Consider the following 60,948-nt stretch of genomic DNA (forward strand, 5'->3'; position numbering starts at 1 on the left):
TTTAGCCGTACCTCAGATGTGTGCTCCATCTACATTTTGTATAACATCTATTACACACCGTACACTTAACAACGGCTATACACATTTATTCATTCATCAACTTACAGTGTTAAGCAGCTTGCAACGATTTACTCATGATTTGTACAGCTGGGTATTTTTTACTACATCACTTCAGGATAAGTACCTTGACTCAGAGTACTACAGCAGGATCAGCGATTTGAACCTGGTTGTTCAAATCCCAGGCGGTAGTGCTAACCACCAACCACCTGCTGCTGAAACATGCAGTTAAATGATCTGACAGGATATAAATTACAGGCCTGTAGAAAGAAACAGCGTCACGGAGAGGACTAAGACAAAAACAGGCTCTGGGGGACACTGTGCCCGGTCTAGACCCCTGCGCTTCCAGGATAGGCTCTGGACCACCATGACCCTGCCTAGGACAAGGGCTCATTGACAGTGAGCGAGTGTGCTGATTCGATACAGTTTTTGATAATGAGCACGAAGGGTTGTTTTATGTGTGCTCGGTGTTCTGCTGTATGTTCTCAGGTGACGAACCTCACGTGTGCTTAGAGGGAACGCTGGCCAAAGGCCTTTATTCTAATGCACCCCTCATTTATTTGCATGCAGCGATCCACATCCTCCAGCACACAGTGTGTGGGTAACGAAATAGCCGCGGACTCTGATTAAGAAAGTTACGGATGGCTCGGGGAAGAGCTGTATTTAAAATATATATGTGTATTTATTCTGTCGGCACTCGAGGCCGCTGAATAGGGCGCATTTAAACTGCAGCGGTGAAAACATCTTTGCTGTAGAGAGCCTGGCATCACTCTGAGTGTGTCTCCGGGTGTCAGCGCAGAAGGTCTCCGTTTCCGTGTGTTTCTGTTTCCATGGTGCAGTTTCCATTAGCCACTCGCTAGATGTGTCTCGCTTGCATCAAAGGACAAGCACTCTCTCGCGGGGAGAGACAAGGCGGCGCACCAGAAAACTACTCTTAGGTACAGCTGACTTCCATACACAGAGGAGGTTTTTTTTTTTTTTTCCTTGTTCTCCCCCCCCCCCCCCCCCCCCCCCCCACTTTTTCTTTTTTGGATTTTGCCTGTTGTGTAAAAATAAATAAATAAATAAATGCACAAATAAATAAATAAACGCTGCAAATTTATTCTCTTTCATCCAGCTGTGTAGCTCAGCGGGGATTACGGTTGACTAACAACCTGACTGAGACACGTACACCTTATTATCCCAACGGCCAACAGCAGGGATTTAAAGCTGGGAACCAGTGACCTAAAATCCTACCAAAATCCCACCAATGACTGGGGGATATAAACCAGAGAACAGCCTGGTTATGGATTAGCACTGTGAACCTTTGCCTTGTGCCCATAAACTGAGACACCCCCTAGTGACCGCCGGTGGAACTGCCTCCTCTGCTGCACCTCATGCACTACAAGATTAATCGAATTTTAAAATGTGCAAAAATATTATGACCTGATGTGATTTGCTTTGTTTCCATATTTTCATTCAAAGGGAAAAAGGGCAAACAAATTAACAAAGAAACAAAAAAACTATCTGTCACTGCAGCATCATGTTTTAAAGACTGTTTAATGTTTTGTTAATTCTTTGGCTGACACCTTTCTCAGAGGTGACTTACAACATTAAGTTTTTGTAATGAGGGACTTATTTATCATAAGGTGATTATTTGCATCTTTTGTACAGATGGGTCATTTTTACCTGAGCAATTCAGAGCAGGCTTCTTGATCAAGGGAGGGAATTCAAACCCGGATCTTTCGATTTCAAAGCAGCGTATGTCTGTCTGCATGGCGTTGCTGACGTGCCGCGATTTCAGACGCGATGCCTATCTGCTAGAAGGATGTACATTTTGGCCGTAACTGGTGTGAGCCGTATGAGCGAAGAAGACCGGCGGGTGCCCGATGAGGCTGGCTGGCCGGTCGGGCGTCGATGCCTGACCCTAGTTGTCGGCCCGGAACTCCACAGGTCGGCAACCCGCCGTCACTCGGCACCATTCCGGATGGCCTTCCCAAAGTCCGGGCAACAGCGAATTAATCGCGTCCCTTTGTAGTGGTTTGGAAAAGAAGTGCCTGTGGGAAGGGGGTGAAACAGGAGCGCTGAATAGTGACCATATCTCCCAACCCAGAATCCATTAGCTCTAACATTTCCACAGCACAGCATTGGCTCCAATAATAACATCTATTCTTACTATTTTCAATTTGCACAAGGTTCTGGAACGGTGAAAGGTCAGGATTAGTTATTGACAGGCTCCGCAGTAAAAAAAAAAGAAAAGGGGGGCCAAGTCGCTATAGAGTGCTTTTCCCCTGTGTAATATTGACCTTCCTATCGGTGAGTCAACCTTTAAAAACATAAATATCAGGTTAAATGTTTTTTTTTTTCTTCTATTTTTTCGATTACATGATCTGCGGCGGAAATGCGGTTCCGGCTCTTCCTCGCATTTCAAGAACATTTTAAACATCGCATTCTTCTTACACCTAGTGTATGGTACTAAAAAACCCTCTTGAGTGTATTATGATATAACTAAATATGAAGAGTTAAAACGTATTAGCATTCTGTTATAAACAAGAAACACAGCTGCAGGCAGTTTGATGATTCCTCTCCCCCCCAGGAGAGCGAGGGCTAAAGATTTAGATGAGTCAACAGCCCCTGCGTGAGCGACAACGGCAGACGTGAATTTAGCACCTAATGCATATTCACGCACATTTCCGCGGCTCTTTTTGCTGCGCTGGGAAGTTTGGGGCAGCTGCCGCCTCTGTGTGAGGAACAGGGAGCAGCACCTTTTGGGTCGGTCCTCTCCGGACCGGGAGATGGCGGATGGGAAGACTCTACGGTGACCGCGTCCCCAGCCTCTCCCCCTCCCCCCAGATCCTCCCCAGTCAGAACGAGCACTTTCCGGAGGGACTGCAGAATAGCATCGACGCCCCCGTTTGTCTTTATCGCTCAGCGGCTTTCCTCACCCCACCCCCACTCGCACCCCCACCCCACCGCTGCACATTCCTCCCCTTGAAGCCAAACTGCAGGCTGGGAATGACTGATGACTGATGACTGGTGCCGACCCCAGCCCCTTCCTTTCCGCGTCCCAAAAAGCATGAGGATGTGCAGTGATTCTTTCAGGTGTGAAAGGGCTGCTTCCACCCCTCCCCCCACCCCAGGGGACCCCCCCCCCCACCTCTTGGGAACAACTTCCATTTGAGCAGCACACGCCAGGTACACACCACCCAGCGTCTGCAGGCTCGCTACCCTTTGCATGCTGCACACACCCTTCAGACACCATCCTTGAGCTGTTCCACTCAGTTTGTTCTAAATAGCAACATTTCTGTAAAAAATATGAAAATCGCTTCTGTAGTCCTCAAAGGGAAACATCTTCTGAGAATCTAAGGAGGCGCAGACTAAACTCTGTAACGGAGGGAGGGGCATGCAATTTGAAGATATGCTCTTATAATTTATTTTTAGTGCCGTGCCGTCTGGGGTATGTCGTGGGCTGCGAAACCACAACGCCCTGAGCTTTTCATTAGCAGAGGCATCCCTCCGAATGGCCTTATCAACGTACAGAGGCTGTCAAAGCACTGATATCTCGGCGGCGAGCAGACCGCTGACCTGCCGGAAACACGCAGCGGAGGTTCTGCGTCACTGATGGTGGGAAGGCGGTGAGCTGGAGTCCTGCGGTCGGGACCCGTCCCCGTCCCTAGTGTCTGGCCTCCTCTTAATTGCACCTGACCGCTTGCACGCCCTGAAACCGTCTGATGAATTGCATCTCTTTGGATTATATCTGCAGGATTTAGGAGCTTTTTTGCTGATGCTAGAAATCAACTTTTTTTGGGCACATCATCTGCGCACAAGAGTCTGCAGGAGAGCGACACTGTTACACCGCTGCTGTACCTTCGATGGAGCAAATAACTATAGTAATAGAATAACCACGAAGGCTGAACAAGCCAAGAACAGTTTGAAGTTGTTTTTAATGCGGTACAACTACTGTTATGTGTAAGAGTTCAATTCTAAACACGCTACGGTGCAAACTTCAGTACAGCCGCACATGCCATAGTGGTTTCACTCCAAAGGTTCAAATCCCATTCCCTCTGAAATACCCTTAATTATGGTCCTTAGGCTGAACTGCTCCAGTAAAATTATCCTGCTGTACGAATGGGTAAATCGATTCAGTTTCAAAAGTCACTTTCTCCTGAGCAGGGTCTCGGTGATCCGTAGCCTATCCCAGAAGCATCGGGCGCAAGGCTGGGTTGGGGACAGCCTGGGCAGGATGTCAGTCCATCACAGTGTAGCCGCTCACAGATGGGTAGATCATTGTGATTAATTTAACACTTTAAGTTGCTCTGGAGGAAACCTTCAGCACAATGAATATATATGTAGAGTCATAGCATTTATTCATTTAGTAGACACTGTTACGCACGCAGACACGCTGGCTGAAGCCGTTCGTCCCGAGCAGGGTCAGGGCAAACCAGAGCCAAGCCCAGCAACATAGAGATCAATGCTGGAGGGGGAGCGGACACACCCAGGATGGGACGCCAGTCCGCCGCAAGGCACCCGCAGGACACGAACCCCGGACCCACCGGAGAGCAAGCACGGGCCAAACCTGCTGCACCACCACATCCCTGCTGTTACACACAAGTCAGATTAAAAAAAAGTACATTTTGGCAGCAGACGGGGCGGTGGAAACACAGACCGAAATACGGTCACTTAGTCCAATGCCAAGAGTTTTGCCAACATACATTATATGAGTAGAATTGATCGAGAGTAATTTTTAATGCATAATGTATGGACAGTTGATACATAGAGCAGATGGGAGATCAGGAGGGAAGTGAGCCCGGTAAAAAACCTGTTTTAAGGATCTTCTTGAATGTTTAGAGGGCTTCAGCAGTTCTGAGTCAGAGTTACAGTTAAGGTTAGGGAGTTCTTTCCGCCATTCATCAGGCTTTGCTCGGGCTTCACACAGCACTCAGTTCTTAATGCTTCTTTTGAGATCTAACAAATGACCTGACTTAAATGAATTCATAGTTTTGATGTTATTTTTTCATCTTCGTCCATTGGGAGGTGCAAGTAAAGTGGAATGTGTTCAATGTGTTTGGGCTGAACCAGACTCTGGAGGTGACCTCTGGTCTCGTTGTAGGAAGGCTCTGCTATGCGGATGAGTCCAGGCTGGGAGCGGCAAGGCTAGGTGGGCTTTTCTGCCAAGGTAAGGGATGGCAAGGGCAGCAGCAATTACCACGGTCAGGTTTTCGAAGGCGACGACTCGGCTGACGGATTTGGCTGCGCTGTGACGGTCGATGCCGACTAAAAGAGATGAATCAGAGCCCGCCGCTCTGCCCTCTGGAGTGTGAAAATCTGTTCCCGTTTGGCGTGTTGAGATAGGAGGACGCCCTCCCGTTGGGATCTGTACAGTTTTGAGCCGGCTTCGCGAATCCACGATCCGGTCCTGTTCTCTAAGCGCCACTGTATCAATGCGATGAACGTCTGAATGAAATACAGGATTCCGACGCCATCTCTCGTGTTGGGATCAGCAGCGACTTCTCACAGGGGAGTCCCCCCGGTGTGGCTCGGCAGCTCGACGCGCCACGTTTAGCACATTGCCAAGTGTCAGAGTATGCTAACATCCGGTGGCATCTCTGCAAGCACGGGCCCTCGGAGGGGGAACCTCAAAGACTCCGAAGATCAGACCACCGGCTGAAGTTTCCTCGGGAAGCTCAGAGGAAAAGAAATTCCGCCGAACTGGACGTAGCAGGGGAGCCCAGATTCCGTCCAGCCCAGGCTATCCGGATTATGCACACGGAGCACTGGAAGACATGATGGAACGGCGCAAAGTGTGCGTTTTAATATAATAATGTTAGCAAAACGATTTCCGCAAGTTGGGTTGTGATCCCACAGCCGGCCGGCCGGAGAAGCGGCGCCGGCCACCCGCGCTCACAGCCGCAGCAGCGAGGCGGACGCATTTGTACCCTCATTCGTTCGCCCCATCATATCATTTTCAGGTCCGATGCAATATGCGTCTCTCAGCCTTCCCGCAGCGTCACAGTGAGACGGATGCAAACCATAACCGGTCCGCGAGGCTGTGAAGTTGCGACGAGCGAGGCTCCCCATGTAATTGAGCGTGGCGTTCAAGCTGTGCTCGAAAATTCACGAATGCTATTTGACAGGTGACCGCAGAGCCCGTCTTTCAGAGCGCCGCCGCTGACGCCCATTTGGCTCTGGGAAGACATGACATCTCCATCCTGTCTGCTCGCTTTCATCCCGGCTTTCTCCAGTTTAAGGAGGCTGCCGGATGTGCACGCATGGATGCGGTCTAGAGCCACTAACAAGAACACGTCCAGGTCGCATCAGCATACGACGCAATAAATGTGTACACGTTAAAATGAGCGTTTCCAAAAAATATCTTTCAGTAGCATTAGTAGGTAGTGTTGTGGTTAGGAAACTTGTAACCTGAAGCTTGCTAGTTCAAGTCCTAATGAAGGGCCCTGCTGCCCCACCGTTGAGAAGGTTCTTAACTTTTACTGGTCCAACTAAAATGGTGTGCCAAAAGAAGTGATAAAAATCAAAATATACTTATTCATTTTAGCTGACACTTTTCTCCAAAGTAACTTACAGTGTTAAGGTTAGAATTATTTACCCATATATGCAGCTGGATAATTTTACTGGAGCAACTTTTTTTTTTTTCCTTTTTAACTGGTAAGTACCTTGCTCGAGGGTACTACAGCTGGAGATGGGGATCAAATGTGCAACCTTTGATTCAAAGGCAGTAGCACTAACCACTACGGTACCAGATGTCCCCATAATAAAAGCATCAGCTAAGCAACAAAATAATTATGATATGATATGAACATTTTAAACCACAGCCTAATTTGCCGTTGCCGGTAACTTTGGTTGTCACCGTGGCCTCGGCGACTGTTGTCCCCGAGAAGTCCGTCTTCCTTCACCAAACAGCTTGAACACATTAGGCTGAAAGATGTGATCCCGCACAGGTCTGAGCAACCAGAGATGGCGAAGCAGATCACCGGCGTGGAGGCGGGCAGGTAATGAGCAACCCTGGCACCAACGCGTTCCACCTCGGTTTGGAATCTGCCAAATCCACCAAGAAATGAGCCGAGCAGCACGCCCGCCGTCCCCCAAGCGCGACGGGGGGGACGCCACGGTACTCCTGTGCCGGGGAGTTTATTTTATTATACTTTATTAGGCCCGCCGCGCTTTCATGAGGCATGCCACAGAGGCATGCCCAATATTGCGGAGCAGATTTCGGATATAATTGTCTCCTTTAGACGACACGTCCCGGCACACAGGTACATATTTGACTGTCTGATGCGATTCCGCTGTGATGATTTGCCGGCTCGTTGTAAACCATTTATTCTCAGCGGAATCAATCGCTTCGTACCTCCTTAGATGATATAAAAGAAGCTGAACGTTTGCGGCTGTAGCCTGTCTCTGCCGTTAATACAAAGGCTGCTCGTCGCCTCCACTTTTGCAGCTCCGACGCCGAGCGCGACCGTGTAGCAAAGTCGCGGGGTGTTTAGGCTGGATTAACGCTCGGCTCGTCGATGACATAATGAAGTTGAGCAGCTGAGCTGTTACCCTTCGCTAAATGACCAATAAAAGATCAAAAGACAGATGGCGCCTGCCAGTAGACACACAGTCTATTCTGGGGCAGCTTCTGTGCCTCTGTCCTTGCTGCTCTGGTGTGTCTTTGAGATCATGACACGGCGAATCGAAACCTGATCTATCTATCTATCTATCTATCTATCTATCTATCTATCCATCCATCCATCTAGCTTCTACTTGTATATAAAAAAAGCTGCTTATTTTATTAGGATTTTTTTCAGACGGATGCTGAATATGTTGCTTTTGGTTTTCAGTTTCCCTGCTGATCAGCAGTCCCGAGCTATAGGTGTCACTCACGCCAAACGTGAGCACCTCAGGCCTGTCCGAGGTCTGTCCGAGGCCCCCGTACTCAAACGGCCGAACCGAAGCCCCCCGGTGTGGCTCTCGGAGAAGCGTAAAAACAAAGGTTCGCCACTTCCCTTTCTTCTCCTTTCAGAGACGAAGGGCGGGTGAGAAAGAAAAATGGCTCGGAGGACTTCCCGTTCCTCTGCGGCTCAGATCTGTACATGTGGATGGAGCCCTTACTTATCATCATCTGAAAAAAGTGCTTGCTTGGTAACGGCAGTGACTCGGGGGAGGTCTCGGGGGCCGGTAGGACGGCTCAAGTTGTCTGGGCCGAGGGCGGCCGGCGTAAGAGAGGAAGGGAGGGAGGGAGGGAGGGAGGGAGGCTGCTCAAGTGTAACCCCTCATGCGCAAGCGAAACCGGGCAGCTGGATCAGACCGAGGGGCGTTTTTACTGCCCGGGTTAGAGGGAGCTCATCGGGGGATAACTGAGTAGAACTTCCCCTTTGTGGCCTTTAATAAATCTTCCCAACGTGCCCACTGTGCAAAAAAAAAAAGTCCCATAAGGAGATTATACTTCTGTGAAAGTCCATCTGAGCCCTATGTCCAGATATCTGCACCTCACATTATTTCCGCACCATTGCTTTCCAGGTTATTACTACGATTTTTTTGTTTGTTTATTTTTTTTTTTTCACTTTTTCCTCCGTGGACAAGAATACCGCACATATCTATTCTCCGCTGCTTTAACACAAAGATGACCTTAACACCCTTTTGTGTATTGGATTCGATCTGTAGCGCAAGATATGATTTTTAATGTTAACCCAAAGAGCAGCGGTGTAAACACTGGATGCACCCGTACCGTAATCTCGTTCCTTCGGCTTATTCGTCCGCCGGTAGCAGCGCAGGGCCACGCGCAGAAGTGCCGCTCTGACATTCCAGGCTCTTCCTTTTGTGATAATGAGCTTTGTCAGGCATGTGAACTCTGAGCTCTGTCTGAGCAGAAAAATATTATACACTCACTGTATTGTCATAGGCAAGTTGTCTGTAAGCTCTGACGAGAAACAATGGGAGCAGTTACTATGAAATACTACCCACATTTTTCAAATCTGTCAAGGCAATGTAATTCCTTTTAATTATATTGCCGAAAACACTTCAGTCGTTATATTTATAGGCCGTGTTTAAGTTATATGATTTATGAGAAAGCACAGAATTCTTTATTACGCTATGTGTGTAGTGTGAATGGAAAATGACTTTGTGACGTCTGACTGATACAAAAGATCCCTCTCATTATTTATTATTATTTATTATTTAGGAAAATGTGTCTGCTGCTGGAGATGGCTGTCAAAATATTCTTCTTTTCACGCAGCCTTGGTTCCGTAGAAGTTTCACATAGATGCACCTGTGCCAAGTTGTTAGAAATCCAATATAGAAATGACAGGAAAAGCTGATGGATAAACAGTAATAGGCACATTTAGAATAAAAATTAAAAACAGAAAAGTGTATGAGATTTCTGGAAAGAAGTGATATGTTGTCGCCAGTTAGTAACTAAGTTTGTGCATATATATATTTTAATATGCAGTGAAATATTATTTTAATCATATATGTAGCCCGAGATTTCAGTAAAACAAGAGAGGCTGAGCTCCTTGATCCAAGGGTACAACAGCATGGCACCTACATGGAGTGGAACCCGCAGATGTCGCGTTACAGGGCCTTCAAATCCTCCACCTGATGGGTTCAAGTGCTGGCGTTTTATTTAAACAAGCAGAAGAAGCAAAACATTTACATACATAACTTTTTTGCTGCAGGAGAAGCACCTTGAATGGATTTCTCCGTGGACCCTGTGGTACCTTTGAGTGAGAAGCACGCAGAGAGACGGTCTACAGGGACAGGCACCGCAGGCCTGGCCCAGGTGGCTGTTCGCCTTCCCCGCCGCGACCGACACCGACTCCTGTCATCCGCGCCGCCTCATCGGACATCTTCCGCATTCAGCTGCGAGAGACTTTCAAGCGGCACGCGCCCCCGGAGGACAGCCATGTGCCAAGTCGAGTTTTAAGATGACGGCAGAGAAGCGGCCCGCTCGTCCTTGCCTCTTCTGCCCGATGGGCGCCGTCCTTGGGGTCTGTCAGCTCCCTTCTGAAAGCGTGTCGTGAGCGACGCGCCGTGTAACTAGCGCTGCTGAGAGGCGAAAGAAATGGAGTTCAGCATGCAGCCCGGTGTCTGCCTGCAGCGCAGGAACACGAGGGTCTCCGGACCCCTGTTTGTACAGGGAGGAGAAGAAAATCTGATTTTTGCTGAAACAAGAAGGTTGAATTTCTTATTTGTATGAACTCATCCCGGTGGGATGGTGGCCCAGGGGTCCGTGCCGTCGCGCGTGAAACCCCACGCGCCTCTGCCACGCGTCCCGCGTGACGCTGACGGAATGCAATACTGCGTGTGTGTCCGTGTCGCATGCGTTATTAGCGCTGCGCCACGGTAGGCTTTGTGTTATTGTCATCCTGGCCGGATACCCCGCTTTGCTGGGGTAGCAGTTTGCTCACTGTACCGTCGGGGTCAAAATTGTTCGCACCCTTCCTCTTTCTGCAAAAATCTGGCAGTTTTCTCGAAAAATAAGTTGAAATGGACCAGAATATTTGGTCTCCGCAGTTTTTTTGTCACTGAAAGTGTTGCTAAAACACATCTGTTCATTTTGCTGATGCTTTTTTATACAGCTGGGTAATTTTAGCAAAGCAATTGAGGGCAAGTACCTTGCTCAAGGGTACTACAGCTGGAGGTAAGAATCAAGCTTGCAACCTTTGGATCCAAAGACGGTAGCTCAAACCGCTACGCTACCAACCGCCGCCACCAAAACCTTTGCTTTTGACTGTGAACTTAACATACCCTTTTAAATCAGAATATGAAAGAAATGGCATTGATAAAATTATTGGCACCCCAGGGCGTAAGGGACACACCCAGGACGGGATGCCAGTCCATCACAAGGCACCCCAAGCAGGACTTGAACCCCAGACCCACCGGAGAGCAGGACTGTGATCCAACCCACTGCGCCACTGCGCCACCGCACCCCCCTTCAAATGGCAAACAAATGTCCTTTAATTTTAGGATGATGATGTCAGGTCTCTAGTGCATTTCCTGTGTGCGGAGGAGATTATATCAGTATGTTGGGATGGTGGAGGCCTGGGATGAAGCAGAGATCTGGCTTCCTGGTTTGTGCAGCGGTCATGATCAGCAATGTATGGATTCCCTCCGGAAGGATCCCGTCTTTCATTCCATATGCTGTTAAAACTGCAGCCGCCCTTGCTCCAGGAACATGTGTCCAGTTTACACGATCTTCCAGCAGGCGAGCGGGACCCCGGAGTTTCTCGCGTTAAGATTCACGAGGAGCGAAGAGTAATTACACAGCAAAGTGGCCCAAATTCCGCCTTGTGGTGCGAGTCCATTTGTTTTAATCATGTCAATTGATTTCTGCGTCCCTTTGAGCCACCGGCACCAAATTCATCAAGTGGCCTTTCCCTCGCATGCCATTCGCGGGACACATTGACGGCTGGCATTGATCTCCGCACGCATGTCTGAGCAGCGCTACAATAATCACTGAGATTTAAGAAGTTGCTGACAGACGACGACGGCGGCGTTTATTTAAGTGGAGAAGTTGGAAGTGACTGCAGCGAACGCCCTCCTTCGCCCACCACCTTTGATGATATTTTCATTAGACGGGGAGTCATCCCAGCTCGCGGGGGAGCTGCTGTGTGCCCGGTTCATTTACGTAGCGAGGCAGGCCACGCCTAGGTGGGTGGCTGGCTACCCTCAAGCTACCAGCGGGTTTCTTCGGGTAGGCAGCACACCGGCACCCCAAGTGCACACCGCAGCCCACCCTCAGAGGTCCTAGATCAGCCCTGTTTCCGCAGCCCACCCTCCGCCGACTGTCCTCCCCAGACGGTCCGAGGGTCCTTCCTAGTCCTCGCATCCCCAGGCTGCGGGCTTCACGCGATGTGGCTTCTGTCTCTGTCCTGTGGCTTCGCTCCAAGTGGCCGCTGGAACTGATGCGCGCCCAGCGCGCCCCTCCTTCTGAGCACCGTGGCCCATTAAATATTTAACTCACCCACCACTTAGATATTGGCACTACATCATATTTTCTTCTCACTTCTGGATTTTCCTTCTTTACTACAGCGCTCCATTTTTTCTTTCCAGATGCCTATTCATGCCTGCAGTGTAACTTCGCTTTTAGCCAGTTCATTTCACTTTCTCACGGACCGCTATACGTGTGTGGACTAGTTCTTTACCCTACAGTTGTGGGGTAACAATATAGATTATATGAGCTGCAGAACTGTACCACCGATGAACAGACTGTATATCGAGCGCACATTAAAGATGCATGAAGTGCAGAATCCTAAGTGAAGATTGGATTAGTAGAGGGTTGCAGTGGTCTTATGCAGACTCTGATGGTGTCCTGCCCAGTTTGGGGAGGGGCCTTTCCAAATTGGATACCACTGATGCCAAACTAGACAGGTTGGCTATATTCTATGACCGTTGAACTGTGGTCCAGGTGGTGATCAAAGTGCCACCAGCATGCCTGATTTACATTTATTCATTTAGTTGATGCATTTCTCCAAAGCAACTTACAATGTTAAGATTACATTTATTTACCCATTTTACTGGAGCAATTTAGGGTAAATACCTTGCTCAAGGGTATTACAGCTGCACAAAAGCCTTGAACCTGCAACCTTTGTATCTAAATGCAGCACCATTAACCACTATAGTACCAGCTGTCCTGTTCTGTTTGTAAAATGGACTTGTAACCTACATATTGCAGGTTCAGATCCAGTGAAGTGTTGAGAGAGAGGTGCCTAATCTATAATGGATCAGTGAAGAATTTATCTCTTCGCACTGCATAAAGTGTAATGTAAGTCTTGAAAATAAGAGTTATGTGAACTCACTTTGGATAAAATAAATATTACTAATACAGCAACAAAGACTTTGGGTCTGGGTCTCTGGGTCTCTGGGTCTGGTCACTGCCTGGTAAAAAAAGTGTACCGTACAGCAACGTTCCCTCAGAATGAACGATGTCCTTGTTGTCGGCGCCGTTTACAGCAATAGTCTCACAATGCAAATCAAGTCCTTTTAGACAAATAATAGAGAAACATGGACACAATCACCAAATGAATCCTGGAACCAGTACTGACAGTATTATTTAGCACAATTATGGCTGTGTGTGCTGGTGGACTGTTTTATTTACAAAGTAGGGTGTGAGAGTCACTTTAATTTGCCTCTATTAAAATGGAGCTGACAGAGTGAAATATGTTTCGCGGCGTGATAAAAACCTCTTGTATAAGCAAAAGAATAACAATAACAATGCAGTTTCTGGAGATTATTGAGGTTCCAGAAGCTGTATATTCCATCATCCAAAGTGAAGCCTCCCCCCCCAATTCTACAGAGCGTCTATTGTTCAGCTCAAATTGAACTGTAAACATTTCACATAGAATTGGCAGGTGAAGGTGTAGCAGAAGCATGGGGGGGGGGGGGTGAGCGACACCACAAATCCCATTAAGTTGGCCCTAATTGCGGTGCTCCGTTCCACGAAGTGCCCTCCAAATGGAGAGTTTGAAAAAAGAGGGGGGAAAGGATTTCTCCGGTACATTCCCCATTCCCGAACCTCAGTAGGTGCGGTGCTGCAGTCTTACTTACCCACTTACCCCAACTCGACTGGCTCTGATGCGTGCGGTAAATCCGGCGGCAGACCTGCCCGCCGGCGGTGATCTAAACACAGCATTTCGGCATGTTCGGTAAAGTCTCACTTTGTGCCTTGAGAGAAAGCGACGGACCTATAAAGGAGGTGTGTGACTTTCGTAGACGGGAGCTCAAGCGGTAGTGCAGAAGCACCTTTCCTTACTATGGTACATCACCTGTCAGTTATGCATACAATCTAAACACATGAATTAATGAAATTCCTTGCTGTTTTTCTCTCTGTTTTTTTTTTTTTTTCTGCTGATTACGGTGCCCATTTGGTTCTGCATTTGAATTAATAGCAATGCTATTAAAGTATAAAAAGGACACTGTCTTCTAATGTGGATAAGCAAATTGTCTGAAATAATTAAAACAACTGACTGCGTCGCCACCCACTCCCACATTAATTTTATTTCATAGCCAGCTCTCGTTTCTGCATTAATCAGGTCCACCTATTGTTGTGTTGCCAGCGGATAATGGTTATAATGTCAATCCTTCCAAGCCCCTTTGTCTGTTTTGGAATTTAACAGTAAACTTGTGACCTTATTAACTACTCTAATCTATTAGCTTTATGAACCTAAGAGGCTTACCCTTGCGGTCAGAGAGATGCTGTGTTTCATCTGGGATTGTTTCTTTCCTGAAATGTACCTGATGGCTTCTGAGAACCTAATTATTGGATGCGCTGGGGAAAAAAAAAAAAAAAAAAAGTGCGGGGGGAAAGTGGTTTCTGAAGCTTTATAAAGCGCTTCATCAAGGATTAAGTCGTTCGATAAAAGCGGCAACAGTGTCACACATCAGACCTGTTCTCTTAATTTGAATGCATTACTTGTCAGTGTAGCTAATTCTCTCGTAATGGAGACTACGAGAGATGGATTGTGGTGTAACGCATTGCAGAAATACAGCGAGTTTGTGTGTATTGTCCAGTATGTCTGTCCTCATTTCTCCACCCGTCTCTATAGCCCAGAAAAGACTGATCTGAAGCGTTCCTGTGCCGTGCTTCATTCTGGGCAGCCTGGATGAAATGAAAACAGGCAATGTGGAGTAAAATAAATTAAAAATGAATGTAACAGGGCAGCGCAGTAATGCAGAGAGTACAGCTGGTCCCTCATAGCTCCTGATCTGCGGGTTCAAATTTGACTCAGTCTTTGTGGACTTTGCATGTTCTCGCCAGGGTTTCCTCCAGATGCACTGGTTTCTTCCCACAGTCCGGCGATGTGTGTCTCAGGTAGACTGGTGACTCTAAATTGCCCTTAGTGTGGGTGGGTGTGCGTGTGGGACAGCTGGTAGTGTAGTGGTTAGAGCAACTGCCTTTAGACCCAAAAGCTGCAGGTTTGCACCTCACCTCTGGCTGTAGTACCCTTGAGCAAGGTACTCACCCTGAACTGCTCCAGTAAAAAAAAAAAAAAAAAAAAAATTTGTAACAACATTGTAAGTTGCTTTGGATGAAAGCATCAGCTAAATGAATAAATGTGTGTGAGCAAATGTCTGTGTCTCCCTCTCTGATGGACTATCAGTTCCATGCTTTGTACTCCTAGGATAGGCTCTGGCCCCCTGCAACCTTGCATAAGGGCAAGTGCTCATTCACAATGAATAAATATAATGTCTGAATAAAGTGTTCTCCTTTCCAGTAATGACCTTCATATAGGATCATGTTGATCCAGTAGTATACCTGAGAAGGCAAGGGGAGAAAACTAGTGGAAACAGAGTTAACAAAACCAAACCACCATTCTAATAGTAATTATATGTAATATCTTAGAAGCATCTTATGGGGTACTGCATGATCACCTACCTCCACCTTGCCTTCCCTTTACATTTACAACATACATTAGTTCATAATTCTTGTTTTCATAGTATCAGGTGGGTACGTGCAGGCCTACAGCAATGTGAACGTGATGTAACATAACCGTGTTTGTGCAGGAAAAAGCATGTTATATTTAGCTGGACTGTATTTTTCTCCCGTTTAAGGCAGCTTTCATTATGTGCTGGCGGTTATGGAAATTCCGCCCATGATACAGTTTCCATGCTAATAGCATTATTAATTCCACTTCTGCCCACCTCCTCGCTGCATGGTAGTAATGCATGTACCTTGAGAAGTGTGCTGTTTTTCATTGCATTTACTGTGAAGGGAATTAGCAGCAGGGGCTCTCCTCCTGCAGTTGCACAAAGAAAGCACAACGTTTGGCGTGTCGGCCAGTCACGTCCTCCAGTCTGAATGCCAATTTCACGGCTGGATCTGGAGTCTCTTTCCCAAAACCATTACAGAAGAGCGAAGATCCCGAGTTCATTGTGTTGCTACTAAGATACGATTGCTGCAGTTCCACGGGGGTTTTGGGTGGTGACGTTCTCAGTTTTCCATCCATCCATCCATCCATCCATCCATCCATCCATCCATCCACGCACTCACCTGTCCATGTGTCCTTCCATCTTTTTCCCAAAACTACTTATCCAGGTGATAGTTGCAGTAGCAAATTCTACTCCTGTCCTCCTTTGGGATCCCCAGGTCAGATGAGTAATATATGTATATTTGAGAAATGGGTGCCTGAATATTTCTGAATATGTGGAAATAAATTAAATTGATTTTTGTTAAGGTTTTTCATGGGAAGCCATTATGTTTTAGAGAATGCAAGGCATAGACCACGGAGGGGTTGATTGCCAGTGACGCTCGCCCTGCACAAGCACACGCCTTTGGGCAGCGAGAGCAGGGATGCGGACAAACACCAAACTGCCCCTGCGTCTGCCTATTGTAGCTGCTGGAGAATATGGTCTGACATCCCTGGGACTTGTTTAAGAGTTTTGCCTGCCTTATGCTGTTAAAGAAAAATCGATGAGAGAATTTCAAACGCTGTCCAAAACGTAATTTAGCTCTGATGTCACGCCTCTAGCGGCACTGATAAATGCAGGGGCTCGGCTCTGGAGGACAGGCGACGGCACGGCGCGGGGCTCCCCGGCCTCTAGACCGGTCCCCGTAACGAAAGGTGGCTATTGTTTCGCCGAGACAAAGTGGACAAATACGTTCCTGCCAAGTGCTTCACATTACTCTGAACTTCCCCTCCCAAATATCGGGCAAAGTAGGTCAACTGGGTCTAGTGAGCGGGGAGAGGATTTCCATGCAGATTGGCAGAGAAGCTATTTGAGTATCACCAAAAGCCCGTTCTTTAACAGCTCGAACCCTGACCCGGGGTGTGAGCTCATGCAGAACGCACAAGAGGAGTCAGGGATGTACTGTACACCCAACCAGTATGCAGATTCCAGAATGTTTCATTACAGCCAGCCCGCAGGAGACAGACACATATAAGGACAAGCTGTGAAATACAGTAATTGTTAGTTAAGCAGGAAGTTCATCTTCTCAAGCTGATGTCCATGACAAATGTCAGACTTGAGCCTCGACAGAGTGTAAGGATTTATTAGGGATCACATTGCTGAATTCATTTACGTTGCGTAAGCATGATCGCCGCATGTGACTGTTTCTTAAGACCTGTCAAAACTGCGATGATGGCAAAACAAGTTAAAACTGGCCAGATACATTTTATCTTTTCTGCGAAACCCTTCTGCCTTTATCATCTCACTGCTTTTTCAGACTGCAGCTGCAGGAATTAGTTATTAGTGTATGATGTTATGAGTTTGTGTCTGGTATGAAGTTTAATTTGACATCAGCTGAGGTTTATGGAGATTTCAGTAATTATGACTCAAACAATACATTCGCTTATTAATTGCAAAATAGTTCAAATGTGTACAGATCGAAAATCAGATATATTATGATGTATTTCCCATAAACATTGACGATATCCGTTTTTTTTCTGTAAAATAATAATTATTCCTGCCACCGGTTATCTTGTTAATAGTCGTGACTGTCGTCAGTGGGAATCTGTCACTGGTGGTCCGGCTGGTGCTTTTGGAAGGACAGAGGAGTGTAGGAGCCAAGAAACTAGGACTCAGGGCCGTTTTTCATCTTTTTTTGTTGTTTTCGATAACCGCTAAGTTATACAGATGGATAAAGAGTCGGCTGATGAGGCTGTCCACATAACGGCATTTGAAAAGCAGCTGAGCAATGTCACGTAATAACGTCCCGTTCAGGCTGGAAATCAGAGCACCTGGAACTGCACTCTGATGCGACTGCCAGGTTTCATTACTCCGGGTTCCTACACCATGGCAAATCGGCCCTGGATACCGTGTCAAACCAACAGGTCAGACCAAAACGGAACGTCTGAGCCGCATTAAAAACTCTGTATTAATTCCCTTAATTGGCTTAATTTTGTGAATTTATGTGACCGTGCCCTCCCCCCCCTCCAGTTCTCCGGGGGGGTTCTCTGTGTCTGGGCTGTGACTCTCTTGCTGGGAATAAACAGATGTTTGAGCTATCTCTGCTCTGAGAGTGTCCCCCGTTGCTGTGGAAGTTTGATATTAAGGAAAAATGTAATTGATCTTCCATCATCTTAGCAGACGGTCGATACTGCAAGGCAGCGGTCCTTCTATTAGCTTTCTGGTTTGATATTACGATGACCATTTTAAACATCAGGTGCTAGTTTTTGCTGTGCCTACTTGTCAAATGGACCATATGGGAGACCACTATGGCGCTATGTTACCACTACGACAACTGCTATAAACATTCATCAACAGAGCCCCTGCCATAAAGCCCAGTGTGAGAAAGGTCACCATATCAAAACAATGATTAATGAGTCATCTAAAGAGCAGATGGAGAAGAAAAATAGAACATTAAAATCTGCCTTTCCATCGCTTTTAATTTTATGTTTTCTTATTTCCTTCTTTAAATTCTTTTTTTTTTTTTTTTTTTGCTAGCTTGCCATCCTTTTTTTTTTTTTTCCTTCTTAAAAGTTTCTCCTCTGTTTGTCCCTGTTTTTGTTTTAACGTGTTTTTATTTTTATGGTTCTCCAGCAAGCTCCGGGTTTCCAATCTTTGGTCTTCATACTTACAGCGTAATGTTCTGTGCGCCATAAAACAGCAGATGGGCCAGAATGACTTAATGCCATACATTAAAAGACATGCAGTTAATTAAAAAAATGTTACTCCACTATTATTAACATACCTGGGGGTCCAGTGCATTTTAATATTTCTTGACTGCAGTACCATTACTGTCCACATAATGGCAATCTAAGTCAATAAAACCAGGCTTCATCTACATGTCTCATTTAAATAATCTATTTTTCTTTAATTCTCTGCATCTTAGCATAATTCCTACAAACACCTACCCCATATACTGTTGCTTGCAGTAACTGAAGGTATCAAAATATCGCGACTGACCAGGGTGCATCCGGCCCAGGCAGTGACCAGACATGAGTCAGTAATGGCTGGGCTTCCAACGGGTTTTAATACATGTCTCCATAATTATCAATTAACCCAACAAAAAACACTTAGTGACAGTCAGTACTTAAATGGAATAAAATTGGCCATTTGGCTCATGCTAAAAAAAGGAACAAACTATCAATTATCCAGAGAGCACGAATTATCATTGAGCTAGAACAGCAGGAAAATTAAACTGGAATCGTTGCTTAAGTTAAACACTTCAGAACTAATTTGAACCCTTAAGTCCACAATACACAGTCATCCGCAAGAAACAGTCTCAACGTTCTCGACCTCATATCCAAAACATCTTCCCTTGGCTTCCACGATTCAGCCCTTCGTGCTGTCCTTAGGTGGGGGTCGGGGTGGCCGCACCTGGCGCTCAATAGCCCTTGAATGAGCTGTTTCCAAGTGCAGCTCTAAGTCTAGGGAACAAGGGAGCGGCCGGACGCCTGGCCATCATAAATGTATTCTGTATTTAGCCTAAATGTAATTATTTCCTCCAATAATGCTTTGTAGAGACAGTCCTCGGTGCACGAAATACTCCTTATTTATGATCATGTGTCGCTGTTAGTCACTTAAACCTCGAAAATGGATTACTAGGCCCACTCAGGCATACATTTTTATACAAAAAATGAGTTTTACATATAGAGGTATGCCACACGGAGGTGCCCATACAGCACTATCTAGGAGAGTCATAAAAGGTGATCTCAGTTCTTCTACAGGACAAGTGTTGATTTTTCTACTGGAAGAATCATAGACACTTGAGTGGATCGGGGGAGACAAATCGAACCTTTTGTGAAAGATCTTCAGTATGATGGAACGGGCTCTGCTATGATAAGCTGATATCTTATTGTTTTTTCATTTTATTAAATGTTCTCTGTTGCATGATCGTAAAAGGTGTTTCTGAAGGAAAGCACCATTTCAGTACATAATATCTACGGTGCGGTACTTCCGCAGTTTTTCACACGCTCATGAGAAAAGGTTGTCATGGTTTCTTCCTGCCACCGCCGCACTCGATCCACCGTGCTGCGATCATTTAAAAACAACATTCTAAACATGCCTTTTCACTGTCAAAGTCATCTAAAATGTCACTTTTAATTTTGTTTTGCATATTTACGGTTTTGGTGCACCAATCGGTATTGATGTCTCGCACCAGACTGGATGAAACAAGTGATATTTGGTCCATTATTCCTTTTCCATTATATTTCTCATGGCTAAAATAGCAGCAATATGCGATTTTCACCGCATGACACACTTATGGGTCCGTAATAGCGTCGCATAGCAATGGCCTGTTGTAATAATAAAGTGACGGTTACTATACAGCTACTACATACAGTGTGAACACGTAGGTTCCCGTTACTTCGAAGGAAATAAACCGTTCCACTACACGGGAGAAGAAACGAACGTCATCCGTACTTCACGGAATACGTCATATGAAGGATGGACACGGCGCATAAATACATCGCTTATAGAAATAGAGTGTGCGTCCTACTGCGCAAGTCCAACACACTCAACTAGTGAAAATGAAACGATCTGAACCGTGGAGGCTACTCTGTCGGAATGGATGGCATCCGGGCCCGATGCTGAGCCCCTCCGGGGGTTCATTCGTGGTACAATTTCATTTCATACTCTGCACTTCTCTCCCGCCACTGGTAGATCCTGGAGGGAAAGCTGCTTTCTCCCCAAGCACCCCCCCCCACCCCCCACCCCAAACCAAGGAAGCAAGCTATGAGAATGAAGAGTAATTCCAAGGTCCTGCTGCCGTCACGCTGGATCCCGGTGAGGGTATTTTATACACATTTGTTCACTCCCCTTTTTTTTGCTTTCTCGTGTTTATCACTTCTGCCGTGACCTGCGCAATGGCTCAGATAAGCATAGCCTGAACATTGTTTGAATGCGCGTGTGTATGCAGCTGCAGCTCGGGGTACAATGAGCGCCATTGTACGTTTCCATGCAACTTGAGGGTAATCAGATAGCCGAACACCCGTTGGAGCCATCGGGGCTGGAGGCGGCTCCTTAGCCAGCCGGTGCGGGGGGTATCAGGTAACCGAGCCGTTCAGCTGCCCACTTCTCCCACAGCGACAGCCCAGGCCTGGATTACCGACGTCCGATGTCTTCGGCCTCTGCGCGGCCCATTCACGAACCCGCATGGACTGCGGATCTCAAACAAGTCAACGCTTGGGATATCATGTCCTTCCCACCACGGAAGTGTATTCTTTTCCGTTCATTCCTAAATGTGAGGTTTTCTACTTGGCGCTCTCAGCTCTGTTGACACCCAGAATGAAACACATCATCATTCTCTTGACACCACGCAATTTATCCTCCCTCAAAATACTACGAAACGCCCGTTTCTAGGTAGCGTTTCAAGGCAAGTTAACGGCATAATGGAAATAAATGCCGCTTCCCTCAAATTCTTTGCGGCAGCAGTGCATGGATTCTAAATCAATCCATAATTGCTTAAGAAAAGCCTTCGCATGATAGGTGTGGCGTATCCATTTACAGCGTATACACCACTGGCCTGTCATTTTGAGATACTGTGTTTTTCTTGTCACATTTCAGACTCCTCTCTCTCGCTCAGGATGCCATTAATTATCAGAAAGGCTGATTTTTCTCTATTTGTCTTTTCGAATGTCTTTTTTTTATTAATTTTTTTCCTCACGCCGGGGGCGCGGTGGCACGGCAGGTTCAGCTGGGTCCCGTTCTCTGGTGGGTCTGGGGTTTGAGTCCTGCTTGGGGTGCCTTGTGATGGACTGGCGTCCCGTCCTGGGTGTGTCCCCTTGTGCCCTGAGTTGCCGGGTCAGGCTCCAGCTCACCATGATCCTGCATGGGACAAGTGGCTTCAGCCAGTGTGTGTGCATGTGTGTGTTTCTCTCATGCTGAGGCATCCATGTAAATAAAACTTTTTTTTCTGTTTCTCAAGGAAGCCATGAAATTGTCATTATTCGCGAGACTGCTAAAAATACTGTAAACAAAGTCACGATGTGCCTGAAAATGCTCAGCACTGCTAAACACTTTAAGAAGATCCCGGGACTTAATGAAATGGTGAAAATTTTTAGGAGGATACAAGCTCTTTTACTTTTAATATTTGTGTTTCCCCCACATTTCAGATGAACTGACTGCTGTCATTCAGCTTTACAGATTACATTTTCATCGCTTTGTAGATGTGCCCTGGTAATGCCTGTCCCGCACATACTTTACACATCTTCATGTGGTCCGGACTGTAGTATGTTTACCCTAGTGCTGCTCGGGCAGTAGGCCTGCCCTGGCAAGTGTGACGCGCAGCGCTTGCGTTGCTGCCGGGTGCGCACGTGCTGCCGGGGGACAGTGGCCATCTTTCCAGCACTGCATTCCTGACCATAATTGGTTAGGTGGTCGCATGTGACCATGTGAAGGATTCCTGTAATGCCCGTTTGAAGATTACGGTGGCTCTTCATGCAGGCGCAGTGTGTTTGGTTTCTGTCACTTTACCTCTGTCCTCAAGCTTTTTGACCCATTTTGACCTGTCCCCTCTCTCTTTTTGTTGGGGATACAGGTTTGTGAGATGTTTTTACTGACCAATGTCCTTAATCTCAGAATGATATACTATTGTAACTGTATTATAACAGTAATGGTATTTTAATGGTACTGTAATGGCAATATTCATATAGGTATTCCACCAAAAAATATAAAAAAAGTGCATTTTATATAAGCAATTGTGAACTATGGGGGCACAGTGGTGCAGTGAGTTGGACTGGATCCTGCTCTCTGGTGGGTCTGGGGTTCAAGTCTTGCTGGGGGTGCCTTGTGACGGACTGGCATCGTATCCTGGGTGTGTCCCCTCCCCCTCCAGCCTTTCGCCCTGTGTTGCTGGGTTAGGCTCTGGCTCCCCGCGACCCCATGTGGGACAAGCGTTTCAGGCAATGTGTGTGTGTGATTGTGAACTATTAACAAAAGCAGTTGTTATTATTAGTACACACACACACTTTCTGAACCACTTGTCCCCTACAGGGTCATAGGGAACCAGAGCCTAACCCGGCAACTCAGGGGCATAAGGCAGGAAACACACCCAGGACGTGACGCTAGTCCATTGCAAGGCACCCCAAGCAGGATTTGAACCCCAGACCCACTACAGAGTAGGACACAGGCCAACCCACTGTGCCACCACACCACTGTAGTAGTATTACACACACACACATTTTCAGAACCGCTTGTCCCTTACGGGGTCACGGGGAACCGGAGCCTACCCGGCAACATTGTTGATTAATTTGGCCATACCCCTTCTCTGAACTTTTTGACCAAAGCTCTCTCTTTTTTCTCCAAAATGATTTGTGATGACTATTACAATGGCACTATGATTGCATGACTGTTGCTACTGTCCTACATGTATTGGACTCCATTTTTCCCAAAGTGACTTGTAATGTTTGGTTTAAAAATAAGGCTCTTGCAAAGTGCTAGGTAGTTTTTACAGTACCAAATCCGGGTATATGCCTTAAAAGAAGGTGTTCCAGCAGAAGGTGAGCTCATGGCAGTAGAAATATCCTAATATTCAACTGCATCAAAATGGTCAAATTCCATTTAATGGCCAATGTCATTTAGAGTATAATAAATAAGGATTATAAGAATGGCATTATGATAGTAATAGTTAGACAAATGTTTGAGGAAAAAAATATATTTACGGCTTAAAATAAATGACTTGTTATTAGTTATCTCCAGTTATATTTTGTCACGCATCATGTCATTTTGATGTTTTTTAATCTTTTTGTTATGTCTTCTATAAAGATATGTAATGTGTAAGTCCAAATAGTGTAGGAATGCAGGATACGTCCGACAGTACTCCTAAACTGCGCTTTTTTTCTTAATGAAACGGTTAAAGTGGAGCGCTGACGGGTGAGGTGACGTCATGGGGTAGAATTACAACATGGAGCGCGAGCAGGGGGTACGACTGGGGTAGGACCGGGCCCGGGGCAGGAGCTGGAACTCAATGGGAAACTCGTGAGGCCAAAGGCAGGAGGGCGAAGCTGCCCGACAGGGAGAGCGGAGGCGCGCATTCAGCACTTTGGTCCAGAGCGCGGAGGCGCGCCCGCGCGGGACCTCGCGGAACCACCAGCGGTGGTCGGTTCAGCCGGCGGGGGGGGGCTGCGGAACGGCAGGTCTCAGTGGACCGGCTCGGACACACACACACTTTCTTTGTAGGAATCTGATTGTCCGGCACTCGTGTCCAAACAAGGCAGAAGCGATCAGAAACGCTGAGACTCGGGGGAAGTTCTGAGTGTGTGTGTTTGTTTAAGAGCTGCGTTTGCTTTTCGCTGCACATGTAGTAGGACAAAAGAAGAGAAACTTTTCTGCGTCCACATTTTGTTACGGTCGTTGCTGCCAGATGTCACTTTTTTTAAAAAATTTGTTCGCATTGTCCTGGCTTGTGGAACTAGCAGGATTCTTCACAACTCTTTACCATGGGCTATGGTAAAGCAAAAATTGGGAAAGTTTTCCCGGCCGTCACGGCTGGGTCCCCCCGGCTTCTGCTGGACTTTGGGCTCTACATTCCCACATGGGATGTTTTAAGTTGAACTCCTACACTTGGTAACTACTTGCGAGGAGATGGTGGTGGTGCGACAACCAACTGGGTGAAACACGGGTGGAAAAGTCGCGTTTCCTCCCGCCACGGGACGGTGACCCGCCGTGGACGTCTGAACCGCAGCGAATTTACAGTCTGATCACAGTCTGCCTTTTTTTTTCTTTTTCTTTTTCCACTTGCGCCACACTTTTTACTTTTATACTTTATTATAATGCCCTCCCTCGCTGTTTCTGAGGAGCCCAGCGCTTCGGAGACGCAGATGGGCCCCGGCTTCTCGGCGTTCCTCCGCGTCGCCGCGCTCCTCCTGCCGCTTCTTGGCAGCGCCGCCTCGCCGTTTTCCGTCGCCGACTGCAAGTCGTACGACGAGCGTCCGAGGAGCGCGAGCAGCGCGAGCAGGACGGCGGGAACGGGGTCCGCGGGGCTCGAGAGGAAGGTCGTGTGCAGCAACATGGACATCGGGCACGTGACACCGTCTCGCGGCTTCCCGGAGAGGACCGTCACCTTGTGAGTACGACCACGACGGCAGTAACAACAACAACATGAATATAAAAACAACAATAATAATAATTTAAATAATAATAATAATAGTGGCCACTCTTAGCGTAGTGGTTAGAGTTCTTTCCTTTTTTGGGCCCGAAGTCAGGTCGCAGGTTCGAATGTCTCTGCCTGGCTGGTACCCTAGGCTACTGAATTACTCTAGTGAAATTACCCTGCAGTAATGGGTAAATAACTGTCTGTACATACCACATGTAAGTGGCTTGGCAAAAAATGTCAGCTAAACTGTACTAAATAATACATTTCCTGTGCACTTGTGCCACATACAACGGAACAACCTGTATCAGTTGTGTAATGTAACACTTCTCTGGTACGTTTGCTCAAAAAACATAGTTTTTTTTTTTTTAATATATATAGTAACTCCTACTTTTACTGCTGGTTCTCCCACACTAGTAAGGGATGCTGTAACTGCCGTGGCTGCCTGTGATGCTGGCGTGCCGTGAAATACTGGTTCCTTCTATGGTTGCTTACTGTACACTTTTAGTTGGTTCACTCCTTACACCGTTGGCTATTCAGCCTGGCAGTGATTTACCCATTTGTACCGCAGGGTGTGCTTACGGTGTCAAGTTGTTGGTAAGTATTGTGGTCTACAGCAGCAGCGAGGTTGAATCCCGCTACCTTCAGACTTCGAGGCAGCTGCCTTAACAACTATGCCATCTGCTGGTGATGGGCATTATCGGCTGCTGCTGTCCAGAATATCCTCTCTGTGTGTGTGTGTGTGTGTGTGTGTGTGAGTGAGTGAGTGAGTGATACCATTGTGCCCTCTGTGAAGCTGCACATGGTTTGTAGACCTACAGAAGTCCAGTTTTGTGTCTTACTTATACAGGGAGTAATACGACACGTGTCTTTGTATAAGCTGTTTGTGAATATCGGTCCTCTTTGTTAAGGACTGGCTAATGACTGACTTGCTTTCAGGTGTATAATAGTCACTTAATATATACAAATATTTTCACTTATTTCTTCAATTGCGAATGTGTTTTTTTTTTTTTTTTAAAAATGAAACCACAATCTGTTGGAGAACAGTCAAGTACTGTAGTGCCTTTCGCTTTGTTTGCGTGTCAGATGTTTTATAAATATGGAGCCTTGGGCATTTTATCCAAATGTTGCGCAGTAACCCAGCTTTTAGCTCTGGAACCGAATCACAATAAGAGTCTTTCCTCTCTTTCTCCGTCCCTCTCTCTGTGTGGCTAAGAAATACGTGCACTATATGAATGTGTGTGTTTGTGTAATATTAACTCGCTCCACGTGAACCGGTCAGGGGTTTTGTTGTTTTTAGTGGCGCCTGGGCAATTCCACGTAACTGGGAGCTGCGGGATGGCAAGTCGGATGCTGCGGGGTAAAAGTGGTATACGGGAGTTGGGTGTGGTGTCAGAGGTTAAAGAGAACCGATTTCTGCATGGCACTGTTAGGGTAGAGGCCTACTGTAGCTCTAACTGTATTTGAGTGAGCAATGAACTAAGCAGCGTTCTGTTAACAGCATTCTGTAGTTTGTAGTGTATTCTGAAAGCTGGACCGTCTGGCTTTCGAAGAGGCGTGTGTCTAAAATCTCGATTCTGTTACAGTGTACTTTTTCCTTTTCTCCATGGAAGGCGAAAAAAAGATAAAGGAGAATTCCATCCGTTGAAAGCCCAGCCACGGATGAATGGGACAGGGCCACATCAATCTTTTGTGCTGCTCTACAGCAGACAGAACTAGCAAAACATTTCGATGTTGATGTGGCAGCACGGAGTTGTTGCGAGACGTGATTGCGGTACAGCTTCTGACAGTGACCGAATTGTTGGATGACACCTTTCCTGACAGTCACAGTTGTTTCCTTTATTCACATTAGGGAGACTGTCCACACGGAAATAATGCTAATAAAACATAGTAAAAGTCCACTGAAGGAGAAACCTAGAGCACAGATGGAATGTTTAACCCTCTAGGTCTTTTTTTGACCTTTTACCCATGATTTCTGAAGACTAATTCCGAAACTGATTGTCTGCATTTTATACTTTAATCATGAGGTGAAACACTCCCACAGGAATCACTGCTGAGGTCACCATTAATAACAAGTAAACACTGCAGGTTGTTCTAATACTGTCTTATGGTTTGTAGAGAATCTTAGTGGAGCTCACCTGTTAGCAATTTTCGGCATCCAAAACAATAGAATAAATTGCTGTCTGCCACTTGTATTTATTACAAACCAAATATTGGCCCATAATTCTGGAAAAAAGTGCTTAAACCATTTTATTGACTGAAATACTTGAAAATATTGAACTTTAAAGAATGAATATAAACAGTGATAACACATGCATACATGTGAAGTTTAATGTCAAAGTGAGAACAACTGGGACAAACTGATTTTCTTATCTTATTTCATGTCATTTGTATACGTAGAATCGTTATATCTTGAGGTAATATTTAAATATAGAGGCAATTAAAAGTTTTTTCCTAATGCTTCATTTTAAAGTAGCAGCTTCCTGTGGATAAGAAGTATGATTAGTATCTAAAGATAGGCCCGTAACATGAAATAAATAAAATGTTCGCCACATTTTTCCACCCAACATGCAAAGTTTGTGAATTATTGTTTGAGAAAATTGTTAAATTCCAAGTCCAGAATATCACAACTGTTAAGGACACCTTTCAATACCAGAATGAGATTCTCATGTTCAAAATTGCTTATACATAAAACATTTCCCTGCTCCCGTTTCTCTGGTCCCGGTTTTCCCATTTCCTTCTCCTCATTTCTCTTATTGTTGTTTGCTGTATTTATTTTGTTTTTTTTTTTTTTTTTAATTTTATTGTTCTTGGTGTGGGGAGTATGATGGTGCAGTTGGTGCCTCACAGTTGTGGGCTGTGAGTTTGGAGTTGGGTTTCGAACCCAGTGCAGTCCGTGTGGACAATGGCAATTTGCGGAGTCGAGACCTCCTACGTGGGGAGGCTGCTCACCTTACCTAGTGCTCGATGTCACCATGACACGTATTTCAAATTTCAGTTCTCGTAAGGTACTTACTGTAACAGTGAGCTGTCAGCTGAAATAACAATAAATAACAGACAGGAAATTTGACGTCATTGTCTTACTAGGTACGGGAGAGGCGGAAGTGAATACATTTAAAAAGTTAAAACTCAGAGCTACTCTGGTGTGCGCAAAGGTGCTGTTTCATATTAAAACGTCAGGCCGCTTGTACTTGGAAAAGGAGAGAAGTGATTGGGGCACAGAACAATCCACTGTACACCATGGCACTTTAGCAAGAAGAGACAACATATTGCTGTGCTATTTTGGACTCCAGCCTGGTACAAAAAAAAAAAAAAAAAAAGTTCAATCTGTTATATGAATTGTCACAGATGCTCAATAATTCCACATTTGAAATGTATCTGTAGCAAAGAACAGGATTAAGCGAGTGGGTGGTTGCGTCTGTTTTCGTTTGTCCTGAAAACACACAGCCTTCACTGGGGCGTTACTTATCTCTCAGCGTGTGGACTGTCTCGCTGTTGGGTCGCCGTCACATATCGCCTGCCTCCAGAAACCATCGAGTGCGTGGCCCGCATGATATGTTTTGTTCGAGAAAATAAGCTGGAATGATTAGAAAAGTGAAAGATGCCAGTTAATGAAAAGTTATTCCCAGCATATATGATTTTTTTTCTCCTTTTTAAAAACTTGTACATGTAAAAATAAAAATATGTAGGTCACTGTTGCATTCAGTTCTGTCCATCTTAAGTCATTAACGTATAAATCAGTATTTTTCTTACGAGGTCCAGATGGGGTTTAAAAGAGAGATTGAAATCATCTGCATTAATTTTGTAAGCCAAATGTCAGACAAAAACGCAACCTGGGCAGTTACCCAATCGCACACCACAGGGCTGCGTTGAGGCTCCTCCGTGAGTCCGGAAATGCGCTGTGGATCGGACCGAGGTCCGACAGACGGCACGCTAAATCTGCTGGGAATGTTTTTATTGAGCTTGTGCCCACAAGGGTGTTTATAAAAAAAAAAAAAAAAAAGTCCCACAGAGGAATCTACAGCAGACAGTTTGTGTACATGTGCAAACCGCGGTCTGCATTAACCACCTCCCTGACTGCAGCAGAATCTCAGTGACCGTGTGCTTGGGTCACGGTCGCTATTTACGGGCGGCTAAGTGTTAGTTTGAGAGGAAGTGGCTTCATGATAGCTTGTTGGGAAGTGCAGTCGCACCACTGAGGAGGAAACGGTGGAGACTGCTTGCATAAAGAGTAAATCATACTGACCGCAAAATATGTTCGAGGACCATTAAATACCCTGAGAATGCAGAGGCGTAGCTTATTCTTGGTGTTCCCGTAATCACACGTAGGCCAAAGTGAGACCACAGGTATATCAGCTTACAGCTGTTATTGCCTGACAATTCGTGTGGTGTGGGGTTACCTTTCGTTGTCGCCTCCCCGTCCTTTTGTGCGCAGTTTATGGTGTGCGGTGCCGTTGATTCAAGCGTGGACCGTCTCGATTCTCCCTGCAACTGGCTGCTCAACCTGCTCAGCCACAAGTTGCGGAGCTCACATTGCCTAGCAATCCTTTCCCTTTCCTATTTTAGGGTGCAGCTGATGCTCGGTACTGCTGCGAGGATTGAAGCCGCAGTTTCCGACCCGTTTGTCTTTCCTGAGCGCTGTTATGAATCCTGCAAGGATTTATGGCGGGTGGAATTGAAAGGCGACCGAAGAGGTACTTCTAAGTTCGGTTGAACTTCAATAGCTGGAGGGCCCTTACTCTGGCTCTAGGAGCAGTTCATCACTTAGTCCCTGGTCCTGCAACTTATAGCCCTGGCTCAGACAGCGTGTCTCGGATTCGTAGCGGAGCTCATGGGAGACTCCTGTAATTTAATCTGCAAGGCGAAGCTCTACTGACCTCCTTCATTTTCCAGTTCAGAGTGCCATTCAATTGCTGGTGCCGAGTAGCGCTGCCTGGCAGGGTGATTAACACATTAAGTGATGGATATTCATTCTGAGATGGGTTTTCATGTAACCCTTTGGGGCTACAAAGTAAGCACGGGAAGAGGACTACGGTCTTTTTTTTTGCGGCCGTGCCTTTGATGGGCCAGTGGAGAGGGTGACAGCTGCCACCAGGCCTAGGACGTCCTCGCTCCCATATCTCGCGCCTCGCCTATAAACAGGAGCGAATGCAGGGAGTTTGACACCTGCCTGTATCAGCAGGGTGGATTACATAAAGTAACCTGCTCTACATTTCACTCACACTTTGTGCAACTTGTAGGTCGGTGCACATGGTTTATACGTGGTAAAGTACATTATAGGTTCATTGGAAGTTCTTTAATTTATATTTAAGTGGCTATCTTCTCATTTTTGATCTTCATCCATTATTAATGGAAAAACAAGGTTTTATTGCCTTGGGCATGAAACTTAACTCTGGTGCTGTGATGATACGAATTGTAGCCTATCTGCATAGATTAGTGCCCTTGAAAAATACATATTAGGTGGTGTACAAATATTGCATTTCCTTTGCTGTTCAATTTGCACATCAACTGAAAACCTGCAGAATTTTAATTTATTTGGGTAGCAGGTGCTTTCGTCCAAAGTGACGAACGGGTTAGCTCGGGGGTAGCCGGTAGAGCGGTGGGCAGAGCTGCCCCCTTGTGATTGAAGGAGCCGGGTACGAATGCAGCCTTCTGCTGTACTACTCTTGATCAGAGATCACCGTTTCCCAAGCATACACTTCAAGGCAGCGCTCGTAGCTGTGGGTGGAATAGTGATTAGAGCTGTTGCCTCGCAATTGAAGTATCCAGGTTTGAATCCTGCTCACTTTGTAATACCCTTAAGCAAGGTACTTATCGATAATTGCTCCTGTAAAATTTACCCAGCTTTGTAAATAACTGTGTGGCTTAACACCGTGAATTGCTTTGGAGAAAAGCATCAGGTAAACAAATATAATGTAAACATTGAACATTTGTTCTAGACATTTATTAGATCAATAGCTAATGCTTTGCCAGTTTGCTTAATGATGTTTTAAAATGTGTCTTTTGCTGAGACGTTGCTCTTGACAGCTGTTGCATTTAACAAGTCCGTTGTTATTGACCATCACTGAACTGATGCCTTTTCCAAAGCACTTTATGGTTTGTATATGAAACTCTTACAATTAACTTACCCTTTTATACAGCTTGGTGATGTTTACTTGAGAAACCCAAGCTAAAGACTTGGCGTTAGGGTATTGCAACAGGAGCGCAGTGTAAACCCAGGTTTTTTTCAGTACAAGACAGGGGTTCTAACTACTACGCCACCTGGTGGTAACAGTGATACTCTGACGTGTGTGCCTGGGAGACAGTGATCAATGATATTGCTACAGAGCAAATGCACTTCCAGCCGTGCAGGGACGCTTGGCTGTTAAGATTAGAGGTTGACGCACGTGTTCCCAGCTCACCGTCATAGCAGTGAGGAGGGGCAAACCTGCTGCGGTCAGGAGGTCTTTTTTCCAGTTTACCAGGTTCTTGCCTTTGGCGCCGATCAATACGGCAAAAAACCCACAAATTTCAGATGTGTCAAGTCTGCAATACCGAGCCCTATGAGAGAGGAACAATCAGCAGCAGCGTTAATTGGTGGCCGTTCCACTGGCTGAGCTATCAAGGAATCAAGCCTGGAGGAAATTTTCTTTTTGTACTGTTGCTATATTTGGTTCAGAAATGTCAGCATTTGTCAGATGTCTTGGTTTCTTCAAGGTGAGCCCAGGCCTAAACAAAAAGGATGTATGCAGTTGTATCTCTGTCGTCGTCGTCATCATCGTTGTCATCATGGTGAATTAGCTGCGCTCAGCTGGCATGAGAACATACAGATAGTGTGTAGCATTCCTTCATGAACAGAACTCATTTAACAGACATATCAGGGTTGTTCTCAGGATGACAGTCTAGGACTTGTCTCATATCTCTGCACTGGGGGGCATTTTCTCATGTGCTTTCGCACACGTGTTCGCCAAGGACTACGTGAACTTCTCAAGATTCCAGAAGATTGTTCTCTCGTGCAGGGATCCGGGCTGTCCAGTTGTTCCATCTGCCAGGCCATTTTACTCCGAGGGAAATTAGATTTGATTGTTCTGTGACATTACTTACGTCAGTAATTTGAATGGGAACGCCAGTGGCATTTGCTTGGCACCAGTGGCTTTCCATTTTCTGAGTGAGTTTAGAAAGTATCTGTAGATTTAGGAGCAGATGCAATGTTATCAGTTGTGACTCGCCATGTGTAAGGAACCTCACAGTTGTTAGTTTTAGTTTTAATCAAATCCGGTGGCATGAGAATCGCCACATGCCTACCTTCAGAAAAAGGTCCAGCAATATAAAAGGCACTCTACCCTCCCTGGAAATGTAGTATGTCTTCGTTTAATTGCTGTCCTCTGACAGTAATTAAAGCATGGACTCGTGCTTGTTTACCCTCGGTGCGTGCAGCGGAATAACAGAAACGGGTCGTGGTCATCACATGAAGAGGGATGCATCAACCGGAACGGGCTTTCGTCTCTCATTGAAGGAGCCTGGTTTGGAGCTGCTCAGGTGAAACTTGAGACCATCTCACTGTTGTAGTGAAACTTATTTTTTTTTTGTCTGGTGGAAACATCTGGTTTCCGCCGGCTGAGTCTCTGTGGGTACGTTTTACTGTGCTCTTGGCAATGCTGAGTTGAAGAGAACCAGAGCTCAGTTTGAGACACAGACTGCGGTCAGAGTCTGGTCTCCAGCCCATCACCGCTTTGTCCTACAGCACAGTGCCACAGTGTCATTATTTCTCAACGATGCTGCCTACCCCCTGTGGCCATGTGTCCATCAGGCATGAATCACTCAGTAACTCCTTTACCGTGTTCCTTTGAGTGATCATATTAGTTTACTTAAAGTACTTCTTTCCATGTCATTTTCACAAAGTGTTTTAAGGTTATACCTTTTTAATTTACCATATTTTGAATTTGTAAAGTTAACACAAATCCTCAGCAGCTTCCATAGATTTAACTAGCATCCTTCTCTCTTCTTCACGAAAGCTGATTTTAAATTTTAATTTATATGTCATATATTTCAGTGGAATCCCGGTGATATTGTGTACATAAAGTTTTTGAATAATGACTCATTTACTGTGTTGTTTTCTCCACAGGATTCTGAGCAACAATAAAATCCAAGAGTTGAAAAACGGCTCCTTTATGGGCCTCTCTGCCCTGGAGAGACTGTGAGTATTTCACAGATACTGTTTTTATTTAATAAACATATGATTCAGTGCCCATTAAGCTGCACGTTTATCATGTTGGCCTCCAATGTTTAAGAAAACTTGGCAGGAAGCATCTCCGTGTGACGAAATAAATGGGAGCCGAAGTCTGATTTATTTATTTTGCATTTCCACACTTGGCTCGCTGCGGCATTCCGTTTCCACTCGGACTCTTAGCTCAAGTTTTAAAACTTCAGCGCGATGTGAAGCATTTCAAGGCCCCAGAAATAAGGGAAAGGAATCGCTACGTGTAAAATAAAGCATTTCACTTTATTAATGGAAGACAGGAGGGGAACGGGACAATGATTTAGTGGAGCGACGAGCCAACAGCGTGGTTTGCTTTGTCAACCCCCACCCCACCTCTCCCACCCCGAAAAAAAATAGCAAGAAAAGCAGGGAAAAGCGCACAGCGACTGGCTGTTCCCTTTATGGCGCTGGTTGCCAAGGCAGTGACTCGTATGGCTGCAGCGCACTTTCAACACGGCCAAAATAAAAAAGATTATGTACAGGACCGGGTGGGGGAGGCCTGGGCCACCAGGGACTGAAAAGAGTCATTGTTCCTGCTGGAGAGTGAAGCGCTTGGCTCGCCCTGTAGAATCGTTGCTCGGGCTTCCCCGGAGAACTGAAGGAACCCCACTCCAGGTCCGTTGGGCACGGGGGCCTCCGGACCAACGTGATTTATTGCGCTGACAGCACTGCGCTGATAAAATAAGCAGAGCGATGACTGCGTGCTCTCGCCGAGGCCCCGACCGGCGCATGACACCACCGACGTGGAATTTTAAGGACGCTTTTTAATGTAGTTGTTCTAGGTCCATCTCTTACAGCGGCGCCGCACGGCAAAAAGGACCGGTGCGTGTCGAGGACTTTGCAGCCAGTTTGTCCATAATTGGACATTTGTTAATGGTTAGGAAACCGCAGTTGGAGAGCAGGAATCCATGCGTGCTATGTTGTGTGAGAGAGTCATTCCCGTTCCCCCACGGCTACCATTTCTGACTTTAACCACACCCACTCTTCCTGCCCACACCAGTACCTGCTTTCCGACTCGCCTGCTCCAGTCACTCTTCTTTTCCTTGTGACCGTTCACACTTTTTTGTGGATGTGACACTTTTCTCCGCAGTGTCTAAAAATGTTTTATCCATTTATACAGCAGGGAAATTTTTACTCGATCAATTCAGGATAAGTACCTTGATCAAGGGCACCAGAGGCAGAGGTGGGATTCCATGTGATGGCATACTGGTTAGATCTGTCGCCTTAAGGTCCCAGGTTTAAGTCTCATCTACTACTCCTGTTCCCTTGATCAAGGTATTTACCCTAAGTTGCTCCAGTAAAAATGGGCCAGCTGTATAAAGGAATAAACAGTTTTAAGTGGGTTAACATTGTAAGTTATTTTGGAAAAAAACATCAGCTAAAGGAATAAATGTAAGTGATTCGAACCCAGCGCCTCTGAATAAGGAGGTAGTGAGTCTTAACACTGTTACCCATTAAAAGTATACTAATACCATTCTACATTTACATACCTCTTGCTTTATCACGGTTACAGAGCTGCCATGCACTCGGCACCTTTCATCTGCAATGAAACAAAGTCTGCAAATGGTTATTATTGAGTTTCTTTTAATAATTCTGGGCTCCACTCATACCTCTGCCTGTGCAAAAGTTTAAATAACGGTGATGCAAAGTGACCTCCTATGACCCGACATCCACTGTTGCCACAGTATTGTGTTTTTTTCCGAAACCTCTTTTGAACTTGCTGACCTCCCCTATTCTCTCAGTCAAAGCATCAGTTATTCTTACTGAATCCAGCAGCCTTGAAATATTCAACCCCTTTCCGGATGTTACTACAAGTAATCCTCCAGAAGTGCCTGCCTCTGGCCTTTTACTGTTCTTTGCTGAATCCACTTCGCTGAAGGTAATGCAGAAAGCTCATATCCAGCTTTCTGTGAAATCTGAGCAAGTTTAATGTGTCCGTATTTATGTATATTAGCTGGCAGCATGACACATATAATAATATTAGCTGGCAGCTTGACAGTCTCTAATATAAATCAGAACTTCTCAGTATCATCTATGAATGTTAACTTCTATTTGCAATCGTTTTTCCAGCTCGGAATCATATGGGAGCTAATGAATATTATGATTGCTGTAGGGTTACCAGTGTGTCAACCCCTGGTGCCCAACTGGTCCTAATGCTAAATGCTGACATCTCATCGCCTCACTAAAAAGTACTGCCAGTTAATCAGTAGTACATTTATAGACGTTTTTGTCTACGGAGCTGTGAAGAGCTCCAGAGTCTTCAGCGGAGGTGGAATATGGTAGAATACTGTGGTCCCACTGTTATTTCCCTTGGGTCCTTAAACACTTCTGCCACCCAGTTAAGGCAAACATGATTCAGGCACCTAGAAGTTAGACTCTCTTCATTTGCACTGTGTCTTTATACTCAGCTGAAGAGCTGCAGGAATTGGTTAAAAGGTATTTGACTCTCCTTTGCACTCATCTGTTGCTGAACTCCAAGGTGATTACAATATTTTAACTATATTTATTCATAGGCTTATATACAGACCCACTTGCATTCATTTACCCATTTGTACTGCTAGATCAGTTTTACTGGATGAGTTGAGGGTAAGTACCTTAATCAAAGGTACTACAGCAGAATTAGCGATTCGAACCCAGATCCTCTGACTGTAATCAATAAGCTGTATCCATTACTGCACTAAGTCCCCATTATTTCATCTTTGTTTGTCTGACAGGGACATTCGGAACAATATCATCAGTCACATAGAGCCGGGTGCCTTCCTTGGGCTGCTGAACCTCAGAAGGCTGTAAGTACCCCCTTTCGTGCCAGTCATCCGTTTTCCCTCAATCAGCATTTTGCACCATAAACATATTTCACATTTCACTTGAACTTGTTTTACTGCAGTATTTCAGTAAAAAAAAAAAAAAGTGTTTTTGTGTTCATTTTCATTCCCTTGTCCATGAAATGCCAGTGTTCCCATCTTGGTCTCTCATACTTTTTTGTAACCCTTCTCTAGTAAAATCCCAATTTCTTTTCAGCAGCACGGGGACAATTTGACATGAGGATGGAGTGAAAATCAATTAGAGTGCTGAAACATTTCCTTTTGTGATTTTTACGGGCCCCATTGTACTGTAGTTTACATTCCAGGCATTGGCACTTTATTCGGAAGGGAGCAATAACACATTCTCATTTAATTTAACGTCGCATTGAGGCTCTCACGCTACATTAAAATTTTCACATTCATAAAGAGACCTAGTGAAGCTTAGACAATGGCACTGTGTTCTCTCCCGCTTTCCGTGTATGAGCTGCTGTTCTTTTTCGGCTGACTTCCTCGCTTGTTTTTCTTCTGGCTCCTTCCTATAGCACGGAGATGCCTGTCCTCCCCGCTGCAGCCCCGGCCCGTCTTTCTTTATATACAGCATCCAGCTCACTCCATTGCCGAGCTATAATGCAGGAAGTTCGAATTTTCATTATGGTGCACTCGTCTGATCACTGCGTGCTCTTATAGAGGAAGGAGCGCTAAGCCGTCCCCTTCTGGCTTTGGCTTCTCTCAGTATGGGTTGTCCGCTGCGGAACCGTCCGAGGGTCCTGCTGATGATTCCCTTCAACTCAGATCATAAACCAGCTGTACCCTCTGCGCCAGATGGGTCTAGTCCAGGAATATCCTCGTCAGGCCTGGTGTGGGCCTAGTCCAAAAACAGCTGGTAAAACAGTGTTCAGGCCAGCTGTGCGCTATTAGAAGGGTTTGGTAGTAGTTTGAGGGAGTACATTTATATTTATTCAGTCATCTGATACTTTCCTGCAAAGCGACTTATAATTCTGAGCTACTTACAATGATTTACCCATTTATACAGCTTTGAATACCTGGTAGCAAAGTGGTTAGAGCTGCTGCGTTGGAGCTCAAAAGTTGGAGGTTTAAATCCCACCTCTGGCTGTATTACTCTCGAGCAAGGTACTTGCACTAAATTGCTGCAGTAAAATTGCCTGGGTGTATAAATGAATGAATAGTTGTAGGTGGGTTAACGCTGTAAGCTGCCTTGGACAAAAGTGCCAGCTGAATGTGAGTGGGTCATTCTTACTCTATCAATTCTGAGTAGGTACCTTGATCAAGGGTATTGCAGCAGGAGGTGGGATTCAAGCCTGGGTTCTTCATGTGCACGACAGCAGCTCTAAAAGCTACTGTACTGAGTATAATAAAAGTGTCTGCGTGTGAGTGTATGAAACAGGGCATTTCTCACCTGGGAATAAACACAAGCTGCACCTGAATCTGAGATCTCCAAGAAGTTACCAGATTCCAGTGTACAGTGTGCTGAAAATGTAAAAGTGCTCCATTGCAGTTTTCTGTTTTTGCTTCACGTGAAATCACGTCATTTTGTCAGTTCTAGTAGTATATAAACAGAGCCTTAGAGGGGAAAAAATGAGAGCAGTATTTAATGTCATTTCTTTGGAGTGGAAGATAATGAAATGTGCCGCTGTAAAATAGAGAAAATTGGAAAGGGGGCAAATACTTGACGTTCTCACCTTGACTCCAGGTGTTGACATTGCAGGTGAAGCTCACTTGGGTGTGCTGAGATCCTGGAGAGAGAGAGAGAGAGAGAGAGAGAGAGATACATACTCCTTTATATATTGCTAGGGATCAGCCATAATGGTGAATTATAAAAAATGCAGGGCTTTGGCATGCTGGTGTAAATGTAATGTGTAAATATTGCACTTGATTAAACTTTTTACATATCTTCAAATGCTACATCATTGCACTCTCCTGCATTTTGTAGGTATTGGGGTTCCAGGGATGTTTGACATTCTTCAGTAGAAATAGCAGAAATCCCTACTGATACGCTACAAGAATGATGCTCTTTGCCCAGGTATTCATTGTCGCTAGTTAGACCAAATCAGTCAAAACAAATCCTCAGTCTTCTTGGACAGAGTTGCTTCTGGCACCGAGTCCTGATGCGCAGGACAGGAGGGAAGCGGTAAATTCCTCGCTTTGGGATGCGGGGGTCAGAGATTAAGCCTCACGTGTATATCTGTAGCGGCGCGCTGGTGGGGGTCGGTAGGAGCGGCGGTGCACTTCTGGGCCTTGTTCACGGGGCCATTGAGACACACCATTCATGGTGGCTCACCAGTTCACCAGAGGGTAATTGGCATCTGGGATTAGACCCAGTGTGCTCCTCCATCTATCCAGGTGAGTATTAGGGTCTCTAACAAAGGTCCACCCTGTCCTCACTCCCTCTCAGTTCCTTATCAAGGTGTATTATTATATTTAAAGACTTGCAGCACGAAGATGGAATTTACCCTGATCTGAGGTCCTCCGCTGTCCTTTATCATTCTCTCTTTTACTCAGAATGCCTTTCATTTCTCACTGAAATCCCCATTAGGCCCCATGATAATTCATGTTTCTTTTCAAAGTTGTGATTGAATCTGTGAATCGAGTGTGTGTTTTTAAATTTGTCACTAGGTGCTATAGAAGATGCGTAAGGTTTACAGGGCCATGACCGGTCTGTGTCGTCCCCTGTGTCAGTGCTGAAGCTGCGTAGAAGATAGTGGTGGTGCACACATGGAACGGCGATGCTTCCTGAGTTTTCTATTCCCGTCATAGTTCTGAAGCATCTCTTCCCGCTGGCTTCCTTGGGAATACCGTGCAACCACCCCAAGCGAGCGCAATCCTAATCCCAGCTCTGCGCCCTTTATACTGTTCTTTAGTTATTTTTCTCGGTCTGCAGCCATCAGAGCGTCGGCTGTGTGGGTTTATATCGGCGCGCAGGCGGACAGCTTCGAGGACTTGTGGGCTTTGCTCTCTGCTGCCCTGGACCGGTGTTGGACCTCATTACGCTCCTGGGTTGAGTGAGTGTGGGTGTTTCGTAGCTGACGAGTTGGTCCCGGGCCAGTGGAATAGGTCCTGCGTTCCTCTCCAAGCTGCGCCCTCGGAAAGGCAGCGGAACTAATGGAAACTCTTTGCGGATTCCTCAGCATCACCTGGGCCAGTAAACAAAAACAAAACTGTTTACACCGTCGACACGCAAATTAAAGGCTGGTGTTCCGGTATATGATCCTTCTGAACGTTCGACTCCGGCTGGCAGATCCACTCACTTTATTTTTAGTCATATGATGAATTGAATGACTTACCACTGAACTTATTTCATGTGAGCCAAATTGGATTTCCTTCTTTCCAATTTTCAAGTTATTTATGTTTTCTATGTGTTGCTATCCATGTCTAATAGAGTAAGCATGTTTTTTTTTTTTTTTTTTTTTTTTTTTCCCCCCCCCTCCCCTTTCTAGTTTCTTTACCTCAGGTATAATTGTGGCTGAACAAGTTTTCCAGAATCACTGGTGTCAAGCAAAATAAATGTATCTTCGATGTCTTCAGTGTTAATCATAACCTTAAGCCTGAAGGCAGCATGTGGGAATAAAAATGGGCAGTTAAAAATCAGAAAATGTGTTTCTTATCCTATTTTTTGAAACAAGCGATTTTACAGTCTGTTAACTTGAGAGTCAAAAACATTGGGCCTCCTCTTTCAATGTGCCACATAATACAATAACTGCTTTTTTCAATTTATTAAGAGCCAGCAAAGAAAGGTTATAGGGGTTTCCTGTGCTCATGCAGTTTTTACCCCCCATGTTTCCCACAAAACCTTAATGTTACTTTTATTCATTTAGCTTAGTTTTAGCTCCAGTGCAACTTGATTGACGGATTTATCCATTTATATAGGTGAGTAGTTCTCACTTGAAGCAATTTTGCCCTTGCTAAGGGGAACTATAGCTCAAGATGGGATTTGAACCTGCAACCTTTGAGTGCAGAAGAAATGTCCGAAACCACTACACCAGACTGCAGTGTGTTGTGTTACTTCAGTGCCATATACTGATGTACTTCTTAACATGAACTTTATGACAGCAGCTGGATTACTTACAATACATATGGAGACACTTTTTCACTTCATTATCATAGAGATACAAAAATCTCCAGTAAGTGAGAATGTTCAGCACATTTTTGTGAAATGCTTGTGCATTCTGGTTGATTTTGTGCTTTTTGAGAAAGACCGTAATGAAGCATCTCCCTGTCCTCGGTCTCTTGTGCTTTCAGAGACTTGTCCAACAACAGGATTGGCTGCATGCGCGCCGACATGTTCGCCGGCCTCCCAGGTCTCGCTAGATTGTAAGTAATTTCTGCTCTTTGGCTTTCGGCACCACCGTAATTCCGGATTAGCGCTTGCAGCTGTTAAGAGATGCGCGGCCAGGTGCTGAGAAGTGCTGGCATGCTACTGCCATTCTGCTGTATAGCGCTGTGGTGTAGAATACATCTTCCTCTAATGTCCTGGCCTGGTCAGACTCTGTTCAAAGATAACAGAATACACATTTCAAATTATTCTCTGCATTTCAGAAATCTTTCAGGGAATATGTTTTCCTCTGTGCCGCCAGGAACTTTTGACAGCCTTACGTCTCTGAAGACAGTGTAAGTTTCATGTAGTTAATGCTGTTTACTGCATTTAAAACAATGTACCATTCCGCTTATAATAAATTGTGGTGTATATTGGCATGTGGTGTGTTAGCAGTTACTTGTATAGCTTCTTGGTTAGAGCTGTTGCTTTTTACCTAAGGGAACTGGGTTCAAATCCTCCCTCCCATCCTAGTACCCCTGAGCAAGGTACCAACCCTGAATTGAGACAATAAAAATTATCGTCTTTAGAAATCAGCAAATAATTGAGTATCTCATTATACCCTCTGACGTTATAAGATGCTTTGGACGGAGGTGTCAGGTAAACGAGTATAGTACGGGCAGAACAGGGTCTGTTTCAGCACAGCTCATGGCACTGCCTGCCCTGCAGAGATGGGCTGCACTGAGATGCTTTGTGACCCCCTGACCTGCCTCTCCAGGGAGCTCCAGACAGCTTTCCTGCTGTGTGACTGCAGCCTGCTGTGGCTGCTGCACTGGGCCAAGGAGAGGGGCGTTGCCATGAAGGACACACGCTGCTCGTACCCACGTGCCCTGCGGGGCCAGCCAATCGCCTCCCTCCAGCCTGACCTCCTGACCTGTGGTAAGCCAAACCTACCACGGGCAACAAGCTTTTTGTCAGTCCGTAATCAAGAAGCCACTGGTCATCGTGTAGCTTCCTAATATTAATAATAGTAGTAATACTAAGACTAGAAATAGTAATACATCATTTACATACACTTATTTTAAGGATGTCAGGAAAACAGAAAACTGACTTATGAAGTTTGCTGTATATATTTCAAGATGGAAGCGCGCCTGTCACTTGAACGATTAGGATTTGATTTGTTCCGAGAACTTTTCGAGCAAACTAGTTGATTGGTACATCTCGCCTTCTATTTGATCATTATGCTTTACAGTATTTGCCGAGGAATAAATAAATGTCACATTTAAACAGCTTTCACAATTTGTTTGTTGGGCAGTGTTTGAGCTAGCGTGACAGCGAAGCAGAATGTACCTGATACAGTGCGTGCCCTCTTTTTTTGTGTAGATGTCAGAGACTTACTTTTGTACTATAATTTGTGAGGTTGGTGGCTGGGAACATACAGCACTAGTGTTTTATTGCAGTGTGCACAGTGATGTTGCTCAACTCATCCTTCGCTGTCTGCATAGATGCTCCTCTGGAGCTGCCGTCCTTCCAGATGACGCCGTCGCAAAGACAGATCGTGTTCCGGGGCGACAGCCTGCCTTTCCGCTGCCTGGCGTCCTACGTTGACAAAGACATGCAGGTGCTTTGGTTCCAGGACGGCAGGATGGTGGAGCCCAACGCCACTGAGGGCATCTTCATCGAGAAGAGTGTGGTCCAGAACTGCTCGCTCATCGCCAGGCAGGTGCACTGGGAATGACGCAATGTGCACTGGAACATTTACGCTTGTTTATATAACTTATGCTTTCCTCCAAAGCGGCTCACAATGTTAAGAGATCTACATTTATTTACCCATTTATACAGTTGGGTAGTTTGTACTGTCATAATTCAGGGTAAATACTCATTAATACTAATTCTAGAGCAGGAGGTGGGATTCAGTTTTTCATTCGTTGAATGCCGGGAGGCAGCTCTCACCACTGCACCACCTGCTGCCTCACCATGTGAGAAGCACCCAGTGGGAAGCAGCCCTGTTTAAGAAATGCTGTCACTATGGTGTACATGTACATATTCATTTTTGTTTTGGTTATTAATAGATTTTAAAGTGAACTAATAAGCCTGTGCAACTTTGGCTCAGTGGTGATGAGTGATATTGCTTGTGAAAGGTAGTCCCTGGGGGTGCGAGGAGCATGCGGTGTGTGTGTGTGTGTGTGTGTGTGTGTGTGGTATGTCTGCGGTGTGCCTCTGACTGCTCATCCTCCCGCCGCAGCGCTCTGACTCTCTCCAACGTCCAACCGGGCTCCACGGGCAGCTGGGAGTGTCTGGTGAGCACCAGGCGGGGCAACAGTACCCGTGCCGTGCCCATCGTGGTACTGGAGAGCTCTGCCAAGCACTGCCCCCCGGACCGGGTGACCAACAACAAGGGCGAGTTCCGGTGAGCACAGTCAGATAGAGCTCCTCTCACAACCCGGCAACCCCCAACACACCCATCACACATTTTCTTCTAATCATGTTTATTAAATGAGGAATCTGTAGTTACATGGTTTTTTTAGCTCGACTCGTAAAACCCGTTATTTTTCGTCATGCTTAATTACAGTGATTTGTTTAACTGATGCTTTTCTCCAAAGCAACTTACTGCACGCTGCTGCTTATGACGATTTTTTACTACATCACTTCAGGGTACGTACCTTGATCAGTGATTCTCACCTGGATATCAACCTTGACTGCAAGGTGGCGTCCCTAACCACTGTGGTGCCTATTACTGCACTACCAGGACTCTATGCTAATGATAAATGTTTTAGCGTTAGTAACTATTATATTAGTTATCTGAAACATTTATCCACGTATTTATTCATTTACTTATTCCTACAGCTAAATGGGGGTGCGGTGGCGCAGTGGGTTTGGCCAGGTCCTGCTCTCTGTTGGGTCTGGGGCTCGAGTCCCACTTGGGGTGCCTTGTGACAGACTGGCGTCCCATCCTTGGTGTGGCCCCTCCCCCTCCAGCCTTACGCCATGTGTTGCCGGGTTAGGCTCCGGCTTGCCACGACCCTGCTTGGGACAAGCGGCTTCAGCCAACGTGTGTCTGTGTGTATACAGCTAAATATTTCACTGGAGCATTTCAGTAGGGTCTTCTGTGATTTAAACCAGCAACCTTAAGGTTATAAATTTGTATTCTTAACCACTATACCACCTACTTGCTGTGCATGCAACACAATACACCCAAAATGAGTAAATTTACCTTAGCAGGACCTGCTAGTTGTGACAGTCCTGCACTGGTGGGGGTAATGGGCCCTGCTGTGTAAAGGAATTGTCAGTGTTGTGCTGCGGAGACGACTGACATTTTCTGTCACCACAGCATAGGAATTGAATGGCTTGGCCATATTGGCCCATCAGCGTCCTCTAGTGGTCAAAGTGGCCCAACTCCGTTTCCGCTGTTCTCAACAAACTTTACTGCTTTCTATTCTTTTACAGACTAAATCATATACACAAAACCATAGCCACACTTTGAATAATAAACAATTGTAAAAAAATACAAGAGCGGTGTAGAAGCAGTGCATATGTAATCACTGAAATAATACTCTTAGTTATAGTCTCTCTGTGTTCTTTTGTGTATTTGCTTAGTTAGACGCATGACTTACACAAACCAGGCACAGTTTTGTAAAAATGAGTGTGTGACGAAAAGATGCAAAAGCTTCCACTGAACTGGTTGTTCTGAATTAGTGATGTAGGACATAGTTCTCCTTAAATTTCCTTCTGCGACTTCATTCTCACTTGCTGGGCAGAATGTGGAAAGGTGAGAATATGACAAAGCCGTCTTGTGGCGTCTCAGGTGGCCACGCACGCTGGCTGGTATCACCGCCTACCTGCCCTGCAGCCGCCCGGCCTCTGGGACAGGCATCTACGCGGGCACACCTGGCGAGGAGCAGCGAGCGTCGCGGGGATGCGGCATCGATGGCCGTTGGGCCGAGGAGAACTACTCCCACTGCCAGTACAGCAATGATGTCACCCGTGTGCTGTCCATCATCAACCAGGTGAGCTGAAGTACCGCCCAGCCACCACCTACAATAGTTCTGTGTCATGGTGTATGAATATCAATAATACATTTTTTTTACAATGAATCACTGTTGCAGTAATATTACTATTTTATGTAATAATTTATATTATGTTATGTTTGTACTCATTTTTTTCCCAAAGCACCTTAAAACTAGGTTTGGATTCTAAGCTACTGACACTGATTTACCTGTTTATACAGCTGGGTCAATTTTACTCTATCAGTTCAGGGTAAGTACTTTGCTCAAGGGTACCTTGATTGATTCTAGGCCCTTTGATTTCAGGGAAATATCTCTAACTACTACGCCACCTGCTGTGCCCATTATTATAGCTACATTTTGCTTTTCACACTAACACATTTTTCAGTCTCTAATTTTGTTGTTCAAAAACAAAAAGCCAGTTTTGGTTTTGTTTTTGCTTCATTTCTATGCACATCACAAAAGTCCCACAGATCAATTTAAAACAGTTTTTCTTTTGTTAACTTTTCCAGCAGTGTTGCGTTTTATACCATTCTAATCAGGCTGAATGTTGAGAAAACTGAGCACAATGCGTGCTGCAGTCAAGAAGTTTCAAGACTGGCCATCGTGTGGTGCTGCTGTGCCGCATGCGCTGAGGGCCTGTAATTGCAGCACCACCATACATCAGCCAGTCTCAGAATTTATTGACGCTGCTATACATATCCTACTGCGTTTTACCCATGCTGTGCATGTGCAACAGGCCCAACAGTCAATCCCTGGTCAGCAGAATCAGCGTGGTGCTTTCCATCAAGCAGCTTCTCATTTCTTCACACATGACTCACCTCTGTCTACAAACACTGACACCAGAGACTACTGAAGCGAACCCTTGAGCTGTCTGTCATCCCCGCACGATGAATATTGATTAGGATCAAAGGCGTCTCGCTGACTCATTCTTTATCTGCCCGGCCGTGCGTCATTTCATATTTAGATCCACAATTATTGCGCGTGTGCCGGTGCCTCACAAGGGTGATGTAATAAAGGGTCCTATTGCACATGTTAAATTAATGGTGTAAATAGTTCATTTGGGTGCTGAGCCTCAGTGGCTTTCGGCTGAGCTTCTGATTTGACGAGACAGCGCTTAGTGCTAATGAGGTGGTTCTCTCACTCACTTACGTTAGATTAAAAGGACTTTTCTGTCTGAAAACTCTGCTAAATTAAACTTCACCTTTCCTCATCCATTTTAATTTGGTCCTGAAAGCAAAGCAGGGCAGTCAGCTCTAGTGAAATGGAGTAACTTGTGGTTCTTTTAAGTGATGTACAGAATTTATAAGCTGACCCTAAATACAAATGTCATCATATTAAAGGGGGTCCCCTTGGCAGTCTTTGTTGAATGAATGCATCCCTGAGAGTGGTGGGTGTGGTCATATTTTAATTGTGGTTGGGGAAAGTGCTTGGGGGTGGAGCCTGGGTGTGGCTAAGGTGGGCACTCTTCCAACCTCTGCAATGTCCTGATGTTGAACCTCTGTCTGTCCCTACTGCAGATGCCCCTGAACTTGACCAATGCTGTGACCACAGCCAGACAGCTTCTGGTCTACACTGTGGAGGCCACCACCTTCTCTGACAAGATGGACATCATCTTCGTGGCGCAGATGATTGAGAAGTTTGGCAGGTTTGCCGAGAAATACAAAGAGGTGGGTTCTGGTGCCTGTTCCTGTGGGGACCTGTGGTTTGCAGATACTTGTGTGATAACAGTGTTAGGTGTGTGACTGACTCGAGATGCCACGAACAGTCGGTCAAGAAAGTCACGTCCCTGTGTGTGTCTGCTCTTCTCTTATTGTTATGTCTGTAGTGTAATTAACATGTCATAGAAGATGATCCCCCTGCAGTTCTCTCCACAGAACACTTGCAGTAGCAGATCTTGAGCAACATACAGAATAATAAACAAGGGACCTGAAGCATGCAGATTTGTATGCTTTCTGAGCATTTTGCAGGCCCTGGTTTAAAGGAAGTGCTGCATACCCATCATCTACCTGTAACCCAAGATATTTTACTGATATCATCTCGCCGGTGCTGACAAAGAATAGGCTGCTGTCCCCACGCAGATGGTAACGTGCCATATTCCATCATTACCCTTGTCTTTCTGACCCCGACTGGTGATCGCGGCGGTCCCCGCTGAGCGCGGAGGCTGAATTAGAAGCTCTTTTTCATGGTAATGATTTTTTCGGGGGGCGCCATCTGCCTTTGCCTTGTGGAGACGAAGGTGCGGGTGAGCAGGTGGAGAGTGATGATGGATCTTCGGGGTGATCATTACCTGCTGCTCAGCAGCCCCCACCGGGCTGTCTGTCTCCTCTGCTGGCTAATCAGTCAGACGATTCTAGACAGCTGAAGCATGGGGGGAGAGAGCTGCCATCCAGCGCTGCCACCTAGTCACGTGACCCATGCTTCATCTCCACGCCTTTCCCCCCACACTCCACCACTTTACCTGTTGATATCCCAAAGCTTCACATTTTAAGCGTACTGTACCCCGTTCTTTACTCTGTGAAATGCCAGACTGTCTTACTGCACATGGCATATTGGGTTACAAACATTAAAAGTTACAAAGTTTCAAACTTTCAAATATAGAAAAACATTTTTTCCATTTATTTATTAAACTGTATTCCTTTCACTTAGTAGTTTTCAAAAATTAGCTTGTTGCAGACTGAATGTCACCTGTGTTTCCACATCCACTTGTTAGCTGGCGGTAAAGCGCATCCAAGGAGGGTAGGGATGTGGGACCAGATTAGTTTAGCTCCATTCCACACTGTTCAGTGTGTGGTATGGCCAAGTGCCGTGATCACTAGCAAAAATACAAAAATTGCATAGGTTTATGGGAAGAAATGGTCAACAATCGGTGTACAAATTTGCAGAGACAGTGTATTTACACTTATGTTTTATATTTTAAATAAATTTGTGCTTCAGAATTAATAAAAATGTTACCATGTTACAGCAAACTTTTGCTGTAGCTATATCCAAGACTTTTACAGGGCCTACCAGAAAATAAATCAAGATAGGTCTCTATTGCAACACTGTTATTGTGTGTATATATAAAGCAAACCAATGATATCCAAATGCTAAAGTCAAAACAAATCATAAACTAAGCAATGCATTGTTGTCCATACCTATAGCCATACGGTTCTGTTTCCAGAATAGGCTCTGATGCACAGAGACCTTGCTATAGGAAGAACAGTTTCTGAAAATATAACAAATTGTCTTACAGCAAATTTTAAACTCTTTATACCAGGTTTTAACAGAGCCAAATCTGTAAATAAATTGAGGATCATCTGCATTAATTAAGCTTTTATTGACTGTGACATAGTTTTTGGATTTCCAAACAAGTCGAGTTAACATGCAGACTTCTGGTCCAAGTTGTGTTTGTAAGCTGAGGTCCCAGTGTACTTCCTTATCTTCCACCCTGTTTACTTGACTTTATGAAAGAATACTGTGGTTTGTTCCTCTAGCTGGAATTCCAAGTACCCTCAAATATTGCAGATCACTCTATCTCTTGACCATTAGTGAATCGATTAAAACTGAGATAAGATTGCTAAACTCACACGTTGCCCTCAGCAGCCTGCCAATGTCCCTTGATCCCCGCTGATCCCCATTCTCCCGCTGAACGTAAAGGCCTTGTGGTGTTTGAAGACCGGTGTGATGAGAATGAGTCTAATATATACAGTAGCAATGGGAGGAAGGAGGAGTCCCATCTGGCTTTGTTCTTATAACGGGGCAGTAAGGGGTTTATAATTTTGCGCTCAAGAATCCCCTCATCTGCTGAGATGGTGAAAGCTTCAGGGTTTGCTGTATCAGATACTGTACCACCTGTAATACTGAAACATTCCAGCTGGGATGACTTTGTACAGTAGCACTGTGGTGCTGGATTATAATGCAGGACTTTAGGACTCAACAGGCTGTCAGTTTACATTTTGGTCAGTCCTTTGTAAAAGATGACTCTGACCTTGTGGCCACATGCATTGACTGCATGGCTCTGCGTTTGCCTGCCCGCAGCTGGGGGACGTCATGGTGGACATCTCCAGCAACCTGATGCTGGCGGACGAGCGGCTCCTGTGGCTGGCCCAGTGGGAGGCTCAGGCCTGCTCCCGTGTCCTCGAGTGCCTGCAGAGGATTGCCAGCCATCGACTCACCAGCGGAGTGCAGGGCTACACCACCGTGAGTCCACTAGTTAATCTCGATCTTATATATATTTGCATTGTTAACCTCAGTCTTATGCAGGTGGTTCTTGGCTCATGACAGGGTTCCTTTTTCCACCATCCCGTTGTATTTCGATTCTGTCGTAGGTTGCAAATCCCTTTATACCACAAGCACATATGAGCTATTAACATGCATGAATATTACAAAGATATTTTGGCTTCTGCCTTGCGCTTGACAGTCCTGGGTCCAAATCCCATTGCAGCTGTAGTACCTTTGAGCAAGGTACTTAACTTGAATTACTCCACTGAAAATTAGCTTGCAGTAAGAATGGGTAAATAGTTGTAAACTGCTTTGGAGTTCATCCTCAGCTAAATAGATGTAAGGTTGGTATGGTTCCTATGTTCTAGCATCTGACCAGTAACAAAGCAGTCAAACTGTAACTGGACTGCAACCGTTCCAATTATCACTAGAAAATGAGATGTACAATAGTGCTTGAGTTCCTCTTAACTTTCATTAACACTTAAGTATCATTGAGTATATATAACTGCATCTGAGCTGCCTAACTGTAACTGGATTTCCTGTGTTCTTCGCTGAAGCCTGTTGGTCAGTGTCCGAGAAGGAGGTAGAACCAGATTATTGTCGTACTGATAGCTATGTTAGCCGCCTGCCAGTTTCAGCGAGTGTGTTGGAGTCGTGATGCTGTATGTTCACTGTCAAGTGCTTGTCCTTGCAGAATTCCCACAACATCGCCCTGGAAGCTCACACCATCAAAGCCAGCAGCTTCAATGGCATGACCTGCACACTTTTCCAGAAGGTGACCGTGGACCGTGGGGCACCGCGCGAACTCAGCGGCCGCAGCTCGGACGTGAACCTGGACAGGCAGTTGAGCTTCAAGTGTAATGTCAGCAGCACCCTGTCCAGTGTGGCCCTCAAAGTCAGTCCGCTGGCCACGGCTATTCTCTTGTTCTCCTGCATTCTGGGCATATCCCCTGTCTGTCTGTACATATGAATAATAATGATCCGTTATGGGTTAAGTTGTTGGTAAAGTTGGAGAAAACTATTTGCTAAGTGAATCAATGTAAATAAATGTGAATGGAATACTTTGATGTAAATTTAATTTATTGTAACACTGAATTCTGACCATTAAGGTTATGAAAAAATGTCACCCTCCTGGCTACTTGACCAATGCCACGGCTCTCTGTGTCTTGAGCTAGAACACCGTTCTGGAAGCATCCATCCAGCTGCCGCCCTCACTGCTCTCCAAGCTCCCTGGTTATGGCCTGGAGGAGACTGTTTACAGGTTACAGCTACTAGCTTTCAGGAATGGAAAACTTTTCCCCTCCACCAGCAACTCCAGCCTGCTGGCAGACCAGGGAAGCCGGAGGGCCGTTGCCAGCCCAGTCATCCTCATCAGTATCGGTGTGTTTGCAAGGCATGGGAGAGCAACCATAATGCAAAGCTATACTCTGGCTTTATGTATCAGCAGACTTGTCCTCCTCTCTGTTTCACTTCTTCCATTTCTACAGATGGCCACCCGCTGACAACCCTCCAAAGCCCAGTGAATGTGATGCTCCGGCGGTTCACTCATGGTTCCGATCCAGTTGCCGCGCACTGGAACTCGACCCTGCTGGATGGTCAAGGCGACTGGGATCCCACTGGTTGCCACATCCTCCGCTCCGACAGTAACTTTACCACAATCTCCTGCAACTTGCTGGGCAGCTATGCTGTACTGACGGTACGGACGATTAATACCAATAAACTGGACCAAGTCGGAAATCTATACCACTTTACTAAACATGGTGCCACAGAGGGTAACACTGGTGCCTGTCAGTGCCTGAGCCTCATGTTTGGGTGCGGGTGCAAATTTAGCTCATGGTCTGTAGAGTTTGCTTGTTTTTCCTGTGTTTATAGCCCAAAGACACGTGCAGAAGAAGGCAAGGATAAAACATTTCTCTACCCTCCCTTACCATGAATCCACACAAGGGGTCACCACAAGTTGGATTTGACTTGGTGGCATTTACCCTACCTGCACAAGACCTTTGCAACACTGCCATAACTTTCACCACACCTGTAGGAAGAGTTTTTAGTCGCAGTCATTGCAGCTAAAGGTGGCAAGACCACTTATTCACGCAGTGCCAGTTGGCATTCAATAACTTTGTTCATGAAATAACTGTAACATAGAAAAATGTGTTACTCAGATGGCCTTTATCTATAATTAGATTTTGGTTGAAGACAAGAAAACCTTCACTATCAAAAATTTTCTATTGTACAATAAAAGTGGGAAGGTGGTAAATACTTTTTTTCAAAGCACTGTATTCATAAACAATACTTATTCTTCATAAGCATTTCTTTATTTATAGTGGGGGCATGTTTCTATACTGTTTTTGTATTCTGAAGCAAAGCTCAGGCTCAGTGCTGTGAATTTCTAACCTTCAGGATGCGAGTGGAGCAGAGCTCTTTCCCCAAGCTACTCCCATGTTGCACCCAGTTGTCTATGCCACAGCAGCCATACTGCTGCTCTGTCTGCTGGCTGTCATCAGCAGCTACATCTGCCACCACAGGTACTGAAATGCCGACATTTTCTCTTTGTGAATGAGCATGCTTTTTCAGTCTGTTTCTTAGGTAATGTACTTTGGAGATCATAGTGAGTGCTCATCTCACTATTATTATCTGACACCAAGTCGTGAATGAAGACCCAACATCAATTGCATTTGTGTATTTGTCTATGATGAGATGGACCCCACCATTATCGGGCTGCTTTGGTTCTAAAAACAGAGAAGAATAAACTCTGATGTCTGAAAGTTCTAGTCAAACGTTCTTTCTCTCGACTTGGCCAGGTCTGTGCGGATCAGCCGTAAGAGCTGGCACATGTTGGTGAACCTGTGCCTTCATATATTGCTGTCATGCGTGGTGTATGTCGGGGGTGTCACCCAGGTACGCCACACCAGCGTCTGCCAGGTGGTGAGTCACACTTCTCTACTCTGCATTGTGCTGCCACCTAGAAGCCTCACCTTTTGAAAATAAAAGCCAGGTTGTGTACAAATGTTATGGTTGACACTTATCGGCGTGACTTCCTGACACCTGTTATTCTTGCTATTTCTAGATTATAGCTCTATACTTCAGTGCACACATGTAGTTGGAAATGCAGGTTAAGTACGTTTTGCCCTAGGGTGCAACAGAAGGGTCCATTTCAGCACTTAAATAACTGTGGATTTTAGCCCTTAATCATTATATTAACCATTGTAACCGCCAGATTTTTAATTTTCATTAACTGATTGTCCTGATAAAGGTTGCAGTGATTCAGAGCCTGTCCTGGAATCAATGGGTGCAAGTGTCGGCTACATAAATATACTTTTTTGATTCAGCTGGAGAAGTTGCCCTGCTGTCTGTTCCCTCAGGTGGGCATAGTGCTGCACTACTCCACTCTGGCTACTGTCCTTTGGGTAGGAGTCACAGCACGCAACATCTACAAACAGGTGACCCGCAAGGCCAAGAGCTATGAGGAGCTGGACGAACCCCCACCCCCTCCCAGACCCATGCTCAGGTAAGACTACATATCCCAAGATGCACCTGGAGGTAGGCCCTAAGGCAATCCACAGCAGAGCCTGTGCGGAACATTCCATGATATTTTCAGAAATAGTTGTCACAAACCTGCATAACATATCGCAGTTGTGAGTAGGAAAAGAAAATGACTTTAATCGCCAGGCACATTTGCACAAACAAGTAATTTGACGTGATGGATGTTCCTTCGACCTATGATGTTTTTTGGCTTGCCAAATAACGTTTAAGCGGTAGGTTAGCCGTACAGCAACACATTTTGATGAAGGTACAAAAATAAAAAATATACAGATAGTGAAATGCAATTAATTATAGGGTTATTTGTGAGTATTATGGGCACAGAGGTGGAAAATAGCAAGATTGAAGATAAGAAAGTGTAGCTGGTGAGACATTCACCACAAACATTTTACTTTGTTACTGAACATGGCATAATAATATACTAATGTAATAACACCTGATGCTTTATTCAGAAATAGCTGACAAAAATACCCACAAATTAACTGTGTTTGAGAACAACATATATGTTAAGCCATGAAGTCTAGTGAGGACCACTCCTGGCTGCATGCAGCGACTAGACTCGCCACATGGTGGTAGTAGAGTCGACTGAATCCTTCACTGGTGTGCCCTGTTTGTGGCTGTACCTATGGAGCACTGCAGTTTGCACCTTGCAGTGCATTTGCGTCACATATCAGCGCTCTAACTCGGATATGAGAATCCACTGAGAGAGACGTGAGCTGGCTGGTGCGGATGTGCCATTTCGAAAGAGATCTGCATGCGTGTCCCTACAAAATTGTTTTAAACCCTTTTTCTGGAACATTTAATCATGAGTGACATGGCAGCACAAGGGGTATCACTGGTGCCTCGCTGATTCTGTTCTGTGGGACAGGAGGTGGGTTTGAATCTGGCTCAGTCTGTGTGGCATTTGTATATTCACTCCAAGTGCTCTGGTTTCCCCCCACAGTCCAAAGACATGTTTTTCATGTCAGGGCTGACTCTAAATTGGCCTTAGATTGTGTGTGTGTGTGTGTGTGTGTGTGTGTGTGTGTGTGTGTAAGTAAGTAAGAGATTGTCTTGTGATGGGCCGGTGCTCAATCCAGTTGATACCAGTGTCGGACAAACTGTTATTGGCAGTGGATGAATTATCTGATGACAACCGCTTAGCTAATTTGTTTGCTGTAGTTTTTGTCCAGTTTGCAGTGTGATTATTGTACTGCGATGAGTCAGTGTAATTTGTGCATTTTGCCTTCATAAAGCTTTCCAATACACAGTGCAGAAAGTGTGTGTGTGTGTGTGTGTGTGTGTGTGTGTGTGTGTGTACACTCACCGGCCACTTTATTAGGTACCGGGTTGGACCCCCTTTTGCCTTCAGAACTGCCTTAATTCTTCGTGGCATAGATTCAACAATGTGCTGGAAACAGTTCTCAGAGATTTTGGTCCATATTGACATGATCACGCAGTTGCTGCAGATTTGTTGGCTGCACATCCATGTTGCGAATCTTCCATTCCGCCACATCCCAAAGGTGTTCTATTGGATTGCGATCTGGTGACTGTGGAGGCTCATTTGAGTATAGTGAACTGATTGTCATGTTCAAGAAACCACTTTGAGATGACTTGAGCTTTGTGACATGGCGCATTATCCTGCTGGAAGTAGCCATCAGAAGATGGGTACACTGTGGTCATAAAGGGATGGACATGATCAGCAACAATTCTCAGGTAGGCTGTAGCGTTTTAAACGATGCTCAATTGGTACTAAGGGGCCCCAAGTGTGCCAAGAAAATATTCCCCACACCATTACACCACCACCACAGCCTGAACTGTTGATACAAGGCAGGATGGATCCATGTTGTTTACGCCAAATTCTGACCCTACCATCTGAATGTCGCAGCAGAAATCGAGACTCATCAGACCAGGTAACATTTTCCAGTCTTCTATTGTCCAATTTTGGTGAGCCCATGCGAATTGTAGCCTCAGTGTCCTGTTCTTAGCTGACAGGAGTGGTACCCGGTGTGGTTTTCTGCTGCTGTAGCCAATCTGCTTCAAAGTTCAACATGTTGTGCGTTCAGAGATGCTCTTCTGCATACCTCGGTTGTAATGAGTGGTTATTTGAGTTACTGTTGCCTTTCTATTAGCTCGAACCAGTCTGGCCATTCTCCTCTGACATCAACAAGGCATTTTTGCCCACAGAACTGCCGCTCACTGGATATTTTCTTTTTTTCTTACCATTCTCTGTTAACCCTAGAGATGGTTGTGTGTGAAAATCCCAGTAGATCAGCAGTTTCTTGAAATACTCAGACCAGCCCGTCTGGCAGCAACAACTATGCCATGATCAAAGTCACTTAAATCACCTTTCTTCCCCATTCTGATGCTGAGTTTGAACTTCAGCAGATCATCTTGTCCATGTCTACATGCCTAAATACATTGAGATGCTGCCATATGATTAGCTGATTAGATATTTGCGTTAACAAGCAGTTGAACAGGTGTATCTAATAAAGTGGATAGTAAGGCTATAAAACCTAGTGCTGAAGCCCTGCTCATCAGTGTCTGTGTCCTGCGTACTGAAGTCAGGGGTTAACAGTGGAGCAGTTTTTATTTTTCCCAATCTGTTGTGATCAGGCCAGTTTCCAGAAGTTTCCACGATGGTTTTGAAAAGTTTGGCACAACTGTAAGTGGAATTCTCTGTCACCATTTGGGGCACAGCATGATATGGCACTGTGTGCGTCTCTTCTTGCAGGTTCTACCTGATAGGTGGGGGTATCCCCATCATTGTCTGTGGTATCACTGCAGCTGCCAACATCAGGAACTATGGAAGCCAAGTCAATGCACCTTAGTAAGTTCCACACGCCTTGTTAAATAAAACTTAAAAATTATCTGCTTTCACTCTCTATGAAACTGTATGCGGAGGTAATCAAGTATCCATGATATGAACTGAGTGCAGTGTTTTTACGGAGAATTTTACACAGATGGACATTTTTACAATGGGTCCTTAGCTGTCATTAGATTCTTAAAGGGCTCTGTGGTCCAGAAAAGAACTTCTCATTTGGTTTGTTGGCATTCTACCTCCCAGGATCTCTTGTTTTTGTCCATTGAGGAGTACCAAATGTTTCAACGATATAACATTTTTTATGTTATGGTGGTGATGAGGATACTGACGACATTGATTGTTGTCACTCGGGCAGCTGCTGGATGGCGTGGGAACCCAGTCTGGGGGCCTTCTATGGCCCTGTGGGCTTCATCGTGTTGGTGGACTGCTTGTACCTCCTCAGCATCTTGGTCCAGCTCCATCGCCACCCAGATCGACGCTACGAGCTGAAGGATGTGGCTGAGGAAGAGCAGCGGTTGCAACCTGATGGTCCGCTCCCTGCTGTCTCCCAAAGCAACCAGCTCACCGACCCACCCGCAGGTCTGGAGAATGAGCATTCATTCTGGGCCCAGCTGTTGGGCGTCTCTGTGGCCCTCGTGCTCTTTGTGGCCCTTTGGGCAGCAGGAGCCCTGGCTGTGTCCCAGGAGCCCCCACTGGACCTGCTTTTCTCCTGCCTCTTTGGGGTAGTGGCGCTTGGTTTGGGCTCCTTCCTGGTGACCCATCATTGCACCAACAGGGAGGACATGAGACGCCTTTGGCTGTCAGCCTGCTGTCCTGGCAGGTGGGACTACCTGATGCAGGTAGACGGCCCGCTGGCCAAGCCCAGCACGGCCAAAGGCTGTGACCCCAAGTCATCTGGCAGTGGCGCAGAGTCCTCCTGCACCAACAAGTCCACTTCCAGCACCAAGAATTCCTCCCAGGGTTGCAAACTGACCAACCTGCAGGCGGAGGCTGCACAGTGCAAACCTCTCCCACTCCTGCCCACCAGCAATGGGACGTCAGCCCTGCTGGACAGCAGTGCAACAGAGCACTCTGTGGACAGCGAGCTGCAGATGCACGTGGCTCCCATCGAGCTGATGCTCCGCCCCAACGGGCAAGCGGGGAGGCCCCACAGGAGCCGGGCCCGGGTGCAGCGGGCCGGCCGGCTCGCCGTTTTGCGGGAGTATGCGTACGACGTTCCCACCAGCGTGGAGAGCAGCGAGCCTAACAGGCCATGCGGGAGCCGGCGGACCGGACTGGAGGGCACCCGTCGCAGTCGTCGTGCATATAGAGAGCGCTTTCAAAGCCGGAGCCAGGGCCAACTGGACAGCAGCGATGGCAGCAGTGTGGCGCCTCGACGGTGCCGCAGCATGGACGTAGCCAGCGGGCTCAGCGCTGTCAGCAGCGGCAGCAGCGCCACCGGGGAGGCAGAGGTCTCTGGTGGAGAGCCCCCATCAGATACCAACAAAAAGAACTTAGAGCCACACTTGAGCGTAGAGAACGAGGGACACTCCAAGTCATATGGCCTGAATCTGACCAATCAGAATGGACTCACAAAAGACAGTGGGCGGGACTTGTCCTTAGTCGTTACAGGCGACAGTGGCAATATAAAGACCGGCTTATGGAAACATGAAACTACTGTGTAGTAATTATTTGTTTCCAGAAAAAAATGTCCCACTTTTTATCTTCAAAAGAGTCTGAAAAGTGTAAATATGTGAAAAGCCCCAGAATATAAATAGTGAAAAATGGAGGAAAAAAAGGGTTGACTGTAAGAGGTTGCAGTTGATTGCAGTTGCTTTTCTGAAGTCACATATTTTTGTACCACACTTACTGTATTATAATGTTATGATATTACAGGCTTTCCTTGACTTGTATTTCTACTTAATTTTTAAAAATTTCTTATACAAAACTGCATGGCCTGCATTGCCCTGGCTATACAAAACTCTGGGCTGCTTTTTTTTTTTTTTTTTTTTTTTTTTGCCACCTTCCAAATTTGTTTTTTTTTTTTTTTTTTTTTTTTTTTAATACAATAAACACTATTTCCACTATCGTTGGCAACTGTCAAGGTGGCTTTCTCTGCCTGCCATGGAGACCTGTCATTGGAAATTCACAAGCAGTGCTGTGATACCTATCTGAGGGAGCAGTGAGTTGAAGGTAAAGTATGGTGCTCTGAGTCTTGTGAATGGCAGAAATAAACAAGGTCCAGGGCTCCTATTGGCACGGAACCCAACCCTGAGGTCTGAGCGGTGAAGGACGGTGCCCGACGCTGCCAGGTAATGACTGCTGCAATGCATCAGGCGTCAGACCTTTACATTCTCTGTCGGTCTGTTCGGACACAGCTGCTGTTGTAATCTACTGGTGGTGCGAGTTCAAGCACAACCATAAGTGGTGGAGGAAGAGGAACTTTTATTTGTTTAGCCTTTTTTCAAAATGACTTGCAGTGATTCACCCCTTTATAGTGCTGACTCATTCTTACTGGAGCACATCAGGGTAATCAAGGGTACTATAGTAGGAGTAGGGATGCAAATCTTCAACTTTCCTTTAAGTACAAAACTGTCCTAAGCACTACGCCCCCTGCTGTCCCTGCCTACACATGGTAGCGAAGCCTTTTACAAGTGACATTATACCTTACATCAGTGGATCTAGTTCCACTGTCCTGTGTGTGTGTGTGTGTATACATATGGTTATACATGTTGTTTCAATAAATCAGTGACAACATTAAGACAAAGATGAATTGAATCAACCAATTGCCTCAAAAAATTTGCGCTACATAATACTGTACTACTTTACACTGGAGCTTAATTACAGAGGAATTATATAGTACAGGTGGTCCCCGATTTACGATGGTTCAACTTATGATTTTTTCAACTGTATGATGCTGAGCTAGCAATAGACATTCAGTAGAAACCATACTTTGAATTTTGAATTTTTCCCGGGCAAGCGATATGCGGTGCGATACTCTCTCGCGATGCTGAACGGCCGTAGCAATCCGCATCTCCCAGTCTGTCACATACAGCTGTGTATTAAATGCCTTTTCGACTTAGGATGTTTTCTACTTCCAATGGGTTTCGCAAAACATAACCCCATCGTAAATCAGGGACCACCTGTACTTGTGTACAATTAGATTAGTTAAGATCTCAATAAAAGGAACTGCCTGAAAGCACTGAAGTGGACATAATATCAACATGTGAGGTGATCGTATTCTGTTTAACTTTGTGTTGGGCTCACAGTAATGTCTTTGTGTTATTTACTGAGTAGTGGATGACTACATTATCCAAATACTTTGTAATGAGTCAGTTTATCTGTGACCAGAGTGGGCAAGTGAGGTGGCTAATAAGGTGCACAGTGCAGTCTTGGCCAGCTGCTTGGGTGAGGTCAGGCTTGACCTTAGAAAGCTTTGAAAGAAATGCCTACAGTTCTTATACATCTATTTCCATCAAATGTTTTCATTGGTAGAAAACATTTTAGGATCTCAGAATGCCGTTAATATCCATGTTTGTCACACACAAGTTTTATTTTCTTGGAATTTTTCCCTTTCTTGGCTTGAACTGAAATTAACCAAGCCTTTTATAAACTTGGTCTTTCGTGGTTACAAATGGCTTCGGAATCCCTTTTCGGTTTATTTAAATCATGTTTAAGTTAGGAGACCATATTGGAATACAAATAAAGGGCCACTTTCCCTGCTGTTTTTATTCATTTACCGGTTCATTTCCCGAATCCTTATTACAGTATTATGATTCACAGTTTGATTGCGGAAACCCTTTATGCTGTTCCGCTCTCGTGAGGACAGTGTGTCATATAGTGCTGTGAATGTCCACTTGCAGGGTGACTGATGGCGTCTGTAAACTGGGAGGTAGAGCACTGCGACACTGGAGAAGTGCTGTTGGGCTGTTTAATTACAGTGATAAAGAAACAGCAGTGTAAAGACACGGAGCGTCCCGTTTGCTGACTTTGCTGCAGCCTTACTTATGTTTATGTGCCGCTCGAGAGCTGACTGCGAAACTGCTCTTCAAAGAGTCATCATCTGTCTACCTGCACATGGCGTCGTCTCTGTTCTGCATTATTTTAGTGTCTCGTTTGACTTTCCTCGGCAGTGCCGCCCCTTGATCCACTGGACAGCTTATGTACTTTCCCAGCTTTTCCTGCCTGGTGGAAACGCCTTGAGTCTCGGGAAAAGCTGGTATTCTCAATTTACCCACTTTGGTGAAGGTAAATACAAGGACCAGATATCATTTTATGGTCAAATCAGTAATCGGAGTGTGTTGAGCTCGAGTAACACCAGTGTACGTTCAGGGTACCATCTGTTGGATCCACCGTGTTCCTGTCCTTCTGTTACACCCCCCGTGGCGGAGTGGTCCTAATAATGTTGAGCCATCTGCACACTGGCCCCCAGGCTGCACAGACTCTGATGCTATGGATCGTGGAGGGGATGTTAAGGATTATGACCCCTATAGTGTGACTTTGCTATTTTTAAGATTGAGACTGTGCTTAATTGTTTCGCTCTATCTTATAAATATATAAATAAACTAAATCAGCCCCCTAGAGGTTTAAATGAAACTGAGATGTTTTGTTTCAATCACTAATTTGTGGCATGATCACAGAATCGGAGAGGCTCGTGCTGTTTTAGCGCCTCCTTTCGGGATAGTCCCTTTCATCATCCAGAGTACATAGACATGGGTGTCTGCGACTTGAGTGTGGTAAATGCAAGGTAATGCAACGGAACATTTGTCTGACCTTAACCAGGAGTCATGAGGAGCCCTGTTTAATCCCTGCAGGTTCCACTATGCTGGACTACGTGCGGGATCCCGGGTCCAGGCCTTCAGAGGAGACTGGCTGTTGGACCCCTGAACCAAGGTTCTTAAGCCTAATTGCTTTAGTGAAAGTCAATCTGTAGCAACAGGTGAAGTGTAAAATTATCTTATAATGAATAATCACTTTTTTGCACCGCACTGAACTAATGTCGGGGGGTGCGGTGGCGCAGTGGGTTGGACCACAGTCCTGCTGTCCAGTGGGTCTGGGGTTCGAGTCCCGCTTGGGGTACCTTGCGACGGACTGGCGTCCCGTCCTGGGTGTGTCCCCTCCCCCTCCGGCCTTACGCCCTGTGTTGCCGGGTAGGCTCCGGTTCCCCGTGACCCCATATGGGACAAGCGGCTCTGAAGATGTGTGTGAACTAATGTCCTATACCTGTGGATGATGTGCATCATTACTGGCAACACTGCTGTGTTTGAGCTGTGTGGAATGATGAAATTACATGTCACGCAGTAAAATGGTATGCTTTGTATTTAAACTGGCGTCCCGTCCTGGGTGTGACCCCTCCCCTTCTGGCCATACGCCCTGTGTTACCGGGTAGGCTCCGGTTCCCCGCGACCCTGTATAGGAGAAGCGGTTCTGAAAGTGTATTTAAACTGGCATCTAGGTAAATTAGCTGGCCTCATTTTACTGAGCACGGTCCACCTGTGTGTCTTAGTGTTCTTTTCTCAGTTTGAGTTCTTGAGTAATTTGGGTAAGTTATGCATCTCACAGGTCTCGCTTCACTATGGTCCTTGGAAAGTTCATTCACCGAAAGGTCTATTCCGTTCCATGTTCATTACGAAGAGTGATCGCCCATCTATGATTACACACCTGTGCCTTGCGTTTCAACCTGTAACCCTGTAAGAAAGCAGCACAGCTGTAGCTGAAAGAGACGCAGAGCTCATGACCTTGGTGTTTGTCTTTTCTGCTTTGCTACTATTTAAGAGGGATTTTACGACAACGTGCAGCAAGGGTGTTCAGACACTTGGTCAATTCTCTCATTTTACTGAATCATAAATGGTACGTGGAAATTTCATTCTCTCTTGTGTTGTTTCAAATCACTGAAGGTCTGCAGGTCAGGAGACAATGATCTCAAGCGCAAGGCCAAAGCAGTAATGTAATGGCACATGAATAAATTACACAACGCAAGCGTAACTTAGACAAGCCAAAAAAAAAAAGCAACGGGAGCAAATCTGCCTGGAAGAATGGGAAGAAGCTTTGTGGAACAGTGTAAAAAGCTGGTACCAGCTTACCCCAAAAAACTCAAACTGTCATT

General features: G+C 45.6%; 1 protein-coding gene across 2 annotated transcripts; it reads left to right on the forward strand.

Moving 5' to 3' along the window:
• Nucleotides 1-23,865: 23,865 nt before the first annotated feature.
• Nucleotides 23,866-56,846, forward strand: LOC108925697 (adhesion G protein-coupled receptor A3-like). 2 transcript variants are annotated; one of them, XM_018737857.2, is made up of 19 exons: nucleotides 23,866-24,979; nucleotides 33,111-33,182; nucleotides 35,960-36,031; nucleotides 40,304-40,375; nucleotides 40,601-40,672; nucleotides 41,095-41,255; nucleotides 41,822-42,035; nucleotides 42,562-42,726; nucleotides 44,122-44,323; nucleotides 45,841-45,990; nucleotides 48,341-48,502; nucleotides 49,218-49,418; nucleotides 49,699-49,903; nucleotides 50,011-50,219; nucleotides 50,921-51,045; nucleotides 51,322-51,445; nucleotides 51,883-52,028; nucleotides 54,774-54,869; nucleotides 55,219-56,846. In XM_018737857.2, the coding sequence occupies exons 1-19, from the start codon at nucleotides 24,687-24,689 to the stop codon at nucleotides 56,525-56,527; spliced, it is 4,050 nt and encodes a 1,349-aa protein (XP_018593373.2). In that variant the 5' UTR covers nucleotides 23,866-24,686; the 3' UTR covers nucleotides 56,528-56,846. The 2 variants fall into 2 exon arrangements, with proteins under 2 accessions (XP_018593373.2, XP_029114813.1); XM_029258980.1 differs by having other exon boundaries at nucleotides 51,322-51,418.
• Nucleotides 56,847-60,948: the final 4,102 nt, after the last annotated feature.

Source organism: Scleropages formosus, chromosome 16, assembly GCF_900964775.1.
Source record: "Scleropages formosus chromosome 16, fSclFor1.1, whole genome shotgun sequence".
In the NCBI taxonomy this organism is placed as follows: Eukaryota; Metazoa; Chordata; class Actinopteri; order Osteoglossiformes; family Osteoglossidae; genus Scleropages; species Scleropages formosus.

Excerpts from the sequence above, each read along its gene's own strand:
- LOC108925697 (XM_018737857.2), top strand. The coding sequence starts at position 24,687 with ATGCCCTCCCTCGCTGTTTCTGAGGAGCCCAGCGCTTCGGAGACGCAG. Across the intron at positions 42,727-44,121 it reads AACAACAAGGGCGAGTTCCG|GTGGCCACGCACGCTGGCTG; the intron begins GTGAGCACAGTC and ends GTGGCGTCTCAG. Across the intron at positions 45,991-48,340 it reads TTGCCGAGAAATACAAAGAG|CTGGGGGACGTCATGGTGGA; the intron begins GTGGGTTCTGGT and ends GCCTGCCCGCAG.